This window comes from Thalia democratica, chromosome 6 (genome assembly GCF_965202585.1).
Source record: "Thalia democratica chromosome 6, ktThaDemo2.hap1.1, whole genome shotgun sequence".
Classification (NCBI taxonomy): domain Eukaryota; kingdom Metazoa; phylum Chordata; class Thaliacea; order Salpida; family Salpidae; genus Thalia; species Thalia democratica.
This window is the reverse complement of record NC_139170.1, coordinates 8,600,841-8,672,929: the sequence shown is the minus strand read 5'-3', so window position 1 is coordinate 8,672,929 and position 72,089 is coordinate 8,600,841. Positions and strand designations below refer to the sequence as shown.

At 24.9% G+C, this 72,089-nt stretch overlaps 1 protein-coding gene across 1 annotated transcript; it reads right to left on the bottom strand.

The window, feature by feature from the left end:
• Positions 1–45,163: 45,163 nt before the first annotated feature.
• Positions 45,164–56,213, bottom strand: LOC145838542 (lysM and putative peptidoglycan-binding domain-containing protein 3-like). The gene is made up of 3 exons (XM_082946154.1): positions 56,046–56,213; positions 47,463–47,705; positions 45,164–46,631 (listed from the first exon to the last, which is right to left on the bottom strand). Exons 1-3 carry the CDS (start codon positions 56,205–56,207, stop codon positions 46,398–46,400), a joined length of 639 nt encoding a protein of 212 aa, XP_082802280.1. The 5' UTR covers positions 56,208–56,213; the 3' UTR covers positions 45,164–46,397.
• Between the last annotated feature and the right edge of the window lie 15,876 nt (positions 56,214–72,089).

Sequence of the window (72,089 nt, the reverse complement as noted above, 5' to 3'; positions counted from 1 at the left end):
AAAATTAATAAAAAGTATGGCTATTTTTGCAAAATATGTCAAGTATGGCAAGTTTTGGTAAACATCTACAACATTTTTATAACAACTTTATTCATTAATAAACATTAATTATTAACATTATTATTTATTTTATGTAAATATCTATAACATTTTTTTGACATCTTCTTTGAAGTTTTTGTCCCAGATATGAAAGTCTAAATTTACTAAATAAAGTAGGAGATTCACCTCATTATTACAATAAGTCCCCATTTAAAGGCTAACTCTAGTTTAGTAGATATTTTTTAAACCAATTTTGTCAAAAATAGATTTATGTTGTTTTGAAGAATTTTATAAACTTTTTTATTTATTCATCTTAAAGCTTTTAAAGACTTTGAAAGACTAGAGATCACTTAGGAAATTTTAAGGTCATATAACACAGTTTTGTTCACTATATAAAATTTTTGTCACTCAAAGAGTGACAATCATACAAAATTTATCAAGTAATAATACACTGCTATAAAGGATAAGACCAAATTCTATTAACAAATATTACTAAACAAACAAAAAATAAGATATAGATTTTAAGTTTATTTAATTTTTCAAATCAAAACGATTTGTTTCACAATAAAAGTTAAATAAAGCTCGGTTCCTTATTTTCCATTTTAATTATCAACCTGTCTTCTCATTTGACCTTATTTATTACTTTATTTTATATTACAATCTTTTTTATTTTTAAAGTTACTTACTTCCTTTCAAATGGTTTACGATCTTATGGTTATTATTGATTGTTATTGGATTCTTTTTTTGATTTTTTCAGCCCTCCTTCAAACTTAAAAAAAAAGCCATTTTAGTTTTGGGGATTTTTTGGAGCTATTATAAAAACATTATCTTAAAACATCAAGGCTTTATTTTACACATTCTATTCTAGAGTAGGCAACTCTTGATTAATGTTTAGAAGGTGTAAAATTTCTTAGTTGTAGTCAATTGATTAACAAAAAAAAGGTCTATGTTTTCTTCAACAAACACTAAGTTAAATCACAACAATCTAAAATGATAGCTAAAATATTATTCAAAAGCTAGTAACTAATTTATTTGTTAAATTTAGATTATAGTTCCAATATTTAATTGATTAAATATTTCAACTAGTTTTAAATGCAGTAAGTTAAAAATTTAAAATGTTAAAAACATTTAGTTTCTAGTAAGATAAGGGTTGCCATAAACTCAGAATATTGAAAACAGTTTGAAATTTTTGAAAACTTCAGAGTGACTTAGAATATTTCAAGATAGTCTTTGATTAAAAAAACTCTGGGATGACTCATGCCAGCTTGGTTATTTTATAATAAACACTGGACAGGATAATTTAAATATTGTTTGAAAATTACAAGCTATTTTGTTCAAAATCTTAAATAAGTGTTAATTGTTCAATTTTCGATATATTGATATTTTATAACTATTTTTTAACAAATACATAATTCAAAAAGCTTTTATATTAAAAATTTGTTTAATATTCTATTTATTCAATTATCTTTTTTTAGAATATAAAAAAAACTCTAGATGATAGAGGACATTTTAAGGTCGTTTAGTATACTTTTTTTCACTTAAAGATTGGCTACCATGTAACATTTTTATGAAAATAATATTATGCTTGACCGGTCGTGTCCAATTTCTATTTAAAAATAAAAAAATATTAAACAATTATAAACTAATTTTTTTTTATCCTGTCTAGAAATAAATAATATATTAAAAACGAACTAAATAAAATAATATCTGTTATAGTTTAATTTACATTATTATACATCTAGGTAAAATTAATGGGTTATTGTGATTTTTTTAAGTATAATACAACTACTTTGTAATTATTTTTTTTTAAGTATAATTAGGATTTAAAAATATCACAAAAAAAAAAGTTTTTCGAATTTTTTTTCAGTTAATCTTTTCTAAACAAATATCATAAAAACTATTTCATTTTAAAGTTTATATGAGTGTTTTTATAATGGTTTTAATAAGTAAATGATAAAAAGTAGGAAAATAGGCCTAAAATTAAACAATTATTAAGTTGCCACAATCTCAGGCTACTCTTAACTTAATTGTGTTTTTTAAATTAGGTAAGCTAAAATTTATAAAAAAATATTTTTATAACTTAAAGTAGTTTTCTTTTTTTTTTTATTTAGTCTAGTTATATGGCTTCGAAATCTGTTTTTAATTTCATTTACATTTATTTAAGTCGAGCTTTTAAGTCTTTTTATTTATACAGTAATTTTTTACAAAAATGTGTTTTTGTTTTACGGTTTTTACACATTATTTTGAATAAATAAGGACGAACAAAGTTGAGAACGTTTAGACTAGAACTGTTCTGTAAGTCATAAATATGTATTGATAAAAAAGAGTTCTAATACTGAGCAATTCTTGTACCCACCTTCGCTTTTTTCACAGGTTGACTGATATCCTTCAAGGCTGACAAACTGTTTTTTCTTCCATCTAAATGTGAAATGTTTAGTAGATGCAGATTACCTATAACACATAACATTCTTATTTCCTCAGTAAGATAATTTTTTCTACATATGCATTTAAGTGTACACTGGTGCAAGCCAGTGTACATGAAATTTATTTTGGAGAAGCACCATTCTAAACTAGGGGTGTTAGTAATTTTTAGGGTGTTTAAAAGACTTGAAGTTTATTTAATTTGTTAAAATAAAACAATTTGTCTCAATATAAAAGTTAAATACAGCCCTAGTGCTTTATTTTTCATTTTAGTTATTAACTCCTCTTCTTATTTGACCTTATTTATTACTTTATTTTATATTACAATTTTTTTTAATTTTTAAAGTTGCTTACTGTCTTTCAAATTGTTTACAATCTTATTATTATTAATGATTTTTAGTAAATTTTTTTTTTGACCTTTCAGCCCTCTTTGAAACAATTTTCACAAATAAGCTATTTTAGGTTTTGGGAAACTTTTAGAATAATTATAAATACTCCTTCTCAAAAAACCAAAGATTTATTACAATCTTTCTGTTCTAGAGCAAGGGTCGGCAGGTCAAAAAGGAACGTTTTTTTATGTGCTTTAAACAACATTTTTAAAGACATTTTTTTTGAACAAAAAACATTTAAATGATAGAATATCCTTTAAATATAACACCAAAATTTTATTTTTGTGTTTTCGAAAATATTAGTATTCCAAACTAGTTAAATAAAAATTTTAATTTCGCTTGCGGGCCGCAGTTTGCTGACCCCTGTTCTAGAGTAAGCAACTGTTATTAAAGTTAAGAACATTTATAAGCTATAAGTTGTGGTTAATGAATTTACATATCTATATTCTTCAACAACCACTAAATAGAATCACAAATATCTAAAGGATAGCTAAAGTATTTTTTTAATACTCATAACTAATTTACTTGTTAGATTAAAGTTCCAAATTTTTTATTCATGAAATATTTCAACTAGTTTTAAATGCAGTAAGTTGAAAATTTAAAATGTCATAAATTTATACTTTCTGGTAACAATAGGGTTGTCACAAACTCAGGTTATTGAAAACATTTTGAAAATTTTCAAGACATCAAGCTATTTTTTTAAGTCTTAAATAAGTGTTAGTTGTTCAATTTTCGATAGGTATTTTATAACCATTTTTTAAAAATAGTTATTTTAAAAAAGCTTTTAAACTAAAAATTTGTTTAGTATTTTGTTTATTCAATTGGAATTTTTTTAAAATATGCTTCACAGGGAGTGTCAAATTTCTACTTATAAATAAAAAATATTAAACAATTCTAAACTAGGTTTTTTTTATCCTGTCTAAAAATTTTAAAAATAGTTAAAAAAATAGAAAAATAAAAATTAGTTATACAGTAACTTCTCGCATTTTTACGCACTCGTTACGTTACGCACTCTCGTTTAGTTACGCATTTTAGAATTCTAAACATTAAAAAAATAAATTTACTATTTTTTTAATTTTGCAGAAATTAGGATTATTGTAAACTTTTAATTTAAAATATGTTTTTAAATGCTAACTCACCTCTCTATATCTTTAGACTTTGTAAACTTATGTACCTTGACTAATTGATAAACATTTATAGTTCAGTTTATCAGAAATTTTGTAACAATAAGAGATTAAATTTAAAAAAAGTTGTAGTTACATAAATAATTTTTATTGAAAGTTTTTTATATATTTTATTTTTTTTTTTCAAAGAAGAAATCCATTACAGCACCAAAACCATATTTTTGTAAAAGGCTATAGAAACAAATTTAAATATAGACAACACACCATTTCTTAAATGTAAGCAATGCTTAATTATAAATTGAATTTGCTTCTGAAGTAAAATAGAATATAAATGTAAAGTATCAAATAAGTCACATATAAAAAAATATAAAGATAAAATCTACTAATTGTTAAAATAAGTAAGTTTTGTATCTCCCATAAATGCAATCATTAAAGCCAAAGTTTATGTGAGTTTTTATTTATAAATTAGCTTGTTTCAATTAACAATGCGCTAAAGTTGGTGCAGTCTTCTTATTAAATTCAATTTAGTTTCGCGTCCCGGCAATTTAAATGCAGTATTTTGTGACTTAAGGTGCACATAAATTATTATGCGCAGTAAAGTGTGTACAGATTTTCATCAGCTTGACGACTACTGATCTACATTTCTAATGCTTTTCTTAAATCCAAAACTACTAAAAAAGACTGAACAGGCAACTGTAATATACTTACTTATTTTTTTTAATAAGAAAGAATTGAGAGAGGTTAAAAAATTCCTGGTAAAGTTTTAAATAAGGGGTGCAGGTAATTTTTATAGTATTTTAATGATTTTAAGTTTATTTAATATGTTAGATTAAAACGATTTGTTTCAAAATAAAAGTTAAATAAAGCCCTGGTTCCTTATTTTGCATTTTATTTTTTTACCACTCTCTCATTTGACCTTATTTATTATTTTATTTTATATTACAATCTTTTTTTTTTAAGGTGCTTACTTCCTTTCAAATGGTATACGATCTTGTGGTTATTATTGATTGTTAGTGCATCCTTTTTTTATGACCTTTTCGGCCCTCTTTAAAACAATTTTTTAAAAAAGCCATTTTAGTTTTGGGAAAACTTTCGGAATTATTATAATAACTCCTTCTTTAAACACCAAAGCTCTATTACAAACATTTTGTTCTAGAATAAGCAATTGTAATGAAAATTTAGAACATGTATAAGCTCTAAGTTGTGGTCAATGAATTTACATTAAGAAAGATCACTGTATTCTTCCACAAACATTAAGTAGAATCACAAAAATTTAAAGGATAGCTGAAGTTTTTGTTAGTAACTCTTAACTAATTTATTTGTTAGACTAAAATTCTAAATTTTTTATTCATGAAATATTTCAACTATTTTAAATGCAGTAAGTTAAAAATTTAAAATGTTATAAATATTTATTTTCTAGAAACAATACGGTTGCCATAAACTCAGGATATTGAAAACAGTTCGAAATTTTTCAAAATATCAGAATGATTTAAAATAACTCAAGGTAGTCTTAAATTAAAAAAACTCTTGGATGACTCATGGCAGCTTGGTTTTTAAAAAATAAACACAGGGTAGTTTAAAGATAGTTTGAAAATCACAAGCTATTTTTTTTTTAATTTTGGATAAGTGTTAATTGTTCAATTTTCGACAATTGATATTTTAAAACCTTTTTTTTTATACTTAACTTAAGAGAGCTTTTAAGTTAAAAGTTTGTTTAATATGTTATTTATTTAATTGGGATTTTTTTTTAAGAATATTAAAAATTCTAGATGACGGAGGACATTTTAAGGTTCTTAGTATAGTTTTTTTAATAACTTAAAGAGTGGCTACCATTAACATTTTGTAAAATTAATATTATGCTTGACAGGGAATTTCCAGTTTTTATTTAAAATTAAAAATGTTAAACAATTATAAACTAGATTTTTTTATCCTGTTTAAAAATTATAAAACTAGTAAAAAAATATTAAATAAAACAAAATGAGTTATAGTTTAACTTAAAATATTATACATTTAGATAAAATTAATGGGTTATTGTGATTTTTTTAAGTATAGTAGCACTTCTTTGTAATCATGTTTAAAGAAGTAAATTTAAGGTTAAAAAAGTTTTACATTTAGGAAACTTTTTGAAAGTTTTACTTTAGCTTATCTTTACTGATCAAAATAATTTTAAAAACTTTTTCAAATTTAAATTTTTATGAGTACTTTTAACCTAATTTTAATCAGTAATTGATATAATATAGGAATATAGGCCTAGAATTACACAATTATTAAGTTGCCACAAACTCAGTCTACTATTAACTTAATTGTTTTTAAAAAGGTTAGGTAAGTTTAAAAATTTAAAAAAAAAAATTTATAACTTAAAGTAGTTTTGAATTTTTTCCAAAATATAGTCTAGTTATATAGCTCCGAAATCTGTTTTTATCTTTATTTATTTTTATTTAAGTCGAGCTTTTAAGTCTTTTTAGAAATACAGTAGTTTCTTAGCTTTAATTCTATATTAACCACACAAATTCTTTTTTTGTTTTACTATTTTTACATATTCTTTTCAACAAATGAGGACGAACAAATTTGAGGACGTTTAGACTAGAATTGTTCTGTAAGTCATAAATATATTAATAAAAAAAAAGTTTCTAATACTGAGCAATTCTGGTACCCAACTTCACTTTTTTCACAGGGGTACTGATATCCCTTAAGGCCGACAAGCTGTTTTCTTCCATCTAAATATGAAATGTTTAGTAGATGCAGATTACTTATTTTCTATTTTTAAAGTTTCTTACTTCCTTTCAGATGGTTTAAGATCTTATGGTTATTATTGATTGTTATCGGATTCTTTTTTTTTATTTTTTCAGCCCTCTTTCAAACTTTTTTTATAAAAAAGCCAACTTAGTTTTTGGGATTTTTTGGAGCTTTTCTAAATACATTTTCTTAAAACACCAAAGCTTTATTACAAACATTCTGTTATAGAATAAGCAACTCTTAATGAATGTTTAGAACATGTAGATGCCCTAAGTTGTGGTCAATGAATTTACATAAAGAAAGATATCTGTATTCTTCAACAAACACTATGTAGAATCACAAAAATCTAAAGGATAGCTAAAGTATTTGTTAAACACTCATAACTAATTTACTTGTTAGATAAAAGTTCCAATTTTTTTATTCATGGAATATTTCAACTAGTTTTAAATGTAGTAAGTTAAAATTTTAAAATGTTATAAATTTATACTTTCTGGTAACAGTAGGGTTGTCACAAACTCAGGATATTTAAAATATTTTTAAACTTTCAAAGACATCAGAATGATTTAAAACAATTCAAGTTAGTCTTAAATAAAAAAACTCAGGAATAACTCACGGCAGCTTGGTTATTTCATAATAAACACAGGGTGTAGTCCTACGGGGCCTGTGGTAGGAACTACATTTAATTTGGGGAAGTCCCCTTTTTTGTGCTAAACGCTTAGCGCGTTTAGCTCTTGAGGTTTTTACTGAATTTACCTTACTCATTAGGTTCAACTTAGTAATTAATAATTATGTAATAAACTTAATATATATAATTTCTTTAATGAAGTTAGTTTATTGAAAACGTGATGTTTATGTGAAAATTAGGGAGTAGAATTAGAAGTGATAATGCAGCTAATAAATCAGTTGAATAAAACTGCGAATAAAAACACAACAAATAAACACAAAGTTCTACAAATAGAAATGTCTTAATGATGTTCTTAAAGTGTCTGAGTGACACAATCTTAAACACAAAATAGGTCTTACTAAAAATACTACTAATAATACAGAGTCTTAATATATGTCGTGCTTCATGCACAACGATGGCTAAATTAAGCACAATATAATATGATAATGCAAATAAGCATCAAGATCTTATAAAACGAAAACAATAAAAAAGTTCTTATAATAAATTCGTGTGCGTCTCGCACGGTCTTATGGCTTAACTGAGCGAAATAACAAATAATGCTAAATTTTTATTGTTTGTTGATTTGATAAACAATCGTCTAACGCCCCCTGGCGGTCATTTAAAAACAACAAAATATACATTTTGTTACATTTCCCCACCTTATAGTCCTCGATTGAAGTCTTTTGGTGGGGTCTTGCAACATTTTTAAGTGTTTCTCATAAACATAAATGCATAAACTTTGAATATTAATTTTCAATTTGTACAAAATCGTTAGATAGTATCTTTTTTATGTTCAAAATGGTTCTTATAAGTGTTTATACAATAGTGAAAAGTATATAATACTGTCTCTCAGAAATTTTTATAAGTCTTAACTCCATCGGCGGCCGTCAGCTGCTGCTTTTTCTGCCTGCCTCTCCAATCTGACCACTTTTAGGTGCTAAGCCTGTCTGTCCGTTGAATACCTCTCTTCAGCTTGGTTCGATCTGTTTGTAACATCAGCTGTGGTGTGTAACAGCTACAAATGACTTCACACTTCAGAAACATTGCTTTGCGTCTCTTTAACTATCTGATGACGTTTTTAGTGTTTTCTCCGTTAGGCTGTGCACAAGAGCAAGTATTTGCGCCTTGCGTATATAAACTTTCTTGCTTACTAGCATCGTTATGAGATGGTTTGTAAATTTTTAACCAATTTTTTTGATTAATATATAACATAATCATGTTTATCAAACAGTTTTTCTTGCTCAACCATTAATTACTAAAAATCAAATACAAAAGTCTTTTAATATATTTACAAGGCAAGCAATAAAAGAACATTAATAGTGATATCGATAAAAATATAAGTTGTTAGTTTTTCAAAAGTCGTTTGGGGTTAATTTGAAAAAAAAGTGTTATTATTTTTTAACTTCTAATAGCTAACAGCTTTGCTCAAAAACAATGTTATTAAAATTTTAATTGTCAAAAAAATAAAGTTATAAAATTACTTATTAGAACATAATACAGTAAACCTCTTAAAGTATTGCTTAAAGTAAACGAATTAATAAAAAACAAGTTTTAAAAACAATGTGTGAAAGCAATTCCAATTCCCTTTGTTGCAAAGTTAATAATTTTAATCTCCATGCTTATTGCAATAAAAAACTTTTATTTTTTCTTAAATCGCAAATTTTTTCATGCTTTCCGTATAATTTTGCTACTAGTAAAGTTTAATTGCCCGAGCTCGATATACGAGGTTAGCCAACTGTAAAACTTTTACGTCTTCCCAGTTTAGTAAGCGAATAAAATCAATGAGCTTTAAAAGCTTTTAAAGTAACACTTTACGAAACAATTTTAAGCAAGTTATAGCAACAAAGTTTGAATATTGTATTAAATCATTTTAAGTTTTATAGGTCAAAAGATATTGGTTTAAGAGAGCAAGTTAATTTAGTGGTTGATATAATTTTACACATGTTTTTTATTAAAAGTTGTAAAAATTGACTTAAAAATTAAAAGGCCAAAGTTAAATTAGGTAAAAGATGTATTTTTTAAGAAAAACACACTATTGAACTTAATTTGGTTCTTTAAATAGCTTGAAAAAGCTTTTCATTTATGGTCGTAAAATTTGACCTATCTTACACTTAAAACACATTTTTTAACAAGCCGTTTTACTTTTCTAACCGAGTTGCAATTTTTTTTAAATCTTAGTAGAAAACTTTTTGAAAACTTTTTATCAGCTGCCATTATTACTCGCACTTTTAGCAACAATAAACTTTTTAGTTACTACAAAATTTAAAACTGACTTCACATACTGTTTTTTTTTCACGTTCTTTTCAAAAATAAACTTGATTAAATACATACATAATTAAAAATTCTTTAAAACCTCTCACCACAAGAATGATAAAACTTATAACCATAAAAAATTAAAATGTTTAACAAAAAAAAATCTACAATGAATCTTAAAAATACATTAAATTAAAATACATTTTAACATATCTTAATTTTATTTTAATTTAATTATGTTTTACTTAATAAGGTTGTTTTAAGATAAAATACTTAAAATATTCAAAATTGATTATTCAAAATAATAAACAATTTCGAATTTGTTGTTGGAAAGCTATTTACATTTAGTCACATTGAACTTATAAAGGTTGCGTAAAATTATTTTTAAGCTACAGAAATATTACAGTTTACAGTTAAATTGACTAATGTCAAAAAACATTTAAATTATCAAGTTTAATTATCTAAGCTTTTTGTTCAAACAAGACTAAAGCTTTAAAGCAGCAGAAGTTATTAATTTAAATAAATCTTTGAAAAATTATTCAATACAACATAATGTCACAACCAACAAATTTGCTGCTATATCACTTGTTTAAATTTATATAGAATATTGATTAATTGATTTTAATGAAATTCAGTCAAACGTTCTAATGAGTGTTTCTCTAAATTTTTATCCTGTTTTTCTAAAAATTTTATAATAGATTTAAAAAGATTTTAAGGTTGCTTGCCTGATTTAAAACATTATTTACAATATTTAAGCTTTTGAGACTAATAGTGTTTGGAATCTATACTTTCTGCATAGTTGTAAAATAAATTGTTTGTATCTGAGTCATATCCAGATTCACTGTTTTCAGAAGGTTCGTAGCAGCCGGAGTTTTGTTCGTACATTTCATAATATTTATTTGTTACTCTAGGATTATGCTCGTATGTGTATCTTCTTCTATAGTTGCTTGGTCTCCTCCTATACTGATGATGGTTTCTTAGTGTACAATAACCATTAATTATATAATTGTTTTGTTGAGGCCTTTGTTGGCTATAATTTGGCCATCTGTTTTGGGCATACTTGGACCCTCGGACAGGTTTGCCGTTCGGACCTGATACGTTTGAGGCCTCAGGCATGTTCTTATTACCCATAACAATATCGAACTGGACAACTTCGCCTTGTGCGACTGATCTTAATAGTTTATTTGGGTTGTTTTTGGTAATGGCAGTTTGATGGACAAAAATATCAGTGTTTTGATCGTCACGATGAATAAATCCGTAGCCTTTTCGAACATTGAACCACACCACTAGGCCAGTAATTCCAGATTCTAAAGTCTTTTTAGCGCTTAAATTTTTATGTCGAGCTGTTTTAAACGTTCTAAATGTACTAACTAAAGGAGTTTTTCTGGTTGCAGACGAACAGTGTTTTACAATTTTGTCATTATCTTTAAGTACGGAAATGCTTTTGTTTTGAGTGTAGGTATTTATAGGATGGTTTTCATTTTCAATTATGCTGTTGTATTCATTATTTGGACTAATATTTCTTTGGTCGTTAACATAGTAGTTTGATTTAGATCGTTCTTTATTAAATCTGTTAAAACTATAACTTACATTTTTTCTTCATCCCTTGTTCTTTGCCTTAAATCTATATCACAAATGTGCATCACATACCTTTTAAAATCTGCTAATCCTAGTGAAAGGCTACTAAACACCCTGTTTTTCAAATGGTTTGGTAATAGGCGCAAGTATAAAAATTTTTGCAATACCTCTTCATTTTTCAAGTCGAGTAAACACATACTTACTTCAGTGTTCAAGTCGTACCCACTAACAGACTTAAATTCTTTCTTTGGCAGTAAAACATGTTGCAAAACTCCATCTTTTTCCAGGAGATATTTACGTAAACTTCCAAAGTTTCTATCTTTAGGCGCTGTACACAAATTATAGTCTGACATGTCTTTGTTTGGCTAAAATTCACGAATCACCCAGTATTTTTCAGCATTTTCAATGATGCCATGGTCAGCTAAGCGTTCTTCAAAATAAATAAATTGTGCCTTTGAATCATCAATATCAAATTTAAATGACTTCAGCCATTTGAGTCTACTGTCTTCAAAATCAATTGATTTTAAGTATGAGTTATAATCAATGTTGGAATTTTCCGTTTGAAGCATTCTGAACATTTCAGAACTTAGTATATCTACTTCAGTAGCATCAGAAGGTTTAGAAGGTTGCGTACTCGTGTTAAACTCAGGGTCACCAATTGTATTCCTACGGGGCCTGTGGTAGGAACTACCTTTAATTGGGGGAAGTCCCCTTTTTTGTGCTAAACGCTTAGCGCGTTTAGCTTTTGAGGTTTTTACTGAATTTACCTTACTCATTAGGTTCAACTTAGTAATTAATAAGTATGTAATAAACTTAATATATATAATTTCTTTAATGAAGTTAGTTTATTGAAAACGTGATGTTAATGTGAAAATTAGGAAGTAGAATTAGAAGTGATAACGCAGCTAATAAATCAGTTGAATAAAACTGCGAATAAAAACACAACAAATAAACACAAAGTTCTACAAATAGAAATGTCTTAATGATGTTCTTAAAGTGTCTGAGTGACACAATCTTAAACACAAAATAGGTCTTACTAAAAATACTACTAATAATACAGAGTCTTAATATATGTCGTGCTTCATGCACAACGATGGCTAAATTAAGCACAATATAATATGATAATGCAAATAAGCATCAAGATCTTATAAAACGAAAACAATAAAAAAGTTCTTATAATAAATTCGTATGCGTCTCGCACAGTCTTATGGCTTAACTGAGCGAAATAACAAATAATACTAAATTTTTATTGTGTGTTGATTTGATAAACAATCGTCTAACGCCCCCTGGCGGTCATTTAAAAACAACAAAATATACATTTTGTTACAAGGATAGTTTAAAGATTGGTTGAAAATCATAAGCTATTTTCTTTTCTAAGTCTTTATAAGTGTTAGTTGTTCAATTTTTGTTTAATTTTGTATTTTATAACCATTTTTAAAAAAATACTTATTTTAAAAAAGCTTTTAAAATGAAAGTTTGTTTAGGATTTTATTTACTTAATTATGATTTTTTTAAGAATATTAAAAATTCAAGATGACGGAGGACATTATAAGGTCCCTTAATATGGTTTTTTTTTTTTCACTTAAAGAGTGGCTACCATGTAACACTTTTGTAAATTTAATATTATGCTTGACAGGTAATTTCCTATTTCTATTTAAAATTGAAAATATTAAACAATTATAAACTAGATTTTTTTATCCTGTCTAAAAATTATAAAACTAGTAAGAAAAAATTAAATAAAACAAAATCAGATATAGTTTAACTTAAAATATTATACATTTAGATAAAATTAATGGGTTATTGTGATTTTTTTAAAGTATAGTAGCACTACTTTGTAATCATGTTTAAAGAAGTAAATTTAAGGTTCAAAAAGTTTTACATTTAGGAAACTTTTTGAAAATTTTACTTTAGCTTATCTTTTCTGATCAAAATAATTTTAAAAACTTTTTCAAATTTAAATTTTTATGAGTACTTTTAACCTAATTTTAATCAGTAATTGATATAATATAGGAATATAGGCCTAGAATTACACAATTATTAAGTTGCCACAAACTCAGTCTACTATTAACTTAATTGTTTTTAAAAAGGTTAGGTAAGTTTAAAAATTTAAAAAAAAAAATTTATAACTTAAAGTAGTTTTGAATTTTTTCCAAAATATAGTCTAGTTATATAGCTCCGAAATCTGTTTTTATCTTTATTTATTTTTATTTAAGTCGAGCTTTTAAGTCTTTTTAGAAATACAGTAGTTTCTTAGCTTTAATTCTATATTAACCACACAAATTCTTTTTTTGTTTTACTATTTTTATATTTCTTTTCAACAAATGAGGACGAACAAATTTGAGGACGTTTAGATTAGAATTGTTCTGTAAGTCATAAATATATTAATAAAAAAAAAGTTTCTAATACTGAGCAATTCTGGTACCCAACTTCACTTTTTTCACAGGGGTACTGATATCCCTTAAGGCTGACAAGCTGATTTCTTCCATCTAAATATGAAATGTTTAGTAGATGCAGATTATTTATTTTTTTATTTTTAAAGTTACTTACTTCCTTTCAGATGGTTTAAGATCTTATGGTTATTATTGATTGTTAATGGATTCTTTTTTTTTATTTTTTCAGCCCTCTTCCAAACTTTTTTTATAAAAAAGCTAATTTAGTTTTGGGGAATTTTTTGGAGCTATTATATATACATTTTCTTAAAACACTAAAGCTTTATTACAAACATTCTGTTATAGAATAAGCAACTCTTAATGAATGTTTAGAACATGTATAAGCCCTAAGTTGTGGTCAATGAATTTACATAAAGAAAGATATCTGTATTCTTCAACAAACACTATGTAGAATCACAAAAATCTAAAGGATAGCTAAAGTATTTGTTAAACACTCATAACTAATTCAATTGTTAGATAAAAGTTCCAATTTTTTTATTCATGGAATATTTCAACTAGTTTTAAATGTAGTAAGTTAAAATTTTAAAATGTTATAAATTTATACTTTCTGGTAACAGTAGGGTTGTCACAAACTCAGGATATTTAATTTTTTTTAAAACTTTTAAAGACATCAGAATGATTTAAAACAATTCAAGTTAGTCTTAAATAAAAAAACTCTGGGATAACTAACGGCAGCTTCGTTATTTTATAATAAACATGGGGTAGTTTAAAGATTGTTTGAAAATCATAAGCTATTTTCTTTTCTAAGTCTTGAATAAGTGTAAGTTGTTCAATTTTTGTTCAATTTTGTATTTTACAACCATTAAAAAAAATACTTATTTTAAAAAAGCTTTTAATGTAAAAGTTTGTTTAGGATTTTATTTACTTAATTATGACTTTTTTTTAAAATATTAAAAATTCAAGATGACGGAGGACATTATAAGGTCCCTTAGTATGGTTTTTTTATCACTTAAAGAGTGGCTACCATGTAACACTTTTGTAAAGTTAATATTATGCATGACAGGTAATTTCCAATTTCTATTTAAAATTAAAAATATTAAACAATTATAAACTAGATTTTTTTTCCTGTCTAAAAATTATAAAACTAGTAAAAAAAAAAAATTAAAACAAAATCAGTTATAGTTTAACTTAAAATATTATACATTTAGATAAAATTAATGGGTTATTGTGTTTTTTATTAAGTATAGTAGCACTTCTTTGTAATCATGTTTAAAGAAGTGAATTTAAGGTTTAATAAGTTTTACTTTTAGGAAACTTTTTAAAAATTTTACTTTAGCCTATCTTTTCTAAACAAAATAATTTTATAAACTATTTCAATTTAAAATGTTTATGAGCACTTATAACCTAATTTTAATCAGTAAATGATAAAATATAGGAATATAGGCCTAGAATTACACAATTATTAAGTTGCCACAAACTCAGTCTACTCTTAACTTAATTGTTTTTTAAAAAAATTAAGTAAGCTAAAAAAATTTAAAAATAATTTTTATAACTTAAAGTAGTTTTGAATTTTTTTCAAAATATAGTGTACTTATATGGCTCCAAAATCTGTTTTTATCTTTATTTATTTTTATTTAAGTCGACCTTTTAAGTCTTTTTAGAAATACAGTAGTTTCTTAGCTTTAATTCTATATTAACCACACAACTTCTTTTTTTGTTTTACTATTTTTACACATTCTTTTCAACAAATGAGGACAAACAAATTTAAGGTCGTGTAGACTAGAATTGTTCTGTAAGTCATAAATATATTAATAAAAAAAAAAAGTTCTAATACTGAGCAATTTTGGTACCCAACTTCACTTTTTTCACAGGGGTACTGATATCTCTTAAGGCTGACAAGCTGATTTCTTCCATCTAAATATGAAATGTTTAGTAGATGCAGATTACCTATTTTTTATTTTTAAAGTTACTTACTTCCTTTGAGATGGTTTAAGACCTTATGGTTATTATTGATTGTTATTGGATTCTTTTTTTTTTATTTTTTCAGCCCTCTTTCAAACTTTTTTTATAAAAAAGATAATTTAGTTTTGGGGATTTTTTGGAGCTATTATAAATACATTTCTTAAAACACCAAAGCTTTATTACAAACATTCTGTTCTAGAGTAAGCAACTCTTAATGAATGTTTAAAACATGTATAAGCCCTAATTTGTGGTCAATGAATTTACATAAAGAAAGATATCTGTATTCTTCAACAAACACTATGTAGAATCACAAAAATATAAAGGATAGCTAAAGTATTTGTTAAACACTCATAACCAATTTACTTGTTAGATAAAAGTTCCAATTTTTTTATTCATGGAATATTTCAAATAGTTTTAAATGCAGTGAGTTGAAAATTTAAAATGTTATAAATTTATACTTTCTGGTAACAGTAGGGTTGTCACAAACTCAGGATATTGAAAAAATTTTGAAACTTTCAAAGACATCAGAATGATTTAAAACAATTCAAGTTAGTCTTAGATAAAAAAGCTCTGGGATAACTTACGGCAGTTGGTTATTTCATAATAAACACAGGGTTGTTTAAAGATTGTTTGAAAATCATAAGCTATTTTCTTTTCAAAGTCTTGAATAAGTGTTAGTTGTTCAATTTTTGTTCAATTTTGTATTTTACAACCATTTTAAAAAAAATACTTATTTTAAAAAAGCTTTTATATTTTTAAAAATATTAAAAATTCAATATGACGGAGGACATTTTAAGGTTCCTTAGTATAGTTTTTTTTTCACTTAACGAGTGGCTACCATGTAACATTTAATAAAATTAATATTATGTTTGACCGGGAATTTCCAATTTCTATTTAAAATTAAAAATATTAAACAATTATAAACTGGATTTTTTTATTTTGTCTAAAAGCTATAAAACTAGTAAGAAAAAATTAAATAAAACAAAATCAAATATAGTTTAACTTAAAATATTATACATTTAGATAAAGTTAATGGGTTATTGTGATTTTTTTAAGTATAGTAGCACTACTTTGTAATCATGTTTAAAATGTAAATATAAGATTCAGAAGTTTTACATTTAAGAAACTTTTTGAAAACTTTACTTTAGCTTATCTTTTCTGAACAAAATAATTTTAAAAACTATTTCAATTTTAAATTTTTATGAGTCTTTTAACCTAATTTTAATCAGTAAATGATAAAATATAGGAATAAAGCCTAGAATTAAATAATTATAAAATTGCCACATTCTCAGGCTACTATTAGCTTATTTTTTTTTTAACAGTTTAGGTAAGCTGAAAAAATTTTTAATTAATTTTACAACTTCAGGTTTTTTTGATTTTTTTCTCAAAATTCAGGTTAGTTTTGATGGCTTAGAAATCTCTTTAATTTCACAAGCTTCAATTAAGTCGAGCTTTTAAGTCGTTTTATTTATACAGTAATTTTTTTAGGTTTCACTCTACATTAAAACACAAATTCTTTTTTTTTGTTTTACTTTTTTTACATATTCCCTAAACAAGATATGATGATTTTATCAAGTTTTTTTTGAAACTGATAAATTTCTTTGCAATCTTTTGAATATGCAGTTAATTTATTAATATATATATATTAACAGTGTCAAAACAACCAAAGTTTATTAAAACTTAAAAAAAAACTCAAGCTTGTTTAACTTATTTTTAAAAACACTCAGGCTACTCGAGAATGTTTAAACAATCTTGAAACATGTGTTTTATGATGGATATTTTATTTATTACTTTATTTTTTCAAATGTTTAGTTTTTGGGTTTCAAGTTTTCTTACAATCTTCTAAAAACTTAAGGTAGCTAGAGCTAGTTTAATGTGAATCATGCTAGCTTTTAAAAAATTTTGAATTTTGATTACATAAAAGTCATACTTGATGAAGTTATCACAAATAATTATAAATTATTTTCATTTGGACTTAAATTCAAGTAATCTCTATATTTTTATGCAACTACTAAAATATGTATTTGATTTGAAGAGATCAATTTGTAATATTAAAGATTGATTGCAACGTTTTTATAAAAATTAACTCAATATCCTTGAAGTTTGATTAAACAGTAATAACATTTTGCTTTCAGCGATTTAAAGTAAAGTTTGAAAATGAAAAGTTAGACTTAAAAATACTGTAAATCACAAATTTAAGTTTTAAATAGACAGTTAACACTTATCTTTAATTTCAGAATGTTATTTAAAGTTTTATAAATTTTACAGTTTTTTCTCAAGCTCAAGGTTTGTAATGAATTATTGTAGTTAAAATTAATTTTTTAAAATTAAATTTAAAATTATTTCTTGATTGAATTAATTTTGGTCCTGAACAGTTTAGAACATTTCTAATAAATTTCTGAACTCAAGCTTGTTAGGAAAGGTTAAAAAATTGACTTAGTTAAATTTTGTTTTAAACTTCAGACTAGTATTTGAAATTGCATAATTTTTTTGCCTCTTGTAAAAAAAGTTTTAGTTTCTTGTATTACATTAACTAGTTATACCGAAAATATTTAAGTTAAAACACTTCAACTAGTAGTGTCTTTACTTTAGTTGTTGACTTTTAGTAATATTTTATAATTCTTTTTGTTAAAAAATTCAATTCTCGTATAAATTATTAAATCTTAGTTGAACATGTTAAAATAGCTTACTTAATTATTTTTTAAATTTTAACAAAAATATTTGTTCAGAGTTTGGTTTGAAAGATATTTTAAAAAGAAATAAACTTGCCATTAAAAAGTAAGATACTTATTTTGAGTGTATAACACGAACCTACAACTACAGTTTTTTTTAATTTGTTTAAGTAATTAAAAGTAAAACTAGAAATAGAGCATTAACTAAGTTTAAGCACAACTTTTCTACTGCTAGGTACTAATCTCAAAATTTTTATAATCTAGTTATAAATTAAGTTAAAACTAGCCTAAATATATATTTTATATACCAACTAGGTATGTCACATATCCAGGATAACTAAGACTAGTTTATACATTTTTGAACATTTAAGGCTGACATAGAATTATTTGAGTTTTTTTTGTGAAACAAAGGTAAGATTTGATAGTTTTTTTTGACTTTATTTCAATTTTATTTTTCCTAAGTTCTTTTGATATTGTATTGGAAATAAAAGAAAAAAATACTAATAGTTTGCCTAATACTTTAAAATAGTGCTGAAATTTTTAAATTTATTGTTTTTATTAGTAACTTTTCTTAGAGTATCAAATATTTAAAGATATCCGATAAAATAAAATTAACTTTAGTTATCTTAAACCTTTATTTTTTTTAAATTAATAGTTGTAAGTTATAACATTTATGATACGGAATGAGAATTTTCAAATCTGCAACAGGTAAACAATAAAATACAAATAATTATTAAATCCTGCTTTGACAGTTTTAATTTTTAACTGCTTATACTGTGTCTTTTTATTAGCTTTATTGTTTGAATTAATATTTGACATTAGTTTAAGAAACATTTTTAATCGGCGGGCCAAGATGTAGAAAAACTTTGTAAAAGATGGGCTAGAGAATTTCATTTTCACAACACAAAAATTACACAGTTATTTATTTTTTTTCGACTAAATACCTATACTATGAAACTCTTTAGTACTAAGGAAGTTTTATATCCCTAATAAGTTAATTTAAAGATCTTTTTTGTTTTTTATTAAATGTATAGAATACTTTTTCTAAGTATCAAAAATTGTTTAGCAAGCCAGGTTCACATGCTCGCGTGCTGGTTTCTTCTTAAGTTTTAAAACTTTAGCGAACTGATTATTCTCGCTCCGCCGACCTGGCGAGCATAGAAATAAAATATTGTTGAAAAATTAAGGACCATATTACAACAAAAAAAACAATAAGAAAGATAAACAAGTGCAATCATTAAAGCCTAAGCTCGTCTAAGTTTTTAATTTATAAATAAGCCTGGATCAATTAACAAAGCGCTAAAGTTAGTGCAGCCTTCTTATAAAATTTAATTTAGTATCGTGTTCCGGCCATTTCAAATGAAGTATTTTGTAACTTAGGGTGCACATAAATTACTATGTGCACTTATAAGTGTAAAGATTTTCAACAGCTTGACGGCAACTGATCTTAACTTCAAATCCTTTTCTAAAATCAGAAAATACTAAAAAAACTGGACAGACAATTGTATTATACTTTTTAAATTGTTTTAAATTAGATAGAATTGTATAATTTGCTGGTTAAGTTTTTTATTTTGATTTGAAATCGGATACATCTTCTTAAAAGAATTAAACTAATTAGTTTTATATAATAATGAAAATTTTATTTGGTTAATATAACTTTGGTTGCTAAAAACTGAGCGTTTATTTTAAATTACAGGAAAAGAAAGTGGTCGTACAAGAATTTCAAACGTAAAATAGTTTATTGTGGTTTAATAAGCATTTCAACTATGTATTAACTCAAACTAAAATAAACAAAGAAAATTTGTTACTAGTGCTTTATATAAAAATTTAAAATGTGGTACGAGTATTATTTATTAGCACAGTAGTTTTTTTTCTAAATCAAAAAGTTAAACAAAAGTAAAAAAAATAAAAAGTTTCCTATAGTTTTAGTAAATATTTTTCAGAAATCTTTTCAACACGTTCTAACACTTAAATTAACTTTTAATTTTCAGAATTAAATAACTTATAAATAAGATAATGGGTATCTCCAACAAAGTAAAGACTGCAGCTATTAAAAACGCCTTGAAGCATTTCACAGAGTCTGAAAGATTTAAAGACTCTGAACTATTTCTATCAGATTTGGACTTGTGCAAACCTATAATCCGGTTATACAAAGAAAAAAACTATAAAAAAGATATTTTATTTAGAGCTGTCTATAAAACTTTGTCAGTAACAATTAACAAAGAAAAAACCAAAGCTTCCGAAGAATATTGCAAGTTTATCGCTTACACCTGCCTTTGTGCAAGTGACAACAAAAACATTGTAGAAATTATGGCTTTGTCCTTTAAAGAACTAGTCGACTTGTGTACTGACCACAGACTTTTTCAAGAAATCGGTAATTTGTTACTGAAAAACATTATAATTCGCAATTTGGTCAGCAAAGATGTGATTTTGAATACTCTGAAAAAGATACTTCTCAAAGTTAAAATACTAGAGAGTGATATGAATTTTAAAAGAGCGAAGGAACTCGGCATGATTGAGGAAGAGCATTATGGATTGATGAGGATGATATATGTGATCCTGAAATACACAGATTACACATACAGTGAAAGTAGTTTCACTAAAACCTTAATACTTTTTTACCTCAACACTTACAAAAAGTTTCAAAACAGAACTTACATTGATTGGAATAACAGTAAAAAATTGCGCTACGGTGTTGCAGAAGAAGATAAACTTGTTGTAGTTTTAAGCACAATCAAAAAGTTTATCCACGTTTTTCCGTCATACAAAACCTTTATTGTAGAAAAGTTGGTCAGGTACTGGCCAAAAAGCTTCTACCATGAAAAATTGGTAATTGACTATTTTATGTCGATTTCGAAAATACTAGATGAAGATGAAATAACAGAAAAACTTGAAGCCATTCTAGTCAAGCAGTTTGACAAACTCTTTCTTTATTCGCAGAATAAAATATTTGAATGCGCCTACGATAGTGCCATGAAATTGTTCGACAATCTTTTAACAGACAACGTTCAAAGAGTTTATTACGATTTCGTTGGATTTGATAATTGCTTTGGTAAGCAATTAAATCTTTTCAGAGAAAATGAGAAACATTTTTTAATGAGAGTAGATGGGTATGCTGCAGAAATTAGAAAAAAAGCTCTTATTCGATCAAAAAACTTAGAAGTTAAATACAAAAAAAGGAAACAACAAAAACTAAAAAATTTATCCACAGATAAGAAAGATTCTTATAAGATACCATCAACTGCTAATAAGACTTCTAAGAAAAAATTTTATAATAAGGAAGACAAAAAACTTGCTAGTGTTGTCAGAGTTGTGAAAAATAATAACTCTGTTAAAAGAAAATCATCTACTAAAGTTGAGTTTTCTGCAAAAAAGAGGAAATACGACAAAGAACCAGTTGTTGATTTAGCAGAGGAACTTTTTGAGTGGCTAGCAAGTATATGAGAACTTACAGAAATTGAATTAAAGACTCAAAAGAAGAACCTTATTATTTTTTTATTTAGCATTTATTATTTTGATAAAACTTTGACTTTAAAATACCAAAGTTTGCTGTTTTACATCTATAATAAAAAACAATAAAAAAAAGGTTGTGTATTTTTTGTAAATTGTATAATCATGAAAATTTAGATATATATGTAGATATAAAACTAAAATAAATTAATATAAATTTTTGCTTTTGCAGCTGTTTCTGCGTTTGATACGCGTCTTCAGCCAAGTTTTATTCAATGAAAAGAAAATTTGTAACTACAGCAATAAAATTATACAAAATTAGGTATTACGTAATAACAGAATAATTAGTTAATTTGAAACAAAGTTATTAACAGAGTGTTTAGATAAACTGTTTTCGATAATGTATAAAGCCGGTTTGTTATTCGTTTTCTTTTGTTTAGAGATACAGACTTTTTTACTTTTAAAATTTCGGTTTTTTACTCAGTGCACAACTTACCTTCCCTTTTTAAACTACATTTATTTTTTGTTCTTGTTAATATTTCCCAGTAAATTTTAAAATTAACTTTGTCATTTTATAGTTTACTAATTTACTGCGATAGGATTGTCGTATTTATATGTTTTTATAGTTTGAAGCTGTACTTGTGTTTTGTGTAGCGATTCTTCCAGTATAGCCAACATAAAACTTGGTCTGGTTTTCAGTTAAGACTTTCGCTTTATATATAATATTTTCCGTTAGGCAACTTCAATTTACCGATCATTCTTGTTTTTTTTTGCAGTCAGACATTCGCCTCTCTTTGTCCTGCTAGTCTAACATTTTCGACTGATTGTCATTATAAGTTGTTTTATGTTTGGCATGCAGGATTAGGACACTTTTAGTGTCTTCCTGTTAATAACTTTACAATATGGATGGTCTTCAGTAATGTTTTTCTCACAATCTCTAGGAAGCATTTCCGAACATGCGTTGCCGCGCTTTTCCAGAATAGAGCAATTAAATATAAAATATTTCGTCCCCTTCTTTTCTTGTTCTTAGCCTTCTCGTTTTTGTGGCTATAGGCTAATTCGTGATCGTACCCACTTTATCTTATAGCTTCCTGGTATTGTTGGGTTGTTTCCTTGAAAATGCTTTGACTGCTAAAAATCATTTGGAGGCCGTTGTTCACTGCAACAGGTATGTGTTAAAACTTATGCTCTGAATGGTTTAACTTTCTATTCACATAAACCGTATGCTATAGATATCTATATATATAAAGCGTTGTTTTTTTTTTGCTATTGTTTTATTAGAATGTTTAAGGCTATAGTAAAATTTTAAATTTAGTTTTTGACTTAGTATTGTATTTAAATACTAAGTAAAGTCTTTATTTAATATACGATACTTTTGTTTATAAATATGTTTTAATTAAGTACTTAGATGTGATAGGTTTAAATCGTAGGTTACACGAAAGCTTAAATTACGATAATATAAACATGTTTCCTAATAAGTAGAGTTTAAATTTCAATTTTACAAACATGGAAAAAATATTTATAGTTTTCTTTTTAAGAGTAAATGCAACAAACAGTCTTAGAGTTACTAGACAGTAGATAAAAAGTTTACTGTTTAATTTAGGGTTTGCAAATGGGGTTTATAACTAACAAGGCAGCAGCAAATAACTTGTTCTAGATACTTTATTGGTATTTTTAAGGAATAAATAGTTATTTAAATTAAAAAAAAATAGATAAAGATAATTGACGCGAGATTTGAAACCTGCATCAGGTTTTTTTGCTTATTGCTTATTAAAGGGCTGGTTAATTTACATATTTTTCAAGGGAACGATTAAGAAAATAAAGAAAACATATTTTTTTAATTCTAGCAATACAATTATTTATAAAAATATTGGTATTTAATATTAAGATAATAGTTAAGGTTACAAAAGAACGTTTATTTACATTAATAAATATAATCAGTGTTTAAAACACAAAAAAATAGATTAAATAAATAAAAAAAATAAAATTTATAAAATAAGTTTAAAATAATATTAAAACTAAACAATGATACAACTATTACATCACAGTAGATCGCAAGAACACATCTATCACATAATAGTAGATTTCAACTACACAAAATATCACATTAAAGTAGAACGCAACAACACGACTATCACATCAAAGTAGTCCCAATAACACAACTATCACATCATAGTAGAACGCAACAACACAACTATCAAATCACAGTTGAACGCAACAACACACCTATCACTTCACAGTAGAACTCAACAACACAACTATCACACCACAGTAGAACGCAACAACACAACTATTACATCAAAGTGGATTGCAAGAACACAACTATCACATAACAGTAGATTGTAACAACACACCTATCACTTCACAGTAGAACTCAACAACACAACTATCACACCACAGTAGAATGCAAAAACACAACTATCACATCAAAGTAGAAAAGACGCAGCACTTCCCTCACCTCTTTAACGTTTACATACGTATCATTTTAATTGGCTAATTTGCTATTTTAAAGGCACAGTCGGAAAGCGAATATTCTTAATCAAACTTTTCAACAACTTTATACTATTGTGACAGTAATTACAAATTTATGTTATTTTGAACCTTTTCTTATAATAATTAATTCAAAATCCAACTAATACTTTGATTGTTCCAAAGACAAATTTAACGTCGATTGATATTAGTGGACAATTAAAAAAAAAGAATTAAATTATTGTGTTAAAACTTTTTTATTTTTCGATATAAAATGAAAACTTTAGTTTATATATATAAATTTCAAAAATAATCATTATAAGCAATTTTATCTCCTTTAAAATATATAAGAAAATAGAACCCTCGGTATAACCTAAACCTAAAACCTGTAAAGTTATCAAAATTACGCATAGAACAAAGTCTATATATATTTTAAACTGTCGTCCTCGACAGTATGACGTCTACAAAAATCACATAAAAATTTTTTCGTAACACTATGCAATTACAATTATGATATCTCTGTTCATTTATTATTTAAGAAATAAGTCGTTGACGCAACTCTTTAAAGGCTAAGTACTTCTTAGAGTTGTTTTAAATTTACATATTTTTTCTAAATGCCTGGTTACCAACTGTAACGCATAAAAGTTTTCTAAAAAATGTCAAAACCTGGCTTCTGTCACCAAAAAAGGACATCAATGGTACATACTTAGAATAACATATGAACTTTAAATCAAACATTAAACCTATACGTTCTTATTTGATTAGTTTCAAAATATAAGATTTAACGATAGTTGTGTAGTTGCTATCTACTGTAATGTGATAGTTGTATCGTTACAATCTACTGTAATGTGATAGTTGTGTCGTTTCGAACTACTGTGATGTGATAGTTGTAACGTTGAGAACTACTGTGATGTGATAGCTACCAACTATAACTGGCTACCAATTAAAAGTTAACTACCAAGTTAGGGTTAGTTACAAGGGTAGGTGATAGAAAAGCACAGCGCCACTTTAGCACGGGATGAGACTTCTTTAGCACGGCGTCAAATTTTCTAAAATGTTTATTCAAATAGTGTTTAATTATCTAAAATAATTAATTAACAAACAAATAATTTGTTCTAACACATTTAAAAACATTGTTTAAAAAAAATTACTTATAAATATTTTGATATATGTTTAAAATAAAATAATAAAATTTTAATCTTTATATATTTCACTTTTTATTTAAAACTTACGTTTAAAGTTTAACCTTAGTAAAATTATTTAAAGCATTAAATTTTTTTATTATCATGGAGCTTGTATTTATTGCTAGCTTTATTAAAGTAGTTTTATGTCGAAAATTTTAAAGTAAAAGTACCGAAATGTTTTCATCTAAAATCAAATAGTAAAACAAGTTAATAAATTTTTTTTATTTACTTTTGCTTTAGTTTAAACACAAGTTTAAACTTAAATATCATTTAAAGATTGTTCACTTTTAGTTTACATGTTGCATAGTTCATTTATAGATTAAAAATAATACAGTACCTAATGTAATTTAAGCTAAGAAAAAATGCAAAATTAGTTCCGTGTTAAAGTGTCACTCCGTTCTAAAGTGACACCGTGCTAAAGTGACACTCTGTGCTAATATGTCACACCGTGCTAAATTGTCACACCGTGCTAAAGTGTCAGTCCGTGCTAAAGTGTCACTCTGTGCTTAAGTATCACCCGTGCTTTCCTGACCCGTTCCCTAGTTATAAAGTGGGCTACAATCGTCGTATTAGCTACCAAGCATGAGTTAGCTACTAAGTAAGAGTAAGCTACCAAATTTGATTTAGTAATAAGAATTCGTTAGCTACCAAGTAGGAATTAACTGCTAAGTGTGAGTTAGCTACCAAGAAAAAGTTAGCTACAAAACGTGAGTTTGCTACCAAGAATTAGTTAGTTACCAAGGTAGAGTTAGCTACCAAGCATGAATTAGCTTCAAAATAAGAGTTAGCTACCAAGAATGAGTTAATAATAAACGAAACATAGTTTAATAATGTTTGAAAATAAATAGCTAGAATTGTTGTAGATCTTGAATAACAATTAGTAGCTATTGTTACGATAGTATAATATTTAATAACCAAATAACAACAAAAACGTTGATAACGAATCAAAAACGTAAAAAAGCTTTCGATTGATTTTTTTTTTTTATTAAGATTGTTTTAAAGATTATAAAAGACTATGGATAACTAAAGACATTTTAAGGTTATTTGGTATTTGTTTTTTTTTCACCCTGTAACATTTTATAAATATAATATTATGCTTCATAGGGCACGTCGAATTAAAAAAAATATTCAATATTTATAAAAAAGATATTTGGTATCATAGTTTAATATGATAATAATAATGATTTTAGTAATAATTAAAGTTAAACTATGTACATAAAGGTATATTTAATAGGTTATTATGACTTTTGAATTTTACTTGAAGTATAATAACACTTCTTCGTAAATATGTTCAAATAAACATTTTTCTTACAAATAAAAAAATCGTAAGATGACTCAAGCTAGTAAAATATAACTCATGCAAGTTTTTGAAATTTTTGACTTCTGATTACAAAAGAGTCAAACTTGATAAAGTTATACTAACACAAATAATCAGAAACTCTTTTCGATAAGACTTGAAAATTAGTAATTTATTTTTATGCACCTACTAAAATAGTTTTTCAGATTAATCAGATGGATCAGTATTATAACAATTTGATTACAATGTTTTTAAAAAAGTTGTCATACTTTGCTATATTTGCCTTAGTCTGTCATAAATTTACCATAATTGCTATGTTTTTCCAATTTTTATGGCAAAATATTTGTCGAATATGGAAAAATGTGGCAAAATAAGGTAAATTTAAGAAAAACATTGAAAGATATGGTTAACATTGCGAATATGTTGCATTATAACAAAACATATTAAGATAAAAAAATATGGCAAACGTAGTTAATTTTTAACAAGTTATAGCAAATTTTGCAAGGTGTGACTAACAAAGAAAATTATCTAAAGTATATCACTTAAGACAAATTTATAGCAAAAAGCGGTAAAATTGAAAAAAGTATGACTTTTTTAGCAAAAAATGCCAACTATGGCAAGTTTCAGTAAATAAATATAATATATTTTTATAACACCATCAATTAAAGTTTTCGTCCCTTATAATATAGCTTAAGTTAACTAGTTATACATTTGAAATTTTTGTCCCTAACATGTTAGTTAAAATTTTTAAGTAAAGTAGTAGCTTAACCTCAGAGTTACAAGAGTCACCTTCTCAAGTTTAAAATGATTTTAGAAGATCTTCTATAACAAAATTTGTCCAAAAACTTGATTTATATTGTTTTAGAACTTCTATTTATTTTATTATTATAATACTTAAAGATACTATTAAATATTTTTATAAACTCTTGATGACTGAAGAAACTTTAAAGTCATTATAGTACAGTTTTTGCTTATTAGATAAATATTTTTCCTTTAAAAAAATGGCAACCCTGTAAAAATTTTCAAAAAACAATATACAGCTAGAAAGGGTAAGACCAAATTGTGAAAATTAAAAACTACTATTACTAAACAAACAAAAACATATTATTACTATCAGAGCTTTAAAAAACATATATATTTAAAATAAAATTTATTAAAAGTTATATATTAATTTAAAATCATCATAATTTAGGTTAAATTCATGGTTTGTTCTTAATTTTTAATATTGTTTTGAGATAATAAACCTACTATGTAAGTATGTACAACAAATATTCTAAAGGTTTAAATAATTTCACTTTTAGTGTATTTTTTAATGGTTTCATTAAGCATATCTTCTATATAAAAATGCAATTGATTTTTTTTTTAATTTCTTTGAGTCTGTTTATTATGATTTCAATGAACGTGTTAAAAAAACAGGAAAGAAGCTCAAATTTAAACTAATACAGAGTTGTTATGAACTTTTAATTATTTTTTTGTTTTTGAATAATTTAGATTGACTAACTTTTTTTAATATTATTTTCAAAACTTAAGATAGTTTTAAATAATTATCTGACACTAATCTTTAACTACAGAATACTATTTTTTAGCTTTAACAAACTCATTTTTTGACTTCTAATATTGTTATTTATTATGGTTAGTATTGAGCTAATAAGAAATATTTTTTCTAAATGTTCATTTCATATTGATATTAAGATAGGGGTAGGCAAAGTTTTAGTCTGTGGGCAAGATGTAAAAAACATAAAGCCTAGAGTATTTCGAATTCATTTAATACAGAAGAACTACTCAATTATTAAGTTCTATCTGACCTTTTATTACTATAGAATCTATCATCAATTAATTTTAAGACTTTTTATGCTCTTATTTTTAGTTTTTATATTTTCTATGGTAAGTTTAAAAACTAGGTTTAGCTGGCCAGTTTCACATGCTCGGAGGTAACAGTTTTAATTAATACGGGTTTTCACTTAAATGTAGTAAATATTGGCGGACTAGTCATTCTCATTCTGTGGACCTAGCGGGCACAATTATAAAATATTATTGTAAAAGTATGGCTAATGAAATAAAAACGCCCGTTAAAAATACAAAAAAAAACTTTAAATTATTTAATGAAAAATAGCTTGAGCTTGGGGGAGTTTCTTATTTACAAATTAGCTAAGTTCAATCATTAAAGCACAGATATTGCTGCAATCTCCGCAAAAAACGATTAAAGTTATTTATGTTTTCCCTTTCACTAGTGACAAAATGTTTTACATTTTAGGTTGCACAAAAATTATGTTTTAACAATTTAGTGAGCTAAAAGTTTCATCAGTAGATAGACTAATGATTTTAGTAATAAGTAAAGTATTTAATAGTTTTGTAGACGGATTTGAATTATGTAAGTGCAAGTTCTTGTAAAAAATAAAGAAAAACTAAACAGATTTGAACAAGCTTTTGTTTTTAAGAATTTTATAAACTTAAATTAAGAAAGTAATATATAGAATTCAGGATATCCTATTTTTTTTCAAAAAGCTTTCTTTAAAGAAACTAAAAAATCAAAAAAGCTAAAGCCCCTCCAACACGATTACTTAAAAAAACTACCATAAAAAACACTTAAAACCTTTTTTATGACTTTTTTTTAAGACCTACCACCGTCCACTCCAGAATATCTAGTGTTGTTTGCAAAATTACAATCAAAAACAAAAAATTCAAAAAGAAGCCAGCAGAAGAAATTTGCAAAGGAACAAGCGAAGAGTTTGAAGTTTTTCTCCGAGAAGTGAGAGGTTTAAAGTTTGATCAGAAGCCGGAGTACGATAAGTACTCCGAGATGTTTGAAAAAATACTGGATAAAAAAGAAAATAATGGTCGGATTGATTGGGAATTTTAATGGATTACTAAGCTTCTGTTTTTTCTTGTTTGGTATTTATTTTATTAATATACAATTTAGTGGTTCGGTTGTTTTAATCGTTTTGTTATCTCTTGGTAATAAATACTTTAAAATGTTTAATGCAACTTCTTAATGAATTGAAATGATAAGAAGCTAAGATTAATAGAGATAAATCACCTGTTATCTAAAAAAGCTGAATAGTTTAACATCAATAAGTGTATTTCTTTGAAATTATTTTACTTAACGATTATTTTCATTCAAAAATCGTTTGAACATAAAATGCTAATTTATTTCAGTAAAGTTTTATTAGTTTGTAAATATACTTATAAGTAAAGTTTGTAATATAATTAGACTAAATCTCAACAAAACTCAAAAAAAGTCAGAAACGAAGTTTAGTTTAAAGTATATTGACAAGTAAAATTAAAACAAATCTAATTGTTGTAAGAAGTTAACCTATATTACTGTGTTGACCGTTTTAACCGTTTATTAAGAACAAAATGATCTTTAAAAAATAAATAGATATAATGATCACTATTTTATTGTTTATTTTTATCAAAGTTATTTCTGGTTTAAAACTAATAATAAATAAAAAACGTATAAAAGTAAGTTTTAATTTTAAATAGCTTTATAATACCGGAATCATCAGGGATTAGAGTCCGGTACCGCCCACGAGGAAACAAATCCCCACACTAGGGGTAAACACTAATTTTTGTTGTTTTATCTAGTAGCCTTCAACAGTATTTATAATTTATTTCAACTAATTAAGATTTTATTTAGCTCAATACAACTGCAAAAAGTAAAAATAAAGTTTTTGTTAATTTAATCGTAGTCTATACATGTGTGAAAATAGATTAACGTTTTTACGAGCTTATTAATTGTTTAGCGTGATAAACTAGAAGAAATTTTACTAAATGTTGTTTTAAATAACTTATGATATTATATTTTAAATTTTAATTAAAAAATAATAATGAAAAATTACAAAAAAACATCTGAGTTTTATTTTTACATCTAACAACTTTCAAAACTAGTTAAATTCTAATATATATAAGTAGATTTTTAATATTTGAAACAATCATTACTGAATAAAAGCTGCACTTTAGATAAATAAAATGGTCGTAAATTATTAACTGGCCCCCGGTCCACATGCGGCTCATGATGGATAAAATTCCATTTGTTTTCACTATAAATGGGATGCAATCCGCAATAGGTAAAATGCAGACGGCAACTATATAGAAATTTAAAATTCTCACTTAATTTTCTTGGGACTTCAATGTATGGTTAAAAAAAAGGTCTATAGTACAATTTACAGGTGACTTAAAACTTACAAAAATTATTTTGAAGTGTTAAATTTTATAAATTCTTGAGATATTGCTGAGTTTAAAATGAACAGTTAAAAAAAGTAATGGCAAAATGTACTGTAGGTTCCTAGAAAAGCTAGGTTGTAAAAGAAACTGCACTTAAAGTTGTAAAGATTTTAATGTTCTAAAAATGAAGCTGAACTAGCAAATACCTGCCGTACTTTGCAGTAAACAATAATTAAAATGAAATTCTCCATAAAGAATTAGACATGAAAAAGTGAAGATATTGTCTTTATTATGCGATTTATTTCTTATAATGTTGAGAATAAGGTTAAAGTTCAAACTCAAGGCTAATAAATTAAGCTTCTTAGGCTAAAATATATTTTATATAGTCATATCTTCTATGTTTTAAGTACCTGATTGAGGATAATAGGATGATAGTAAATTTTAAAAGAGTTTTATTTTATGATTTCAGAAAAAGAACTTAAGCTTGGGCTTAATCCTTTACAAAACAATTCAGGCAAGATTTATACCTCTACAGTATTGTTATAGTTTTTTTGAACGAAAAAAAAGACACTAAAATCATTTGGAATACAGCCTGATGTACAAAGAAAACTGTCGGTTTTGAGTCACACACCATGGATGCCTTTAAATTCTTGTCCAGTACAATAATCGTTTCTATATAATCGATAGTTTAATACATTTTTACTTATTATTTCAAATTGAGAAAAAGCTTTTAAAATTTTATTTATTATGTATTTTTAATATCAATAAAAAAAGGAAACGGGTCAAAAATGTAAGAAGACAAAGTTACACGAGAGGACTAAATTTCACGAAAACAATTTTTCACCAAGGCTCAAATTTGCACAAGTTGGAATTCTGCACAGAGGGCCATTTTTGCACGAGATTAATAAAAAAACAGAAAACAAAATATATGAGAACCACAAAAAAAAAATTAATGATAAAACAAAAAGAAAAAAATTACTGACCGAGGGTAAATGGTAACATTGATAGTAAAAATTAAAGTAATATTATAACTAATGAAAATTGCTTTTAAAAATAAGAAAAATAAATAACTAAAAACAGCTTAGTTAAAACGAAATAAACAGCTACCGACAGAGGGTAAGGGTTATAAGTAACAGTGACAGTAAAAATAACGAAAAAGAAAAAGCAAATAGAAATTTTAAATAAAAATAAAAATAAGTAAAATAAGTTACTGACTGAGGGTAAGAGTTAGGGGTAACAGTGATAGTAAAATAAAAGAAAACAAAAAATTGATATAAAAAAAAAAGAAAAAGAAATTAAGATCAGTTTAAAACTTAAGAAATAAATACAAATAAAAAATCAAAATCTTGAAAAAGTTTTTCCGGGCAAAATTGTCTGTTATGTAACAACATCTTTATGCAAGAGTGACCCTTCTTGCAAAATTTTTTTTCGTGCAATTTTGTCTTCGTACATTTCAGTCCGGCCGTGCGAATATGACTCCTACCCATAAATAACGGTGCATTAAACTGCAGCATTCAACTGCGAACAAAAAATCAAATAAAGTATATTTGTCAGGATTCGACCATTTTCAATACAAGTTAAAACTATCTAAACTAAAAAAGTTATGCACAGCAAAATTAGCACTATAAAGACCCTTTTACGAAAAATAAGTATAGGTTTTACTTTATATTTTTTAGAGGATTACTTTTAAAAACTGTAAACTGCTGCTTTAAAGTTAATTTGATGAGATGTTTAATTAAATTTGTCAACGTTGCAAGCGTGTTGTCTTTTATATTTTATTTTAAATTTCAATACTTAAACTCTAAGTTTAAAAATAAATTAATATTTTCAAATATTTTTAATTTTTTGATACATATTTCACTACTTCTATGTACTTTCTTATAACTTATTTGCTCAACTTTTTAGTTTTGAAATGTCTAATTGTATTTAAACTTCATGGATATACTGCCTACTGGCAATTACTATTAAAAAAAAGGTCAAAGTTTTTATAAGTTTATAATTGTTTATTGCAGTACAAAAAAGCACTCAATAATATTAGACAAAAAAACCTTTTGATTATCAAATCATAAGAAATAGATACAGTATAATATAGGGGTGGGCAACGTACGTCTCGCGGGCCGTATCCTGCCCGGACCTTTATTTAAACGTTAATGGGATCACACCAGCAAATTAAAATGACTGGCCCACTAGCGAATTTAGGCCTGCTAAGGGTCTGTAATACAAAATTTGTATAAAACTTTTTATAAGACTTATCTAAAGTGTTTAACAAACTAAAAAAAATACAGAGTTATTTTGTGTGTATTTAGTATACTGAGTTTGTGGCTGCCATTCTGTTTAAAATGAAAACTATCCCTTAGAAAATATTTAATATGTATGCATATAGAGTATAGTAACTAGTATATTTTGTTACTATAACTTTAAATTGCAGCAGTTTTCAACAAAGTTTTAAATTTTTTTACAGAAATATTTAATACTACTATAGACTGTTAGACAACACCAGTGCTATAAATATATTTATTTTGTAAAATGAAAAATTAAAAAAAAAAATTTTGTTGATCAATAGATGCCTCTTAAACTTTTAGTGAACAAATATTAATTAAACTACATTTGATTTTTTTTCATTGTTTATTAAACTTAAATGAATAGAAAACAGTTAAATTCAAATTCGCAAGACTTATGACAAAATGATATACATAAAAACTAAAATATATGTTTTGTTGTAAAAATAAAGTAACATACTAATATTATATAATTTTATCACTATAGTTTTTTACTTTGTCAACATTTTTAGGTTTGTTATAATGTCATTACATATGGTTTTCTAGATTTGAATGAGATGTTGCTGGCAAAATTTAATAAACTATTGTTTTATAACGAATTTGTAAAAAAAACATTGATAAATTTGAAAAGTTAGTCTTATTTCAAAAAATAAGGAGAAAAATTCAAAAAAATTCTTGGAATTGGTGTTGGTCATAGGGTAGAGCTGTTGTTAATACCTATTTTACTTGTCTTAGTATACTATTTGTTTACAATGAGTTTGTTTTCTATGCATATTGTTTTATTATACGTATTTTTTTCAGAGATTTTGGTTTTATTCCTAACCTTCAAAGATTTTTCATTATCTCTGTTGTTTTTTCATCTTTATACTAACAATTTTTAAGTAGTTTACAAAATAACAAAAATTAAATTAGAACATTTGTATTTTCTAGTTAGCTTTACGTTTTGAAAAATTGTTTTTGAGTTTTATTTATATTACTACTGTAAATTGGTACACTGTGTGTGGATTTTAATAAATTTAATTTTTTTAGAGATTTAAAAACTAAGCTTAAAAGTTAAGTTTTCGAAGATTAAAATTATGCAAATATCATTTAAAAGTAAAACCACCCACTTGATACCATTGACACTCAAAGCTATTAACAAAGTCAATCAATCTGAAGTTCAGTTTGTTACAATGAGTTCCAGATAAGAAAAAGCTCTTTGAATGATGTTTTCAGACAACTAAGTCAAATATAAAGTTTGTTTCAACTTGTTTTTAAATATTACCGTAAATTTAATTTTTCTTCAATCATTTTTGTTTATAGTATGAAGATTTTTGTATTTTATATTCTATTCAAAAGTATCAAGAATATGGATTATATCTGTTGTTTTAAAATAAGTTTATAAATTTTAGAGTGGTTTACTAAGTTTAAAAACTATATCAGTTTAGTTCTTTAATCTATGTTTAATAAATGATAAAAATTTTAAAATAAGCTTTGTATAAATTTTACAATCTAAAATTAAAATGAATAAGTTAGTATTATTTCTTTTAACAAGTGTATAGTTGTATTATAAATTCATAACATGTTTAAAAAAAAAATAATATATTTTATGTTTAAAAACCTTTATATTTGAATTTATTTATATGTTTCACATTGTATCTGAAAAATATTTATGTTTAATATTCATAGTTTGTTGTTATTTAATCAAGTTGTTTTATATAACAGGTTCGTTTTGTAAAAATAAAATGTTTTATTCTTTTATACACCCTAAATCTTTATGCTACCAAAGCTAGTAATAACAATTACAAAGACGTGTACTCTTCCTTTCTTTATGAATTATTTTTGACAAAATAAAGTAATTGTACATCTAATTTTTATCTAATTTTGTGAACTTTTTTATTTTATATCTCTTTTATTTTTTATTCAACTCCTAAAATTTATGATTTTTATCTCATAAAAGCAACGATTTCTGCAAATATTTTCTGAAAAGTGGAAACTGTTTTCAAAGTTATATATTTAAGGCATATCAGTAATACTCTTAAAGTTAAATTCTTAAATATTATATTTATTATAAAGGAAAGGTTTTATAGGCTCATAAAGTTTCAACACATAAAGAATTATAGGCGGTCAAGAACAGTACAAATTGTCTTGTATACAGTTATTCATTATACTTCAACATTGTATTTATTTTTAAACTTTTAAGAAAACTGCACACTTTCATATAAAATTAAAGGTAGCTAAAACTACTCGGGTAGGTCTTTTTATGGGTAGTATTTTATGGGCACTATTTTATGTGTAGAATTGCTGCAATCAATTCTGCCTATAATTTGATGTGATGTCATTAACATTATGTGTAGTATTTACATGTTGCTGCAATTGAGTTGCTGCAATTAAATGAAAAAAAAACTGTTCAGGCCTTATGTAAATATTATGGATAGTTTTTGTAGTTTTAAATTTATAAACAAACAAATAAAAAATAACTCGAATACACATAAACCAATAGTATGATTTATTTCTACATTTATTTAAATTGTAATTTGTAAACTAACAGAAGTGGCTAGACTTATTAAAAGATTATGGATATTTTTTTCATTTAAGATTTAATAAAGAAAAAAAAACTTGAATACACTTAAACCAATTGTTTGATTTAAAAGTATATATATATAATTTATATTCATTATATTAACAGGAGTAATGGCTTGGCATAATATAATATTTTGAAAAAAAAATTTATTTAAGATTTTATAAAAAGAATAAAAAAAAAAAAATTGTAATCACATAAACCAATTGTTTGATTTATAGTTGTATATATGTAATTTATATTAAGTAAACTTATAAAAGTAGTGGTTTGCTCTTATGTGTACTATTTTATGGGCATTATTTTATATGTAGAATTGCTTCAATCAATTATGGCCATAGTTTTATATGACTTCATTTAAATTATGGGTAGTATTTAGATGTTGCTGTAATTAAATAAAAATAAAATACAGTCCAGGCCTTATATGAATATTATGGATAGTTTTTGTAGTTTTAAATTTATAAACAAACAAATTAACAAAAAACTTAAATACACATAAACCAATAGTTTGATTTATTTGTACATTTATTTAAATTGTATTTTGTAAACTAACAGAAGTAGTGGCTAGACTTATTAAAAGATTATGGATAATTTTTTATTTAAGATTTAATAGAGAAAAAAAAGCTTAATTACACTTAAACCAATTGTTTGATTTAAAAGTATATTTATGTAATTTATATTTTTTATACTACCAGAAGTAATGGCTTGGCATATTATAAATCTTTTGGATATTTCTTTGTTTAAGATTTTATAAACAAAATTAAAATTTTAGACACATAAACCAATTGTTTAATTTATAGTTTTATATATGTAATTTACATTTAGTAAACTTTTAGAAGTAGTGGTTTGGCCTTATGTGTACTATTTTATGGGCACTCTTTTATGTGTAGAGATGCTTCAATTAAATTATGTGATTTCATTTAAATTATGGGTAGTTTTTAGATGTTGCTGCAATTAAGTAAAAATAACATACTGTCTACTTTTAAATCAAACAATTGGTTTGAGTGTAATCAAGCTTTTTTTTCTTTATTAAATATTAGGGTAGGTCTTTTTATGGGTAGTATTTTATGGGCACTATTTTATGTGTAGAATTGCTGCAATCAATTCTGCCTATAATTTGATGTGATGTCATTAACATTATGTGTAGTATTTACATGTTGCTGCAATTGAGTTGCTGCAATTAAATGAAAAAAAAACTGTTCAGGCCTTATGTAAATATTATGGATAGTTTTTGTAGTTTTAAATTTATAAACAAACAAATAAAAAATAACTCGAATACACATAAACCAATAGTATGATTTATTTCTACACTTATTTAAATTGTAATTTGTAAACTAACAGAAGCATAGGCTAGACTTATTAAAAGATTATGGATATTTTTTTCATTTAAGATTTAATAAAGAAAAAAAAACTTGAATACACTTAAACCAATTGTTTGATTTAAAAGTATATATATATAATTTATAAAATAATTTGGAAACCAAATGAATAACAGTGCTCAATCTAGAAATAGAGAGCTAAGTCAATTAATAATTTATTGACAAAAATTGCTACCCTGCTAACCCGGTTTCACCTAAAAAAGGATCTTCAGAGCTAGGTAGCAATAAAAATGAAGCACACTGATATATATAGAAAAAAACAATCAAATTAATTGGCACTAATCAGGTTAATCAGCACTAATTAGACATAAATTAGTAATTAAGTAATTTATAGATATTTTTGAGTGAAAATAATTAATAACTTTATAAAAAACCTTTCAAAAAACTTATTATGCTTAATTAGTAAATTATCATAAAACTTATAAAAGTCTAAAAATTAAGTTTAACATGTAAGATAGTAAAAATAGTAAAAATAAGACACAACAAGCAAACAATAAATCAAAAATAACAAGATCTATAATGAGGACATATAGCGGTTAATTCATTTCTGATATTTAGTGATTTATTTCTATCTGCTTCTGCTATAGCCATTCTTTCCAGATTGCAGATTGAACAGTTGTCGGCTTTCTTCGGGACTGAGCTTTTAACTTTGTATAGTACTTGCCAATTGATTTCGGCAAAATTGATATTGTTTATAATGGCAAATTTAGATAGTGTAGTTGTTTGGGTTTTTTGAGAACACTGTATTTGTGTTGCTGCCATCTTTTTTTGAAGGATACCCCTGTTGATCCTATATATTCCTTATTCCTAATAGAGGCCTTTTAGATGCCTTTTAGTAAGTATTCTCCTTTAAAAGGGCAGTTGGTTTCGTCCCTGCAGTTGCAAGTCTTATCTTTTTTGTTTGAATCATCTAAAATCCTTTTGTTATGGGTATTTATAATGTTTTTTAGGTTTGGAAGGCAACTATAGGAAATTTTGATGGTGTTCTTGTTAAAGATTTTATGGAGTTTGTTATTTCTTGGAAAATGAAGTCGTATAAGATCCAAAAATTTTTTGCCAATATTTGTTTTTACAGAATTGCAGTATGGAAATAATTTTCCTGGACTTTCTAGTCTTTTTATTGGGCTTTAAGACAGATTCGTTGTAGTTTATGAGTTTGTTGTGTCCGCTTTCAGCCAAGGCTTCATTGTAGTCTTTTTTGATGTTATTGAAAATTTCTTCGCTGCTGGAAAGTTTATTTAATCTGTTACTAACCATTGGACCTATGCTCTTTCTTATTGGTTTAGGGTGGTTTGATTGGTTGTTTACATATCTTATATGTGAGTTTTCTTTTCGAAAAGGGGCATATGTGTTATCTTATATGTGAGTTTTCTTTTCGAAAAGGGGCATATGTGTTATATGCGAGTTTTCTTTTCGAAAAGGGGCATATGTGTTATTATTAACAATATCAATTTTGCCGAAATCAATTGGCAAGTACTATACAAAGTTAAAAGCTCAGTCCCGAAGAAAGCCGACAACTGTTCAATCTGCAATCTGGAAAGAATGGCTATAGCAGAAGCAGATAGAAATAAATCACTAAATATCAGAAAAGAATTAACCGCTATGTGTCCTCATTATAGATCTTGTTATTTTTGATTTATTGTTTGCTTGTTGTGTCTTATTTTTACTATTTTTACTATCTTACATGTTAAACTTAATTTTTAGACTTTTATAAGTTTTATGATAATTTACTAACTAAGCATAATAAGTTTTTTGAAAGGTTTTTTATAAAGTTATTAATTATTTTCACTCAAAAATATCTATAAATTACTTAATTACTAATTTATGTCTAATTAGTGCTGATTAACCTGATTAGTGCCAATTAATTTGATTGTTTTTTTCTATATATATCAGTGTGCTTCATTTTTATTGCTACCTAGCTCTGAAGATCCTTTTTTAGGTGAAACCGGGTTAGCAGGGTAGCAATTTTTGTCAATAAATTATTAATTATATATAATTTATATTTTTTATATTAACAGGAGTAATGGCTTGGCATAATATAATATTTTGAAAAAAAAATTATTTAAGATTTTATAAACAGAATAAAAAAATAAAAATTGAAATCACATAAACCAATTGTTTGATTTATAGTTGTATATATGTAATTTATATTTAGTAAACTTATAAAAGTAGTGGTTTGCTCTTATGTGTACTATTTTATGGGCATTATTTTATATGTAGAATTGCTTCAATCAATTATGGCCATAGTTTTATATGACTTCATTTAAATTATGGGTATTATTTAGATGTTGCTGTAATTAAATAAAAATAAAATACAGTCCAGGCCTTATATGAATATTATGGATAGTTTTTGTAGTTTTAAATTTATAAACAAACAAATTAACAAAAAACTTAAATACACATAAACCAATAGTTTGATTTATTTGTACATTTATTTAAATTGTATTTTGTAAACTAACAGAAGTAGTGGCTAGACTTATTAAAAGATTATGGATAATTTTTTATTTAAGATTTAATAGAGAAAAAAAAGCTTGATTACACTTAAACCAATTGTTTGATTTAAAAGTATATTTATGTAATTTATATTTTTTATACTACCAGAAGTAATGGCTTGGCATATTATAAATCTTTTGGATATTTCTTTGTTTAAGATTTTATAAACAAAATTAAAATTTTAGACACATAAACCAATTGTTTGATTTATAGTTGTATATATGTAATTTACATTTAGTAAACTTTTAGAAGTAGTGGTTTGGCCTTATGTGTACTATTTTATGGGCACTCTTTTATGTGTAGAGATGCTTCAATTAAATTATGTGATTTCATTTAAATTATGGGTAGTTTTTAGATGTTGCTGCAATTAAGTAAAAATAACATACTGTCTACTTTTAAATCAAACAATTGGTTTGAGTGTAATCAACCTTTTTTTTCTTTATTAAATATTACATAAAAAAGCTATCCATAATCTTTTAATAAGTCTATCCACTACTTCTGTTAGTTTACAAAATACAATTTAAATTAATGTACAAATAAATCAAACTATTGGTTTATGTGTATTCAAGTTTTTTTTTTATTTGTTTGTTTATAAATTTAAAACTCCAAAAACTATCCATAATATTCATATAAGGCTTAATAAGTATTTTATTTTTCATTTAGTTGCAGCAACATCTAAATACTACCCATTGAATATATTTGATTGAAGCAATTCTACCTATAAAATAGTGCCAATAAAATAGTACACATAAGAGCAAACCACTACTTTTATAAGTTTACTAAATATAAATTACATATATACAACTATAAATCAAACAATTGGTTTATTTGGGTTCAATTTTAATTTTTTTATTTTGTTTATAAAATCTTAAATAAATAAAAATTTTAAAATATTTATTATATGCCAAGCCATTGCTTCTGTTAATATAAAAAATATAAATTACATAAATATAAATTTATATCAAACAATTGGTTTAAGTGTATTCAAGTTTTTTTTCTTTATTAAATCTTTAAAAAAAATTATCCATAATCTTTTAATAAGTCTAGCCACTACTTTTTTTAGTTTACAAAATATAATTGAAATAAATGTACAAATAAATCAAACTATCGGTTTATGTGTATTTAAGTTTTTATTTTATTTGTTTGTAACTCAAAAATTATATATAATATTTATATAAGGCCTGGACAGTATTTTATTTTCATTTAATTGCAGCAACTTAATTGCAGCAACATGTAAATACTACACATAATGTTAATGACATCACATCAAATTATAGGCAGAATTGGTTGCAGCAATTCTACACATAAAATAGTGCCCATAAAATACTACACATAAAAAGTCCTAAGTAGCAAAATTAAAGAAGTTTTCTAACGTTGTAAAACTTAAAATTGTTTAAAAAACCGGTAGGACTTTTTATGTGTACTATTTTATGGGCACTATTTTATGTGTAGAATTGCTGCATTCAATTTTTGATGTGATATCATCAAAATTATGTGTAGTATTACATAATTTTGATGACATCACATCAAAAATTGAATGCAGCAATTCTACACATAAAATAGTGCCCATAAAATAGTACACATAAAAAGTCCTACCGGTTTTTTAAACAATTTTAAGTTATATAACGTTAGAATACTTCTTTAATTTTGCTACTTAGTTTGTTTTCAATACTATAAATTATTTTTAGACTTAAATTTGAGTTTTAGTTAAATTACTCTATCTGGAACTGTTTGGCTAAGTAATTTATTTACATATCATTGAATTTATTTTCTATTTAAAATAAAACTCAAACTTTTTCAAACTGATTATCACAACTTTTTTCGATTTACTAGTACTACTTTTTTTATGTATAAAAGTTTTGTTATATGTTAGTTTTACAGTGTGTTGCAAAATTTCAGCATTGTCAATAATAACTCCACTTGGAACATATTTTAACTAATTACTAAAAGTTAGACTAATTATTAAAGTTAGCATTCTGTTATACTGGTATTTTAAAATTGGTTCAAGTTTGAATATTTTTATCTAAATGATAAATTTTAGACAGTTATGTAGTAGACTAGGGGTGGGCAACGTTTTTAAATCAACCGGGCCGGAGCATCTCGAATTGGTGATTTACCGGATCTGGTATCCGGATCTAGCCAAATAATGACTTTTTAGACCCGAATCCGACTATATACTATTTTAAAGTAAAGATCCAGATCCTATCGGAATCTAGTTTAAAAGTTTTGGATCCGGCCGGAATCTAATTTTATAGATACAGTTGATCACTTTTTTGAATCCTCCAAGTTTATAAAACTTTTTCAATTCTGACAGCTTAAGATGTAGATTGAGACATGTCTCATGTTCTAATAATAAATATAAATATAATTGACAAAGGTACTTATATGAAATATCGTACTTAAAAAAAACACTTTGCTTGAGGTAATTTGACAAAAAGATATTCCAACTAAGATAGAACAACACAAAACATTAGGCAAAAATGGTATATTTATTAGTACACATTAAATTATAAAGTCGTTTTTTAGCATGTTTTTAGAGTCAAATTCTTACAGTTATGTTTTGTAAAAGTATTATAAAAAGTTATATAAAAATTTTATAATATTTACCCTTTGCGTGCCTGTCACTTCGCTCGCGGGCTGGTATTTACGAGCCCGATCTTTAAAAAATTTTAAAAACTGTCGGGAGCCAGTCATTTTCACTCTGAGGGCAGGATCCGGCCCGCGGGCTGTACGTTGCCCACCCCTATAGTAGACATTTATGTAATTCTCTAAAGTGTATTATTAGAAGAAACTTAATTAAAGAGTAAAAAAATATTCTGACCACTTAAAAATGTCTAGACATGCTGCTGAACTTACCTATAACCATGATCAATGTTTGTAAATTGAAGCCTTTTTTTTGTATAAAACTTTTAGTTTAGTTGGCTATATTATATGTTCCTTACCTTTTAAAAACACACGCACTATACTTAAACTTGAAGTTTGTTATAGCTCCTAAATATTTTAAATTATTGTTCATAACATTGAATCTGTCTATTTTTGTTCCTTTTTTCTTATTTTTTTTTAATTTTCGCACTCTATTGATATACATAATGCATATCTAAATTTATTGGTGTCTTTAACTTGTTGTCTTTACTCTTTACTATATAATGTTTATAAAATATATATGAGGTTTTTTACCTATGTGTTTTACTAAAATAAATTAAATAATAAAACTAACAATTAAAATTAATTAACTTGGGTATAACTAAAATTGTTGTGGTTGAAACATTTGATAGTATTGTCTTTGTAATTTTTTTCTGTTGAAAAAAAATTGACTTCATACAGTTACAATTTTGAAATAAGTCTTTATAAGTGTTTTAAGCTACTAACTTTTTTTACTTACGTATTATGACAGCCATATTTTAAATATGTATACCATGGCTTCCCAATATCATAGTCTTAATCGCCATCATATGAAGAATAGAAAATATATCTCCCCCCACATATAATGTTTATCCCACATTAAAAACAACGTAATTAAATCATCGCCTTTCAAAACTTACTGCCTCCTATTTCATTTGAAAACCTTGATCTATAACTGTAAAAAAAACTAGTTGTTTATAAAGAAGCAACTTTTATGTAATCGTTAAAGAGAATATGCAGTATTTAAGTAACTCAAGGTATTTAATTTGTTATTGGAAACTTTTAAGTGAATGTAATAGATCTTTTTTTGTGTATAATATAGTAGTTTTTCAGGTTTAGATTCTTTTTTGTAATAATCATATCCAGTTAATAAAAATTACAAAAACTACAATCACAATCGCAGTTATTAATTTAAATTTAAGTATCGGAAATACAATTTATATTTTTATGATTTACTTATATTAAAAGCATATTAAAAGTGATACTGTCAGTTATTTAGCTGATCAGACAAAGGAAAATTAAATCTTTTAACCATGAATAGTTAAAGATTAGACTCAAAAAGTCTTTATAATAGTTGCTTTACGTTAAGCTAATACAACGAAAAAATATCATTTTACGAGTTTTTAATCATCAAAAACAATATTTAGGTATTGTTCATGGAAAAATAACCTGTTTGTATTTATTTACATTGAAGTTGTCTAATTTGTTGTTTAGTTTTCTGTTTCAAACTTTTAAACAAAATATAAAATTATTTATAAGAAGTGTTCTTATAATCACGATTTCAATTTTACTGAATGAAGCTTTTTATCAAAAAAGAATAAATAATTGTATTTTTGGTAAAATAAAACCTATAATAGTATTGTTAACTATCAAGTTTTGGACTTAATTAAGAAACTCAGAAAACTATTGAAAAACGTAGGTTTCTAAATACATAGTCTAACTTTTTTTTCCGTTTTTACTTCGGCTCTTCTAAATGGAACCGATTGATTTAAATATTGCAAATAAGCTTAATACCTTTAACTGTAACTAAATGTTAAACCTTCATACTAAATAAATTATTAACTAGCATAAATTTAAGACTTATAATAAACTGATGTTTTGTTTTTCCTTAGCGGCAAAAATTTAATTAGTCATAGAATAATAAACGTAGGATTAGTTGTTCTGATAATTAGTTTGTTAAATATTTTTTAACAACTTAAAGACTTTTACAATAACATTCTACCGGCTTTACATGTACTTAGATACATTTTTGCAGTGAAACTGGCGAAAAAATATTTTAAATTTTTTTTTCTACTAAATTGAAGTTTCAGGTAGCTTTTTCCTCGCTTAAAATTTAAGTGGAGTAACAGTAAAGCGATGTTTTATATTATACTAAGCAATATTGTAAAAAAAAAAATTGTGCTTGACTTTTATGACTTAACAACAAAAATGACAAAGCTTTAGCTAATATTAAAATATGTATGCTTGAAGAAAAATGCTTCATCTAAAACTGGTTTTAACAACTGTTTTTATTAAACAAAGTAACCTTGACTAAGCGCATAATTTTTTTTTGATTAACAACTTTATGCTCAGTACGATCATTAATTTATTCAGTGATTAATGATAATAAATCTGTATGAATATATTCAAAGCTAAAATAACCTTAATCGTGTTGAAAATAGTTAAAATATCAAAAAAGTAGATAAAATGAGTTGAACACAAAAAAACAAAAACTGTTTTAAATCATTTATTAAAAAAAAGTACATTCAAGTTTACTTATTTCAATAGTTATTTTAAAGTTAATGAATTGGTTCAGTAAAAGTAGCTACAAGCATTTTTATTTTACTTTTTGAAAACATATAAAATTTACACCAAAAAACTTACCACCACCTTAACGATTCCTTCTTATTCAATAAATGTATTGGGTGAATTATTTTTGAAAGCAATTTAAGTTTGGGAGATATAATATTTTTAAGTTGGAAGAACTTTTACAAAGTATTGTTTATGTAGATTAAAAGTTAAAAAGAAAAATTTAGTGTTAAATGCTTTTTTTATAAGCTCATTTTTTGTATATATCAAAAATAATAATGAAATATGAATAACTAAGTATTTTTAAACTTCTAATTTGATTAAAAAGAACTAATAAAAGCTATTTATTTAAATAGTTTAAAATGTTTAAAAGTGATTTCAGATAAAAATACCTTACTTTAATTTAATGATAATAACTTCTTTATAAAATATCAGCTGAAATTTAACTAGTGGTAAAAATAAAACAACAACGATAAAAAAAAAAGATTTATTCAAAAAACAAATGTATAGCAACATTAGTTCATTAAAAAATGCTTCAAAAAATTATCCAAAACTCGTATAGATATCAAAAATTGGAAAAAAGTATATAAACTTGTTTTAACTTTTTTAAGACTACATACTTTCTGCATAGAACTATATTTTAACACACCAATAAAATTTAAATAAGTAAAAATGTCAGAAGTTTGTAATAAGTTGTTAGATAAAATAACTTTGTAAAAAATTTGTATCAAAATTTTAACATTATTTGCAACGACCCTTTTAATAAATATTTTACTCATTTTAACATTTTTAAATGTCAGCAATACCCTTGTAAGTATGATTGAAATTTATTCAACAGTTTTGCCTTTACAAGCATAGAAATGGTCTCACTATAACAAAAAAGAATTGAAGTTTTATGAAGCGATTTTGGTAAAATAAACCTTTGTCATCTGTATACGGTCATAAAAAGAAAACTTCACAGCACAATAACTAATCAACCATTAAATTAAATAAATTTGTCAAGTTTTGTATACTAACAAAATGAGTACATATGCATCTTAAAGCTTCAAAATCTATTTCTACGCTAAAAATGTTTAAAATGAACAACTAAAGCCGTTATCATTGACTAATACTTTTGGAAAATTGAATAACTAAATAAAAAGAAATATAAAGTTTGGTGAGTAAATATATTTTTTTTCTTTAAATTTTAGAGTTTGTGATTAAAGTAAACAAATCATAAACGATTTTAATATCAACTCATTAGAACCAAACGTGTTTATTGTAATTAAAAGCAAAAGTAGTTTAACTAATTTTTTTTAGAACTAATTAACAACCAATCGTTTTTTATATTTCTGTAGGCTATCAAACTTGAATAAAAACTAAAGTTTTAATCTTTTTGCCGACTACTAAACATAAGTAGAATTGTAAAACACCCACTAGAAAAATTTTTTTTAGGCAAAATATGTTTTTTTTAAACTCAAAAGAACTACTTTTAAACTCTTGTTGAATAAGAGAGGTTGTCTGAATATTATTCACTAATAAAAATTTGGATAAAATTAAAAAGATACTTTTGTCATAAAAAGGATTAAATTAAATCATTTTACTAGTAGCCACAAAGTTCAAGGAAAAATATTGTTAATATCAATTTGAAGTAAAATTTTGCTTGTGGTCACTTAGCCTAGGTCTAATAAACTAAATGCATAAAATTTACAACAATATGACGTCATATTACACATCATCGTATGAATGGTGACTGTATTGCCTGATGACGTCATCATGCGGTTTCTCACTACTGAGTTCCATCAGGTCTGACGTGATCACTATGATAACCAGCACGCCTACCAACACCATGGTTGCCAGGTACCACCTCCAGTTGTCATGGGAACACTCGCTGTTGCCGGATGTCACCCTCAAGGGGCGGTATGTGTTCGAACCCAGAGTCGTCACCACTTCCTCCAGTACCTGTGTGAAACATCATTGATTTTTGTATACATAACATATAAAAAGCTTAACAAATAACTCTTAGTACAATCCAAAAACCATATAATAGCTGTAACTTTGGTTAGAATAGGTTTTTAAGTACCAAGAAGAGTTGATTAATGCAAAAAAAAAATTTTAATTTGCTTTGTGTTTTGTTTGTAATAACATTTCTACTTTACATACCTAAAGTATTTATTTTAGTTCCATAATAATAAAAAATAAAATAGTAATAAGTAGTTTAGTATTTAAACAATACTCCACTATAATCAAAACTTTAAAAATCACGTAAACAATACACGTTTTGATAGTTTACGAGTATTAATGATTGGCTATTTTGAGTTTAATTGATGTTGTTTTACATAAATAAACAAAGTTTTTATTCTCCCACGCTATAAAAGTTTACATAAAATTAATCAAACAAGTTTGTGCAGATTTACACATAAATAAATCAAAAAACAACTACTAAACAGACATCCTTTTTATACAAACTAATTCGAAATTTAATATTATTAATTTTTCTAAAACCATGTTAAATTCTTTTATGAAATACCATTGTATATTTACATTACATAAATTAATTAACTAATTACATTGATCCTGAGGTGGACCCCCTAAACCCTTATCCTCAACTAAACCAATTAAGAATACAAAAAAGTATAATAACATTATTGTATCAACATCAAAACACCTGTTTATATTTATTAAACACTAACGAACTGTTATTATAGCCCACTTGATTTAGAGCATTTTAACATTTGACTAACTAGTATACTGTACAATCTTGTGTAATACAAAAAAAAAAACAAGAAAAACCTCCTTGTTGTTAGAAGAAACGTCTTTGATGTTCTTATCCATGGACTTGAGGAATTCTTCACCGTTCGAACTACCGCTGACGTCAACTTTCTCCTCACTAGCATCGTCATCGTAATGTGACGTAACAGCTTGTGATTCTTCTTCAGCAAATATTCCGTGCTTCTTCACGGGTATCCTGATCTTTTTCAGAGTGTAAAAATCCTGATCTGTTGTCAGGTTGTTTGCTTTCTTCAGTTCGTTTACCTGAAAAAAAAAATTACTTCTAAAATACATCTGTTTTCCTGAATGTGTTTAATTTTCTTTAAAACTGATATGAAAAAACTCTAGCTTTTTATTTTATACAAAAAAGCAAATTGCTTAAAAATTCTGATTACTCATTAAATTGTAAATTTTGTAATAAATTAAAGTAAATTTTGGTAATCGCCATAAACTGAAGAGTATTTCAATAATGAGTGATATGATTAAATAGCAGAATTTTTGTTATTCTCTCTAATATTTTATACTTTAAGTTACTTTGTTATGTTTGTTTTATATAAAAAGCCGTAGTAAACAAATATGTAAGCTATAAATGTTTAAACTGTACATTATCTATAGAAAAGTAACAACATACAAACGAAACAATTTAAATAAAATTTCTTGTTGCCCACAAAAATTGCACTTTTAGCAAGCTGGTTTAAACTAATTTGACAATAATTTATATATGTTTTTCAAATAACTTTGTTAGTTTAAAGAATAGCTATGACTTTGACAAATAAAAATTTAGAGCTTTTATGGTTTGAACATTATATTTGCTAAATTTAATTTTCAATAATCTTGAGCTACTTAAAGCTTGTTTTAATCTACCAGCTAAATTTATTATTAATGTACTTGTTATTGATATAATCAACTAAACTAAAATAACATTTTTGCTTAAATTCAGGTGTCCAAAGGTTTTTTGTAAAAATTCTTAAGGTATATTTTTAGTAGAAATTTAAACATCAGATTAAAAAAAAACTATCTTAAGTAGTAAAACAACATTAAAAATATAATATATGCAATAATAAATGTAATACAAGTGAAAAAAAAAATGATACAAAATAATGTTTACCCTCATGATAGATTTTTCTTACCTAATCAACATCTTGTTATTTTATGTGTGAAAAGTTTTAAAACTGCAGGTATTTTTGTGATTTTTGTACAAAAATCAAAGTTTTTTTCTAAATCTTTAAATTCCAGTTTTTTCCAGCTTTTTTTTTGCCTAAAAATTGTTAAATTCCAGGTTTCTCCAGGATTTCATGTTTTTTGGCAACCGTGTAAAATGCATAACATAGAATATCCAACTAACTTTATGTACTTTGGTAAACAACATAAAATAATAAATAGTTTTTTTTTTGATTGTAATTTTCCTGGACCAAAGAAAAATGCTTTATTATAATAAAAAGTGTATGATATAAAATATAACTATGAGTAAGAAGTATCTAATAACTTATAATGCTTTTGAGTGATCCTTTTAAAATTTAAACTATGATAAATAACAAACAAATTTGATCTTATAAAATACTTAGTATACAGAAGTAAAAAAAATACAAGTTTATCATTGTTGTGTAATGCTATTAAAAATTTAACTAAGTTGCTTATATAATAAATTAATAATGGTACAATAATGGTTAAAGTTTAAATAAAAACATAATTTATAAAAAAACTTTTGTTTGTTCTAAACTTACTTGTATGTTTTATTACTTAAACAAACAATCATTTAATGCAACTTAAGTGCATTTTGTGAAAATTACATAATAATTTTGAAAATTTGTTTGTTTAACATGCTTAGAGGTAAACAAGCTGCATGTTCTAATCTACAATTTTATTAAGATGAGTAAAGCTTTATAAACTAAATTAATAAGTGTTTGGAACTTGTTTTTTATTAAACAAAGTAGTTTTAAATAAAATGTTAAATAAATCAGTTACTCAGTGAACCTAAGATAAAAACACAAATATATGTATATTTATTTCTTGTCCTTATTTATGTTGAAACTAATCTACATATTGGAATTTGTACAAGTAGTTAATTATTTATGTACTCAATGATAAATATTTAAAACACTTAATTTAGCAAAATAACTCAGGCTATATAAAACATAAATTGATTACATACAGGTATCCAACATTTCAAAAATAATATTGGCTTTGAGTTTAAGCTAAAACAGTATACTATAAAATAATATTTTATGGAATAAAGAACTTAAATTAAATTTTATATACAACCAGTTCTGTAAAAAGATACTGATACAAACAGATGAAACAAAAAACTGTCATGAGCCATTTTCTAGGAATATTCATTATATTTTTTAAAGTTTTTGTTCGCTTTCTTTTTTGAAACAATTTAATTAAAAATTTTAAAGAATGTTCTTTTCAATTAAAAATAATACTTGTATTAACCAGATTATTAAAAAAAAATTATTATTGTGACCAAAATTTAAGATAAGGTCTACTTTCTTTGAATAATTTCAATGAAAAAAAATAAGTAAAAACTTAACATTTATAAAAATAATCTTTTAATAATTAGACTAATCAAGTTTTAAATACTGTTCAAAACCAGAAGAAAATTGATTTTTAGCAAAATAATCTATTTTTGCCTTTTTAGTTTAAACCCTCCGTAGGAAAGTTATAAACGTTGATCTCTTATATTTATATAAAAAGTTCAGGTGGTTAAAAAAAAACAGTTAAAAACGGTTGGTACATACCAGTGGCGTCGCGTGGTATTTTTCTTAGGTGGTGCAGAATTTTAAAAAATCCCCTACTTTAAAACTCTTTTTTATCTTAAATAAATCTTTTTCTATAACAATTACATTAAGTTGCTAATGTAGTTTGGGAAATTTTGTTAAAAAATAAAAAATTTATTTTTTCAAAAAAAAATTATTTAAGAAAATAACTTTTAAAAAAAGGTATATACTTCGAAAATTAAAGTAAATATAGGAATAGAAAAAAAAATTAAGTAATTTAAAAGACTCAAAAAATGTTAGCTTACTTATGAGTATTAATTTCTAAGAAGACTTTAAAGTTTAAACTAACAGTAGAAAAAATTTAGACAAAACAATTTTTTATTATATTGAAAAATACAGCAACTTTATTAGTTCTTTTTTTTGCCTCAACTTTATTTAAAAAATATTTGATTAACCATCATACTAAGAATAGTTATTTTACTAATGTTTAACTTAACAAAATAATAAAAGTCTTATTAGACTTGGCAAGAAAATTAAAAAGTCTGCAAACAAAACAAAAAAAGGTTTTGTACAAACTGCAAGTTTATTTTGAGTAAAATTATTTATTTTACTAAGTAGAAAATAATTGCTTATTTACTGCTAAATAATGAAAAAAATAAACGAGTATCAACTTATAACTAATTAAAACTGTTGATGTTTGAAAAAAAATAGCTTAACTACTAAGTTGAAAACACAAAAGTAAAATAAGCAAGCTCATAAATATCAAATTTTACGAAGTCTCTAACTTACAATTTAGATTAAACAGACTAATATTATAATAAGAAAATACAGCAAATGCAATAATATTTCTTTTAGCCTCAACTTTAGTTAAAAAATACTATATTAATTTAACATCAAACTATTTATAATTATTTTACTAATATTTAATTGAAAAAAAACCTATTTATACTTGGCAGGTAAATTTAAAAGTCTACAAAGAAATAAAATAATGTGTACAAATTGAAATTTTTTTAAAGAATAACTTACATTACTCAGTAAAGAAATTTTAAAGAATTTTAAAACACAATTAAGATAAAAAAAAAGTTTGACTAAGTAAAAAACTCAAAAGTAAAACAAGCAAACTAAATAATATTAAGTTTTACAAAGGCTCTAAAGTTAAAACTTAAAGTAGCTTACAGTTTAGATATAACAAACTTACATTTTAATAGAAAACACAGCAAATATAATAATATTTCATTTTAGCTTCAAAACTTTACTTGAAAAATATTGGATTAAATACCAAACTAAAAAAATAGTTTTATTTATTCTTAACTAAACAAAAAAGAAATGCATAATAAAGCTTGGCAAGTAAATTAAAAAGTCTACAAACAAAGAAAATCTTATGTACAAATTACAACTTTTTAAAGAAAAACTAAACTTTCTTAGTACAGAAAATGGTTACTACTGAATGTATACCTAAAAAATAAATCTGAAGTTCTAACTTTGCAAACATAAATACTTAAACTCTTACTTTTCACCTTTGTAACTAAAATTCATTCTTCTCTCCTTTAGGTTGATAAACTTCTCCATCACCTCTTCCTTGAAACTAGTTTTTAAGTAAGTCCCTACCAATTGAAATTACACTTAAAGAATTAAACCTTGACTGACCCATGGTCTTTCTCAAAAATGTTTTTATCCTTTTCAAAGATGAAAATGTTCTTTTAGCTTCTACACTAGTCATGGGAATAGTTATCAAAATTATAAGAAGCTTTGCAGTCTCGTTAAATATTTTAGTCAGGTTATGTTCTTCAAGATATAACAATATTTTCACTAAAGCATCCTGATGCATTTCTGTACGTGAATAACATGTTTTCAGTTCTCTTTCTAACTGTTTACATTTAACTACAGGATAACACTTCTTCACTGTTTCTATAAGCTTTAAAGGAAAACAAGATTTATAAACAGTAAAATATTTTGCCAAAAATAACTGCGAAATTCTTAAATGGCCTGAAAACTTGAACCTTTCAATGATGTTAAAGCTGACACTATCGCAGACTTCTTTTGCTGAAGAAGAAAGGCTTTTTTAACATTCTCTGTACTATTTGAATTTCTTATACTGTTGACTGCAGCTTGAAATGTTTCCAAATGTTGTTTAACTTTTTGAACAGTTAAGTCTGTGCATTGCATGATGTTATACAAAATTTCAACTGCAGGTATAATTTCCTCTGTTAACTCTGATAACTGGCATGATTTAAGCTTAGAAACTGTCCAATTTACTTCACAAGTATTTTTCTGCATTTTCCTAGTTATAAAATCTATAAAAATAGCAATTACCTTGTTCAACAAAAAAATGTTTTAGCTAAATAGAGTAAACTAATAAACAGTTTCAATATTAAAAAAAAAAAAAAAACAAGGTTGCCACTCTAAAAACAAGGTTGCCACTCTTTGAGTCAAAAAACTGTTTTGAGTGACCTTGAGTCGGGATGAAACACTTTTTTCACAATTTGATCTTATTTTATGTAATTTTTACTAAGCAACAAGATGCTTTTTACAGATTTTCAAAATTTAAAATATTTTTTTAGATATAGCCGGTCAAAGTCAAAGGCAACAAAAGGTTCCTTATGGGAGGCACAAACTAAAACAGGGTTAAAAAAAAGTGTTTTAACCCATCCCCCTTTTAAGCCCTTAACATCTACTTTAGAATTATTTTACTAAAATCATTTTGTATAGTTTTAATTTAACTATAAGTCATCTTTTATCAATATAAAATGTTCATATTAATTTTTGAGATTTGGTTATTCACAGTCAATGGTACAAAAGAATCCTTATTAATATAATTTAAACTCAAACAACAAATAAATCAAATCACTATAATCATTTTTTTTTTTATATGTTGGCCTCAAAATCTTTAGATGTTTCTTTTATAAAACAAAACAATTTGCTAAAATAGATATTTAAAACACAAAGAAAAAAAAAGTTATAACAAAAGTAATTTTTTTTTGTATATATAAAAATATATATTGATACTTAAAAATTTAAAACTTCTCTTCAACAAAAGTATAAAACTTTATAAAAAGTAGGATGAAAAAGTTTGATAAAAATTGCTTTAAAAATTATGGAGAATAGTTTTCAGTAAAATTATATTTTTTTGCTGTTTTGGTTTGCTCCTTGTATAATAAATCATTGTACTCTCTGGCTTTGACCAGTTGTATCTAAAAGTTTAATTGGAAATTTCAAGTTTATTAAAGAGTAACTATTAGCTTTCTGAAAAAGTTAAAATAAGAACAACATAAAAAAAGAGCCTATACACCCCCCCCCCCCTTACCCTTCACTATTTTGCACAATTTTTTTTTCTAAACATTAAGATTTTTATTGACTTTTTTTCTAAATTTAATGTTTTTTTGTTGGAGTTCAATAGTTCTTTAAGGGTATGTTTTCTTTATTTAAATTTAATTTGTTTTTCATTTTTATGACAGTATTTTTCTCAGGAGCTCAACTTTTTTAAGTTTGGTTGGTGAGGCTGTTGACTTTTCAATAAATTTAAAGACAAATTATAAATATGTAACCATTATAGCAGTAAAAAAACTGGTTAGTTAGTTTTCATGTGGCCATAGGGGTAAAACACTTATTTTTTAATTTTAAATAAGCTTGTTATTTCCAGAGTATAAAACTAAAACTGCTTTAGTCAGCCTGAATATTTTTCTAATTTGGCCTGTTTTAATTTATCTTGGGTCATCTTGAGTTTTTTTAAATTTCTAAGTTATCCTGATTATGAGGCAAGACAACCATGTTTCAACAATTTTATCTAAAATGTTTGCTTTGTTTATGAAAAAATTAAACCAAAAGTCATATTAAGTAGACTAAATTTTCCTAAAATGTTAAACTACTTTAAGTAATCAAAGTTTCTAAGTTAAGGCTATTTACTTTATTTAAATATGTGTATGTTTCAATAATACTAATTTTTATTTAATATAAATCTAAATTATTTTTCTGTAAGAGTAAACTAGAAGTCTATAATAAACTTCTTAACATTTTTTTTAGAACTCAAATTTTACATTTAAATATAATTTAATTAAATATTTTACTAACTTTATGATAACAATAATCAGTTATAGTTAAGTTTATGTATGCAGATTAAAATAAAAAATCAAATTTTTAAGACTTTGGTGATTTAGGTTTTTTATCTGTTTTTTTCAAGATATGTAATTTATGACAAGTTTAGTTCTTTTATTGTTTCGTTTTAATAGAAGTGATCTCTTAAATTGAAAAATCATGTGGGTAGATAAACTTAAGTTTAATCCTTTGCACTTAGCAGAAGCTTAGCTTTGATTTTAATTTATGTTTACAATAGCTTGTAGATGATACTTAAGCAAGTCCTGTTTTAGGGAATTTTCAACTTAACTTACTTACCACAAGATATTGATTTTGCGGTAATTCTTGAAGAAATTTTGCTTTTTTGAGTTCATTTGCGGCAGTCAGCTAAGAGTTTGCGGCAGTGAAGTGGGCAAAATGGTCGTTTTCAAAATTGGAGTTTTAAAAGAGATTTTGTTCTAAAAAATACAGAAACGTTATAGATACTTTTTTTTTTTCTTACAAAATTTCAAGGTGGTGCAGTTGTGGCAGTGCAACACCCCACGCGACGCCCCTGGTACATACCTTATCTTAGAGCAAAATATAAGAAAAAAAAAAAATTTATATATAAACCCTATGGCCTTACATTTTTGATTTTTTCTATTGAACTAAATACAGAACCAGCTTTAAATCCGTTCAGTGGTTATAAATTTTTTGTTTTTTAATTAAAGTAGTTACTTATAGGCAAATAATTTTATATATAATAAATTATTTTATATAGTTTTTACTAAGCTACAAGATGCTTTTTACAGATTAAAAAAATTCAAAATAATTTTTGAGATATAGCCGGTCAAAGTCAGAGGCAACAATAGGATCCTTATGGGAGGTGCAAACTAAAACGTCAAATAACTAGAAATCACTAAAAATCTATCTCCTCCTACGTTTTTTGAGACAACTACCTCAAATTTTCAGGAAATGTTCCTTGCAGTATTTAGAAAATTCTGTCAGAACAGAATTTAAAAAAATTAAAAAATAAAAGTTTTATAACAAAAAAACAAAAAAAAAAACTGTTTTTTTTGTTTATTTTTTATATAAAAATTTTATTTTTTATTTTTAAAAAAATTCCTTCCGACAGAATTTTCTAAATATATCAAGGAACATTTCCTGAAAGTTTGAGGTAGTTATTTTAAAAAACGTAGGAGAAGATAGATTTTTAGTGAAATAGTCTATTTTTGCAGTTTTAGTTTGCGCCTCCCATAAGGATCCTATTGTCGGCTTCGACTTTGACCAGCTATATCTCAAAAACTATTTTGATTTTTTTAAATCTGTAAAAAGCACCTTGTAGCTTAGTAAAAACTAATAAAAAAAGATCAAAAACCAAAAAAGGGTGTTTACCCCCCCCCTATGCCCTTAAATCTTACTATTAAAGTAATTTATAAACTTTAATAAAGACGCTATTTTTTTTATTCTGTCTTTTTATGTAATTTTCCGAGTACAAAAAGTTGAACTTAGATCAACTCCGAGGTCAGGGCAACAGATGCATCCTAGTGCACACAAAACCTCAAGCTATTTTGAAAACAATGGATCACTTTCAAAAACCTCAAGCTGTTTTGAGTTGATAGAACAAAATGTGGCAAAACTTTAAAAAAAATGGGGCTAAAAGAAACCTTTAATTGGTAAACGTGATATTTGATAGAAAATAACACTGTATTAAAAATAAACTGAGAAATAAATGAAAAATTATTTAAAAGAAATCAAAGTAAAGAGCTAATTTTATATAAATATAGAAACATTTATTCAAAAATATAAAGCAAAAAAAAAAAAAACAACTCACATTACAGTTGAACTTGATGGAAAATGAGAGCAGTGTGTCACCCTTGGAAATGTCCTTCTCAATGTGAGTCACATCGTCAACATAGCTAGTTGTAGTGTGTGAACTGTACATTGTTGCTCCCCTTGGCCTCAACTTTTTTAGCTCACTCTTTGTAAAGTCCATGTCTTGTTAAAAATATTCTAAATAGGAATTTTTTTTTTCATTATTTGAAAATAAAAGTATGCAGAAGAGTTCGTAACTAAAAAATATTTAGTTACAAACTAAATAATTAAATATTGATGTGTAAGCAAACTTTTGTACTAAGCTTTTATCAACTAAAAACTAAAAATCAGATATTCAAAGTGGCTAAATATTTTTTTGCAATTTCAACCCAGGTTTTCAAAATTTCTTTCGTTTTTCAGAAATTCATCCAGGTTTTTGAAAGTATATTTTTTGACCATTATTAGTAGTAAATTAGTCTCAACTTAAAATGAAGTTATTTAATATACTTAAAATATTTAAAAAATAATTTATTATTCCTTTTTAATCTTTTTATTTATTGTGCAACTTCAATTATGAACTGGCATTTCAAAGTTGTTGATACATTAAACCTTTTTGTTGAAAATGAAAACCATTTCTAGTTTAATTCTTAGTTGAATTATGATGTATATTTTTCTAATTTACAGTGTTTTGCTTAATTAAAAGAATTTATGAGAAAGAAAACAACAAAGCAAAAAAATGATAAAATGAAGCACTTACCTTTGAAAAGTCTTATAATCACACAGTAATATTAGATTACTTAAATAAGAAAAAATTATGGTTTTGTCAGCAGAAATTCAAACTATTAACCAAAAATTAAAAAAAAACATTAAACATAACTAAATTATAATTATAATAGCTACTTTAGTATACTAGGCACAAAAAATCACTTATAAGTTTTACTATAAAGTTAAGACATATTGCAGCTGCCATAAATACATATGGCTTAAATATTGCATTAGAAATTTTTATTTGGCTCTTTCCTTATTTTGCTCTTGCTTTAAGTTTTTTTTTTTTTTTATGGTAGAAAAACATCAGAAAATACTATAAAAAAAAAAAAAATTTACTTTATTCTTGCTATTAATTTCTTTTTTTTTTTAACTCTAAAAAGTTGCATCATTAGGAAATAAGTTTTAGTTGACTAAATTTACATGACAATCATGTCAAAAATTAGTTCATAATTAAACCAATAATTAAACCAATAATTAAAAAATTACTAATTAAACACTTGTAGTAAACATTTTAACAGTCTAAAAATGATAAGTTTACAATTTATGCTAAACAAAATTATTCAAAATAAAAATAAATCCAGGTTTTTTTTTCTGGTTTGTGTAAAAATTTCCTGGTTTTTCATTTTTTTTTTTTTAAGTTTGTAAATTTGAAGTTTCAAGGTTCACAGGTTTATTGGATAACCAGTGTTTTTTTATCATTTGTTGATGAATTTTGAAGTAAACTTCACAGTTAGTTTATAAATACTACTTAAGTTTTTTTTTACTACTATGTTAATAAAAATTGGTCAAAAAATTGTTACAAATCATGTAATGTGACCATAGATTACCAAAACTCTACAACAATCATTTGGCCATATTTGTGAGCATTCACATTTTGGTAATTTCCACATTTTTATATCTTTCTTAACTTTTGAGAAATTATCATCAATATATTTAAATGATTTGGTTTTTAACACTCATTTTTTTGTAATTTTATTATAGTAATAAACTTATTTTTTTATTTTTGTAGATAGTTTATACCTATTACATGGATTAAATACATCTTTGAATAAATAAAAATAAGGTTCAAACTCCAATTCTGTTGCAGAATGTAGGCAAGTTTCTCTCAATTAAGGGAGTTCGTGTAACTTTGTAAACAAACACAAGTTGTCTTTTTCAAAATTAACACTTATTGCTTCTAATCTTAAAATAAGCTTCTTAAACTTAATCTTATATTTGTTTATAGTTATATTGTAAGAAAATTAATAAACAACTTTAAATTCATTTTATAAATTAACTGTAATCAAAAAAAATAGTTGCATAAAATTTTAGAGTTATTTACTTTTTAGTTACACGTATTTGATAGAAAGATTTACATGTTTACAGATCAATAAACTAGCATGAAGATTAATTAAAAACAAATTAAATCATATAAACAGTTTAAGCCATCAACAAAACATGATGACTTTTCTCACACAACAGCTCTTGTAAAAAACAAAAGTTTAAGTATAATAATAAGTAAACAAGCTAATTGGTTTACTATCTAACTATTTTAGACAGAATTTACACAAAGCTTTACATTTTTTATCTTTTTCTTAACTTTTTTTGAGAAAAACAGTTTGTTGTGCAATAAAACACGTTTGAATAAATAGGTCCAATTACTAAAATTCTTTTTTTGACATTTAAATTATTGAAATTTAAATTCAAACTCTGAGCTATTGTAAATTATGCTTTTCCACAACTTTCTTTCTAATTTTAGTTATTATTGTAGGCTTATTCTATTGATCTATGTGAAAACTTTTTATTATCATATTCATTATACTTTTTTTTATTACAGTTATTTTATTAGATTTAAAAAAATCTTGATGTGGTTAAATTAATTATTTTGATTTTTTCTATATGTTTGTGTTTTAAGTTTTAACTAATTATATTTGTAAGACATAGATAAGCATTCTTTTTAACTTAAGTTATTATTTTTGATATGAAATACCTGATATTTTCAAAAAAGACTGCCATGCATTGCTGAAATTAGAATCATAACTTCTAAAGTTTGTTTTAAAATAGCCCCTTAGCACAAAATAAAAACTAGTGAGCCTTTTTTTATAGCTATCGGCAAGCGAACCTTTAAAACCTTTTTAAAGTTTCAAATATCGCATCAATTATCTCTCAAACAGTTTTTATTTATTTTAAATCCCCAAAGAGTATCTAGTACATGTTAATTGTTGCTGCCTTGTCGGTTATCATCCCTATTTGCAAACCCAAAGTTATACAGTGTAATATTAAATACATTATTTGTATTTCTAAAAAAAATTGCATTTATTCTTTTCCAACCCTACTAGCTTAATTTAGAAACAACTTTCTTGATTTAGGAAACTTATGTTTTGGTTTAAAAAAGTGAAACTTTCTTAAAAAAACAAATAAATATGTATAAATACAACACTACGTTTTACATTTAAGATTGCGTCGCTGTTTTTTAGACAAAACAGCTCTTAGTTATATATAGATATATCATTTCCAAAAATATATAGTTTAAGTTGACTTTTTGTTCAAGTAATTTATTTATAAATGAACAATTGCGAACTTGAAAGTTTTATAATCATGAAGCTTACATAAAAATTTATTAAAACAACTAAAACAAATTAAAAAGTAACAACGCTCTTCTTTTGCATCTTTAAAGTCATCTGATGTAAATTAGTCAAATGTTTGCTAGCCGATCGGGTAATCTTCAGCTCAATCAACAACTGGTTCTTTGTCGTATTTTTTCTTCTTTCCGGAAAACTCAACTTTAGAAGATGATGTTCTTTTAACAAAATGATTATTTTTCACAACTTTGACAACGCTAGCAAGTTTTTTGTCCTCCTTTTTATAAATTTTCTTCTTAAAAGTCTTATTAGTACTTGATGGTATTTTCAAAGGCTTTTTTCTATCTGTGGATAAAGTTTTCAATTTTTGTTGTTTCCTTTTTTTGTATTCGACTTCTAAGTTTTTTTTTCAAATAAGAGCTTTTTTTCTGATTTTTGCAGCATACCCATCAACTGCAATTAAGAATTTTCTCTCATTTTCTCTAAAAAGACTTAATTGTTTACCAAAGCAATTTTTAAATCCAACGAAATCGTAATAAACTCTTTGATTGTTTTCTGTTAAAAGATTGTCGAACAATTCCATGGCAAAATCGTAGGCGCATTCAAATATTTTTTTATGCGAAAAAAGAAACAGTTTGTCAAACTGCTTGACCAGAATGGCTTCAAGTTTTTCTGTTATTTCATCTTCACTTAGTATTTTTGAAATCGACATAAAGAAATCAATTACCAATTTTTCGTGGAAGAAGCTTTTTGGCCAGTGCTTGACCAACCTTTCTACAGTAAAGGTTTTGTACGACGGAAAAACGTGGATAAAGTGTTTGATTGTGCTCAAAACCAGAACAAGTTTATCTTCTTCTGCATAGCCGTAGCGTACTTTTTCACTGTTATTCCATTCAATGTAAGTTCTGTTTTGAAATTTTTTGTAAGTGTTGAGGTAGAAAAGTATCAAGGTTTTAATGAAACTGCTTTCACTGAACGAGTAGTCTGTGTATTTCAGGATTATATATTTCAATCACAAAAGTGCGTAATGCTCTTCCTCTATCATGCCGAGTTCCTTCGCGTTTTCAACATGTACATCACTCTCTAGGATTTTAATTTTGAGAAGTATCTTTTTCAGAGTGTTCAAAATTACATCTTTGCTGACAAAATTGCAAATTATAATGTTTTTCAGTAACGCAATACCGACTTCTTGAAATAGTATGTGGTCAGTACACAAGTCGACTAGTTTTTCAAAGGATAAAGCCAAAATTTCTACAAAGTTTTCGTTGTCACTAGCACCAAGGCAGGTGTAAGTGACAAACTTGCAATATTCTCTGCAAGCTTTGATTTCTTCCTTGTCAATTGTTGCAGACAAAGTTTTATAAACAGCTCTAAATAACATGAAGTTTTTATAGTTGTTTTCCTTGTATGACCGGATTATAGATTTGCACGAGTCCAAATCTGATAGAAATAGTTCAGAGTCTTCAAATCTTTCAGACTCAGTAAAAGGCTTCAAGGCGTTTTCAACAGCTGCAATCTTTACTTGGTTGGAGATATCCATTTTGTTTATAATTATTTGTTATAGTTCTGTAAGTTATAAAACCTTTTTATTTTATTTAAACGTACTGAAAACATTACATTTATGAATAATATATTTAAAACAATAGCACAATATACAACTTTTGCTACGTATATCTTAATTTTTTGATTAATTAAAATTGGTGCTAATAAAAAAATTTCATATCTCATTTCTGAGTTTTATATAAAATATTAGTAACAAAAATTAAATTATTTTATTAAAATTTTTAGTTATTACATATTTGAGCTAAAATACTTATCAAAACACCATAAACCTTTATACGTTTAACATTTTCTACAGCCAGAAATTATTCCTCTTAATCAAAATAAACGGTCAGTTTCTAGCAACCCCAATTATATTGACTTAAATAAAAATAAAACTAAATGTATAAGACTAATAAGTTTTACTCGTTTAAATCAGAGATTTCCGGATTCTAATGCAGAATCAAAAACTTTATCAGGAAATTATACTCCTATCTCATTTCTATTTAATTGAAAAAAACTAAATAAGTATATTACAATTGCCTGTTCAGTTTTTTTTAGAATTTTTGAATTTAAGAAACCATTTGAAATGTAGATCAGTGGTTGTCAAGCTGTTGAAAATCTGTGCACAAATGACTGCGCATTATAATTTATGTGTGCTCAAGTTACAAAATACTGCCTATTAAATGGCCGGGACACGATATTAAATTAAATTTTATAAGAAGGCTGCACCAATTTCTACGCTTTGTTGACTGAATCAAGCATATTCAAAAATTAAAAACTCACAAAAGCTAAGGCTTTAATGATTGCACTTGTTTATCTATCTAATTGTTTTATTTTTGTATAAAAAATCCTTATTTTTTAATAATATTTTGTTTATATGCTCGCCAGGTCGGCGGAGCGAGAATGATCAGTTCGCAAATGTTTACAAAACTTAAGAGGAAACCAGCCCACAAGAATTTGAACCTGGTCTGCTAAACCAAATTTTGATACTTGTACTAGATATTCTATAAATAAATAAAAAGGCAAAAAAATCCTGAAATTAACTTATGGTAGATATAAAACTTCCATAGTATTAAAAAGTCACATAGGATTAGCATTTAATCGAAAAAATCTAAGTAATTTTTGTGTTATGAAATTGAAATTCTCCAGCCCACCTTTTACTAAGTTTTTCTACATCTGGCCCGCCAATTAAAAAATGTTTCCAACTCCTAACTTAAATTTTAATTTAAACGAAAAAGCTAAAAAAGACACTCTATTAGCAGTTAAAAATTAAAACTGTAAAAGCAGGATTTCAAAGTTATCTGTACTTAATTGTTTACTTGTTGTTGATATGATAAAACTTATTCTGTATCCTAAAGGTGTTACATTACAATTATTGCATTTTCAAGAAAAAAAGTTTAAGATAATTAAAGCTGATTTAATTTTATCTGATTTTTTAAAATATTTGGTACTTTAAAATAAATTTACTAACAAAAACAACAAATTTAAAACTTTCAACAATAATTTATAAGTAATAAGTTTACTTTAAATTTTTGCTGCTTTGATTTTGAATAGAATATCAAAAGAACTTAACATAAATAATGTTAAAAAATAGTCAAAAAAACTATCAGATCCTATGTCAGCCTTTAATATTTAGAATTTTTTCAACTAGTCTTAGTTATCCTGGATATGTGACATACTTAGTTGGTATATAAATTTATGTTTTTACATAATTATAACTCAATTTATAACTATAAAATAAAAGTTCTGAGGTTAATACCTAACAGAAGAAAAGTTGTGCTTAAACTTAGTTAGTGTTTTATTTCTAGTTTTACTTTTAATTAAAAAGCACATTAAAAAAACATTAGTTGTAGGTTAATGTTATACACTTAAAATAAATATCTTACTTTATCTATGGCAAGTTTATTTGTTTTTGAAATATCTTTCAAACGGAACTTAAAATAAATGTTTTTGTTAAAATTCAAAGAAAAAAAAAGACATTAAGTAAGTTAATTTAACATGTTTAATTAAGATTTAATAATTTATACTAGAATTGAAATTATTAACAAAAAGAATTATAAAATATTACTAAAAGTCAAAAACTGGAACACAACACTACTAGTTAAGATTGACAACCTAAAATATTTTCGATATAACAAGTTAACATAATACAAGAAATTAAAATTTATTTTACTGGAGGAAAAAAATTTATGCAATTTTAAAATACTAGTCTAAAGATTAAAAGAAGTCTTAACTAGTTAGAGTTACTATAGCTTTTCCTAACCAGCTTGAGTTCAAAATTTTATTTTAAAATGTTTAAACTGTTCAGAACCTAAGTTTATATTTTTTCAGTTTAAAAAAAATCATTTTAATTTAACAATTGTTTAGAAACTTTTAGCTTGAGCAAAAATCTAAAGAATTTATAAAACTTTAAATATTATTCTGATATCAAAGATAAGCGTTAATTGTCTATTTAAAAATTAATTTTCTGATTTACAGAATTATTTGGCCTACTTTATATTTTTAAACTTTAGTTTTTAATTGCTCGAAGCAAAATGTTATTACATTTTAATCAAGCTTTAAGGATATTAAGAAAATTAAAACAAAACATTGCAATCAATCTGTCATACTACAAACCTATCTCATCAAACTGAATAAATATTTTAGTAGGTGCATAAAAATACAGAGATTACTTGTATTCAAGTCCCAACAAAAAGAATTTATAATTATTTATTATAACTTTATCAAGTTTAAATTTTTTGAAATAAATACTCAAAAATTTTGAAAAACTAGGAAGAGTCACTTTAAACTAGCTCTAGCTATCTTAAGTTTTTAGAAGGTTGTGAGAAAACTTGAAACTAAAAATTAAACTACTAAAAAATAAAGTATTAAACAGTTAAGGTAAGAGTAGCCTGAGATTGTGACAACTTAAAAATTATCTAATTCTAGGCCTATCTTCCATTATTTAATTATTTTCTTATTAAAACCAGAATAAAAACACTCATATAAATCTTAAAATGAATAAGTTTTTAAAAATTTTATGTTTAGAAAAGATAAGTTAAAGTAAAAAATTTCCTAAATGTGAAAATTTTTAAACCTTAATTATACTTCTTTAAACATGATTATAAAGTTGTGCAATTCAACTTAAAATAAATCACAATAACCCATTAATTTTATCTAAATGTATATTTACCTAAATTAAACTATAACTGATATTGTTTTGTTTAAATAGGATTTTAGTATGTTATTTATTTTCAGAATGGATAAAAAAATCTAGTTTGTAATTGTTTAATAAATTTGTATTTTAAAATAGAAATTGGACACCCCCTGTCAAGCATAATATTATTTTTACAAAAATTTACATGGTAGCCACTTTTTAATTGAAAAAAACTATACTAAGGGACCTTAAATGTCCTTTGTCATCTAGAGTTGTTTATACTTAAAAAAATCGTATTTGAGCAAATAAAATACTAAACAAACTTAGAATTTAAAAGGTTTTTTAAATTAAATAATTTTTTAAAAATGGTTATAAAATATCAATATATCGAAATAGGAAGAATTAACACTTATTTAGGATTTTGATAAAAATAGCTTGTGATTTTCAAACAATCTTTAAACCATTTTTTTCCTTTGTTTATTATAAAATAACCAAGCTGGCACAAGTCATCCCAATGTTTAATTTTTTTTAACTCAAGACTAGCTTAAGTCATTCTAAGTCATTTTAAAGTTTTCAAAATCTAAAACTGATTCAATATCCTGAGTTTGTGGATATTCCTAAAGTTACTAGAAACTACATATTTCTAACATTTTAAATTTTTAATTTACTGCATTTAAAACTAGCCGAAATATTTCATCAATAAAAAAAAGAACTTTAATCTATACTTAACAAATAAATTAGTTAAGACTTTTTAACTAATATTTTAGCTGTGCTTTAGATTTTTGTGATTCTACTTTGTGTTTGTTGAAAAAACTTATTTTTTTTAATTTCAATCTATTCACTACAACAAAGAGCTTATATATTTTCTAAACTTTTATTACAGTTGCTTATTCTAGAATAGAATGTTTGTAATAAAGCTTTGATTTTTAAGAAGGAGTATTTATAATAATTCAAAAATATTCCCCAAAACTAAAATGGATTTTTTGTGAAAACAGTTTTAAAGAGGGCTAAAGAGGTAAAAAATAAGAATGTAATAATAAACAATAATAACCATAAATTGTAAACCAGTTGAAAGTTGTAACAAACTTAAAAAAAAAGAAATATAAAATAAAATTAATATATAAAGAATGTCAAATTAGAAGAATGGTTAATATCTAAAATGCAAAACAAAGAACCAGGGCTGTATTAAACTTTTTATATTGAAACAAATCATTAAAAAAAATTGAACTAACTTAGAATCTTTTAAAAACCCTAAAAAATACCTACACCCCTAATTCAGAAAGGTGTTTCCCCAAAAAAAAAAATCATATACACTAGCGAGCACCTGTGTGCACCTTGACGACCACTGGTGTAGATAGAATTATCTTACTAAGGAAGTTGGAATTTTATAATTGTATAATAGGCAATCTGCATTAACTAAAAAGTTAGTATCTAGATGAAAGGAAACAGTTTTTTAGCTTTGAAGGATATAAGTCAACCTGTGAAATAAGTGAATTTGGGTACAAGAATCGCTCAGTATTAGAATCGTTATTTTTCCCTATACATATTTATGACTTACAGAACATTTCTAGTCTTAACTTCCTCAATTTTCCAGATGTTACAGTCTTGTATAAAACATTAAGAAAAGACGCATACCAATATGACAATAAACATTTAAAAAAAAATTTAGTAAGATATAAGATAAGCACTATCAAAAAGTTAAAAGAGTACTACAAGTATTATATAATATAAGATATTTCTTAAATGAAAAAGCCTTAAAATTAATTTAAATACTTTAGTAATTTTTGTGTATTAAATTAATTTGAAATGCTCCTGCGCAACCATTCCAAACTTTTTTTTCACATCTTGCCCGCCGAAAAAACCTAACTTACCCCTATATTAAATATTAACTTAAAAGAATATTTCAAATAAATATGTGTTATTAGCTTAGTACAACTAAAATATATGTTTTTAAAATTATTTGATTTAAACACAAAAAATTAATAACTTTGTGATTCACAACCTGTAAATCAAAAGGGTAATTGAGTTTTCTTTTAGTATTTTAATTTTAGCTTTTAATGGCATAAAAAAGTTATCAAAGTTAAAGACATATCGAAATTTTTAATAATATCTTTTTATCCAACTGCCATAAAAAACTTAATAGCTTAAAATTAAAAAAAAGACCAAGAAATCCAAGAAAAGACACTTGTTAAAAAAAAATTCAATCCTTGGGCAGCTTGAGTGTTTTTACAAATAAGTTCAACCAACTTAAGTTTTTTAAAAGATTCAAGCTACACAAGTTATACGGCAAGTCTAAACTATATTGATAATTAAATATGCTTGTTCAAATGTTTGCAAACAATGTATAACATACAAAAAAAAAATTCATCCTGAATTTTTAGAAAAAAAAAATATAAAAATAAAACTTTATATAGACTATCAAAACTATACACATAAAAAAACTACTTTATAATTCAAAGGACTGAAGAGATATATTTCATTAAATGAATTAAAATAACACATCTCAAAGCCATAAAAACTAGTTTAAAATTTGAGAAAAAATTTCAGACTTACTAACGTCTTGCAAACTACAATAAAAAAATGTCTACCTAAATTATTCAAAAATGCCATTTAAAAGTACATGTCAGCCTAAAGCTGTGTCAACTCTGTATTACTTCAACTTTGAGCTACTTTTTCCAAATTTTTTCATTTATTTATTAAAATAAGAAATTGCAATACTCATATAAACTATAAAATGAATTTCAGAATTATTGTTTTGTAGATGATGAGCTAAATTAAAGCATTAGAAAAACACATTTAATATGAAAGTATTTGAATCTTAAGAAAACTTTTGTACATATTTACAAAATAGTGTTATCATACTCTATATTAATTAAAAGTTAACAATAAACCATAGTTTTTACGATAAGCATAATGGTTTATCTTTTAACTATAACTATGGCTGAAATTTTTTATTAATGTATATACTATCTTAAGCTTTGTTAGCTAAAAAAAAATTAGTGTTTAGTAATATTTGTTTTCATTTTCAGAGTTTGGTTTTACCCTTTATAGTAGTATATTGTTATTTGATAAATGTTACACTATTGTCTATTTTTGATTGACAAAACCCTTATATAGTGATCAAAAACTATATTATATGACCTTAAAATTTCCTCAGTCATCTTTAGTCTTTAAAAGTCTGTAAAAGCTTTAGATTGAATAAATGAAAAAAATTTAAAACTTTTTAAAACAACATAAATCAGATTTTGAACAAAATTGGTTAAAAAATATCTACTAAATTCGTTTTAGCTCTGAGAAAGAATTTTATTGTAATTCTGAGGTGAAGCTACTACTTTATGAAGTAAATTTAGACTATCATGTCAGGTAAAAAAAAATTCAAATGAAGATGTTATAAAAAATATTATAGACTTTTATCAAAACTTGCCATACTAGACATATTTTGAGAAAATAGCCATACTTTTTTCAACTTTACAACTTTTTGCTGTAATTCTGTATTAATTACTACATTTTCCATATTTTACTACTTTTGCAACACTTTTTCAAATTTGCTTTAGTTTAACAAAAAATTACCATAGTTGCTTTATTTCTTTTGCCACTAAATATAGCAAATATTGTAGTTTTTGCTAAATTATGGCAAATATAGCAATTTTTAAAAAAGCTTTGTAATCAAACTGTTACATTACAAATCCGTCTCATCAAACTGAATTAATATTTTTTTAAGTTCAAAAAAAGAAAGATTACTAGTAGTTGAAAATTATCAAATACAGTTTCTGATTTTTTGTCAAATGTATAAATTTATCAAGTTTTACTGTTTTGAATTCAAATTTAAACATATTTTAAAATTAGCTTAAGTCACATTAAACTAGCTTAAATTTTAGAAATATTTGTAAGAAAATTAAAACCTCAAAAACTAAAAATTTAATAAAAAAAGTAATTTATAAGATCACTATAAAAAAACACATGTTTCGAGAAAATTAAAATATTCTAGCATGAGTGTTTTTACAAATACGTTCAACGACCCTGAGTTTTACAAAAGTTTTAAGCAACCCTGATTGTGTGACACATCCAAGTTATATTGATAACTTAATTGTTATTTAAAGGATTGCAACATGAATTTAATTGATGCATCCTAAGATATGTAAAAATAACTAAACAGAAAAACGGAATTTTATATAGTTAGTAAAGGCTGAAAACCTAAAAATTGACTATATAAATAAAATAACTTGAAAACTTAACTTAAACAAAAAGACAAATTAAAAAAAAAAGGATTCAAAGCCATGACATTTAGCCTAAAATTAATAAAAAAAAATGTAAGCTACATTAAATTATGAAAATAACATAAAAAATTTAGCCAATCTAAATAAAAATTATTAATAAATATTTTACAGTTCAGACTAGCCTAAAATTGTGGAAACTCCCTTTAAATATAAATGTTTAGCCTAATTTCCTTATTTTAACATTTAAGTATTAGAATCAGAGTAAACACACTCATACAGGGACGTAGCTAGCTCAAAAAAAATACGAATCTGCAAAAAAAAACAAGAATAACGTGTGATGACGTCATAACGGGAATAGAGTAGTTTGGGTAGGTCTTTTTATGTGTACTATTTTATGGGCACTATTTTATGTGTAGAATTGCTGCATTCAATTTTTGATGTGATGTCATCAAAATTATGTATAGTATTTAGATGTTGCTGCAATTAAGTTGCTGCAATTAAATGAAAAATAAATTACTGTCCAGGCCTTATATAAATATTATGGATAGTTTTTGTAGTTTTAAGTTTATAAACGAACAAATAAAATATAAATTGAATAAACATAAACCAATAGTATGCTTTATTTTTACATTTATTTGAGTTATATTTTTTAAACTGACAGAAGTAGTGGCTAGACTTATAAAATATTATGGATAGATTTTTTTAAGTAATTTTTAATAAAGAAAAAAAAAAAAACTTGAATACATTTAAACCAATTGTTTGATTTATATGTATAATTATGTAATTTATTGTTTTTATACTAACAGAATTGATGGCAAGTCATATAATAAGTAATTTGGTTTTTTTTTTATTTAAGATTTTATAAACAAAATTTATAAATTAAACTTGAACACACATAAACTGTTTGATTTAAATCTAAAATTGTTTGATTTATAGTTGTATATACGTAATTTGAATTTAGTAAACTTATAGAGTAGAGGTTCGACCTTATGTGTACTACTTTATGGGCACTATTTTGTGTTTAGAATTGCTTCAATCAATTATGCCCATAATTTGATGTGATTTCATTCAAATTATGGGTAGTATTGAGATGTAGCTGCAATTAAGTTGCTGAAATTAAATGAAAAATAAAATACTGTCTAGATCTTATATAAATATTATGGATAGTTTTTGTAGTTTTAAGTTCATAAAAAAACAAATAGAATATAACTTGAATAAACATAAACCAATAGTATGATTTATTTTTACATTTATTTGAGTTATATTTTGTAAACTGACAGAAGTAGTGGCTAGACTTATAAAAGATTATGTGTAGATTTTTTTAAGAAATTTTTAATAAAAAAAAAAAACTTGAACACACATAAACCAATTGTTTGATTTATAGTTGTATATATGTGATTTATATTTAGTAAACTTATAAAAGTAGTGGTTTGCTCTTATGTGTACTATTTTATGGGCACTATTTTATGTGTAGAATTGCTTCAATCATTTTTATTCAATGGGTAGTATTTAGATGTTGCTACAAGTTGTAGCCTACAAGTTGTAGCCTACAACTAAATGAAAAATAAAATACTTTCTAAGCCTTATATAAATATTATGGATATTTTTTGTAGTTTTAAATTTATAAACAAACAAATAAAAAATAACTTGAATACACATAAACCAATAGTTTGATTTATTTGTACATTTATTTAAATTGTATTTTGTAAACTAACAGAAGTAGTGGATAGACTTATTAAAAGATTATGGATAGTTTTTTTATGTAATATTTAATAAAAAAAGCTTGAATACACTTAAATCAATTGTTTGATTTAAAAGTAGACAGTATCTTATTTTTACTTAATTGCAGCAACATCTAAATACTACCCATAATTTAAATGAAACCACATAAGTTAATTGAAGGAATTCTACACATAAAAGAGTGCCCATAAAATAGTACACATAAGGCCAAACCACTACTTCTATAAGTTTACTAAATGTAAATTACATATATACAACTATAAATTAAACAATTGGTTTATGTGTGTTAAATTTAAATTTTGTTTATAAAATCTTAAATAAAGAAATATCCAAAATATTTATAATATGCCAAGCAATTACTTCTGGTAGTATAAAAAATATAAATTATATAAGTATACTATTAAATCAAATAATTGGTTTAAGTGTAATCAAGCTTTTTTTTTCTTTATTAAATCTTTAAAAAAATTATCCATAATCTTTTAATAAGTCTAGCCACTACTTTTGTTAGTTTACAAAATACAATTTAAATAATTGTTTAACTAAATCAAACTATTGGTTTATGTGTATTCAAGTTTTTTTTTATTTGTTTGTTTATAAATTAAAAACTACAAAAACTATCCATAATATTTATATAAGGTCAGGACTGTATTTTATTTTTATTTAATTACAGCAACATCTAAATACTACCCATAATTTAAATGAAGTCATTCACAACTATGGTCATAATTGATTGAAGCAATTCTACACATAAAATAGTGCCCATAAAATAGTACACATAAGAGCAAACCACTACTTTTATAAGTTTACTAAGTATAAATTACATATATAAAACTACAAATCAAATAATTGGTTTATGTGTGTGCAATTTTTATTTTTTTATTTTGTTTATAAAATCTTAAATAATTTTTTTTTTCAAAATATTTATAATATGCCAAGCCATTACTTCTGTTAATATAAACAATATAAGTTACATAAATATAATTTTATATCAAACAATTGGTTTAAGTGTATTCAAGTTTTTTTTCTTTATTAAATCTTAAATGAAAAAAATATCCATAATCTTTTAATAAGTCTAGCCTATACTTCTGTTAGTTTACAAAATATAATTTAAATAAATGTACAAATAAATCATTCTATTGGTATATGTGTATTCAAGTTATTTTTTATTTGTTTGTTTATAAATTTAAAACTTCAAAAACTATCTATAATATTTATATAAGGCCTGGACAGTAATTTATTTTTCATTTAATTGCAGCAACTTAATTGCAGCAACATCTAAATACTACACATAATTTTGATGACATCACATCAAAAATTGAATGCAGCAATTCTACATATAAAATAGTGCCCATAAATTAGTACACATAAAAAGACCTACCCTTAAAAAACAGCCTTATAAAACTACGTCATTTGCGCAAAAAAAATTAAACAAGTTTTACTTGATAGCAAATACTCAACCAATAGATATGAACTTTTCGTAAACTACTTTGAACTAAAACCATATCAAATAGCTTTTTTATTCCCTTTTTCAGGGAAAACAGGTAACCAGTCACGCCCATGAGTGAGTGTTTTACGTTGGTAAACGGCTAAATTCGAACCAAATCTACAATAAACTACGCTTATAATGATTTTAAATTTGAATAATGCTCACAAAATAGTACTTGGATTCATAAACAAATAGCAAATAATATAATATTACGGCTCATTAGAAGTGTGTTATTCATTCAGCTAAAAAACGTGAAATTCTGTATAAAAAGATCTATTTAAGTTACCTTTTCTTCTATTTTATTAGTGTTGAATTAGATCTAAAAGTTTATTCTTTTCAATGTAACTTTACTTCATCAGTTAAACCTAATGTGCTGTTGCCTTAAAGCTAAAATATTCAGAACGAACTAATTTTTATTTTGATATTTCATTTTTTAGATGAAACTTTAAAAAGGTTAAGCGTTTACCTAAAATAGGAATTATTATTCACCAAAAACATTTAAACTTTACAAGTTGTTTTACATAAACTTAAGCTTCTCCTTTCTTATATTTACTTCTAAACTTTTTGTTTTGTTTATTCGTTCATTGTTTGCTTTTTGAAGTTTTTTTTAGAT

Excerpts from the sequence above, each read along its gene's own strand:
- LOC145838542 (XM_082946154.1), bottom strand. The coding sequence starts at position 56,207 with ATGGACTTTACAAAGAGTGAGCTAAAAAAGTTGAGGCCAAGGGGAGCA. Across the intron at positions 47,706-56,045 it reads CCATCAAGTTCAACTGTAAT|GTAAACGAACTGAAGAAAGC; the intron begins GTGAGTTGTTTT and ends TTTTTTTTTCAG. Across the intron at positions 46,632-47,462 it reads TTTCTTCTAACAACAAGGAG|GTACTGGAGGAAGTGGTGAC; the intron begins GTTTTTCTTGTT and ends TGTTTCACACAG.